The following is a 71,697-nucleotide window of genomic DNA, read 5'->3' on the forward strand; positions in this document are numbered from 1 at the left end:
CCTCAAATCTTTTTCTGAGTATAGAGTCCCCCATCTAGCAAGTGTGGCTGGCGATCTTTGTTCCTAGATGCAGATGTTTACATTTAGCCCTATTAAAATGTATCTTTTTTGCTTCCACCCACCTCTGCTCTGAGCGAGGTTCAATGTGTTAATAACGCCGTATTGTTCTATTGACTCACTGTGGCGGCGGCTGCTGGATTGCATCTGCAGCCTCCGCCGGGTCACACTGACCTATGTCCATCTTCCCTGCCCACCCTTCACCACCAGTCTCTCGGCATGGCTTATCTTTCCCCTTCTCCGCCATATATTTTAGAGCATTTTCGTTATGTAAGCCCTGCCACTGGTTAATAACACTTAGCATTTTCCATCTGCAAAGCACTTCATAATCATCTACTTTACTAATCCTCACGCAACACGCCCGGGAGGTAGGGACGTCCAGATGGAATGACCTGGCTAGTGTGCAGCGCTGCCCTCTGCTGGACAGTGTTGGAATTGCTCGACTGCAGGACATAGGCCCTGTACTGCCTTGAGTTAAAGTCTCCTTGAGCTCAAAGGGGAGGAAGTGGGGCTTTGAGAGCCAGAGGTGCTGAATTCCAGTCCCTACTGATGCCACAATGAGTGTAGGAAAATCCAAACCCAGTGACTGATTACGGAGACAGTACCCATGTGTGCTGGTATCTGGGTGCAGAAGGCAATGTGCTTAAAAGTTGTGTTCCTTAGCAACGTAGGATGGACTGCTGCCTCAGCCAACCAGAATTCCTCTTGCAGTTCCCGCCCAGTGGGATTTAAAAGAAATAACGCTCCTCCCACATCACCACCGAGTAGCGGGCCACAGGAGCGGGGGGGCCCCTAACTAGAAAGTGGAAACCAGGAGACAAAGCCATCCAGCGAAGAAAGGGTTAAGAGCCTCTTGCAAGAATGTGGAGGGGTAAGAACGGGCACAATGAAATGCTCATAATTGCCAGCACCTCATAAAAATCCCAGTGGGCAAAAGCTGTAGACTTTGCTTTGTCTTCTGTAAAATCCTGGCTGGGTGCAGGTTAACGTGGGACTGCCACGCCGCTGCCGACTGGAGTAGGAAAAAAATCATTTCTACCCAAACCAATTTCCTCAGCAGCTCCTTCTCCACCCCCACCTGCCCACGGCTATTACAGCAAGTAATTGGGGTCAAACCGCAAGGGTTCGCTCCCTCCTTGGTCCTGTGATTCCTCCTGCGCCACCTGGCAGCCCTGTCGTGAAACTCTGCACTCGAACTCGGAGCCCTGTGACGGCGGCAGGGCGTGGCAGGAGCCAGCTGCCCGTGCTCCCTGCAGGATGGGGGAGCTGCCGCATACTTTGGAGAGGTTTGTCCAAGGACGGCTGCGTGGTCCAGGACACCGGATTGTGATGCAGAAACTCCCCCAGTCTGCTCCTGGCTCCTTCAATTGCTTGTTGCTCACTTCCCCCTCCCCCCCCTTAGATTGTCAGCTTCCCAGGACAGGGGTTGCAATGTGCTTGTGCCTTCCTGTTAGTTGGGGCCGATTGCCAGGCTCACCTCACGGACAGACACACATGACCCAGCAAACGTAATTTAAACAAAGAAATCCCCAGGGAATTTGCCCTCCAGGAAGAAGGAAAGAATCCCATGGGACGGATGTTAGTCACATTGCTTAACACAGTGTTGGAAGGGGGGCCCAGATACCACCGTGATGGGCAAGGTGTGAGAACCTGAGGGGAATAGGAAGAGGCAGATTGGCGAGGGATGGAGGTAGCTCCAACTGGACCGCAAATATCTCTGACAATTAGCTTTGGCAGAAAACTGGCCTACGGATGCATGGAATTATCATGCCTTTAACACGCAGGAGTGAATGGTTACTCCAGGGTGAAAACTCTTCTTCTCGCCTATTAAGGACAGAGGGGAAGGCTCAGTCGCTCCACACCCCCACTTCAAATTTAGCACCCGAAAGCCGTGCCCGCTGTTGGACCACGGGATGGTCTGTGTGTGAAATGACCTGGGGGCTGGTCTTCATCCGAGTGCCAGGGATTCCCAGCAGAGAGACCACTGCAAGTGGCTGCCCACCCGCCGCCGGACCATGCCGCTGAGCCCTGCCGGACAATGGTGGTATCACCTGCTTCCAGGAGGCCATGGCTGGTGGCAGAGAGAACAGCACAGGCACTTACGGTTCGGCCAATCTCCCATCAGGTCTGTAAGGAAAGAGAGCGGTGGTGTAACCCACACACCTCCTGGGCGTGGTGTCTGTCCCATCTGGTGGCACCGAGACCCTAAGAGAGAGTTAAATGAGTCTGCTCTACTGCCTGAGCTAAGGGCCAGTTGGATTTTAGCTCATGCGGTAGAGGCTCGTGCACCAAGCTCCAGAGGCTCCAGGTTCGAGCCCGACGACTGGGGCCTGTCGGCGTTACACCGGCTCTTCCCATCAGTGAAGGGACGGGGAACCCCTGTCTGCACCCAGCCCCAGCTGGATCTGTGTTTCCCTTTCAGAGCGCAAGTTGGCGAGAGAAATACCAGACCCTTAACAGCCACGGTTTCTGTGTTTCCTTCTAGCCGCGTCGGGCGAGGTGTAGCAGCTTAATGACCTCCCTGCCCCTTGGACCTCATTAAAGAGGCTCATCTGGTGCCCTCTTGACACTTGTAACACAGGAGCCCATATCTTCAAAAAGCCAGGCCCTGGCCATATCCCCTGGGCCTGCTGCTGGGCTTCCTTCCCCTGCTCCTGCAGCCTGTCCCAGGAGAGCTGTAAATGCAACAGGAGCTGCATTCTTTCCAGGCGATGTGCAGAGTCACATTTCCTCCTCCACTGGCTTAAGCATCACCCCCTCCCCACTGAGCTCGCAGCCTTACACACACATCCCTGGGGTCAGAGCAGGGTTTGGGGGGTGGCATAGCCCCTTGCTCCTTTAATTGACCACTGGCTCTGTGCACAGACACACACTGAGATGCTCTTTCACACACTGATGCTCTCTCTCTCTCTCTCTCTCTCTCACACACACACACACACACACTCTGCAGTCTAGATTCCGGCACTATGCCCATCACCGTGGCCTCGGGGTGCCTGTCTCTCTCGCCCTGTGTCTCTTTCAGTCTTTCTCTGTCTTTCGTGGGCATCACGCAATGGGAACAATGGTTTGGTCTTTGCTTCCAAGGGAAGATTCCAGGAGCTGCAAATCCTGGGGACACCTCAGCGTTTCCCTACACAGATGTACATGAGCCCAGCCACTAGATGGGAGGCTTACTCAGCTGGACAAGTGATGCCTCCTGTCTGGAGCACTGAGGTAGTCCCAACAAATAGCTCTTTCTCCGTCAATTACTGAGCACCACAGAGGTGGACTCTAAAGCAAGCGTGTCGGGCTGCTCAGAAGAAGCTCATCCATTGTTTAGTGAGCTCAGGAACATGTTCTATTATTATTATTGGCTAATTACCCATGATTTTAAATAAGAACCTCCTCCTTCCTGGCCTGCCTTCTCTTGTTGTTTGAAACCCATGCCCAATCTGGCACTAATCTGGGCTGCTTTGCTGGATGGATGGAAGACTTGGTACTTGGATCTGGGTCTGGGTGTGTCAGGGGCTGGCTTCCAGGTGAAACCTGGCTGGAGGTCTGAGGCTCAGGGGAGCTAGAATCTCACCAGTCTGTTCTTGTGAGATTTTGGTACCTAAATGGTGAAATGAGATTTCCACTCTTTTGGGCCGAAACCTGGTGAGTCGAGCTGTTCTTGTGTTGAGACTTCAGTCGCACCAGAAGCAGAGGTGGGAAACAGTCCCCTTTCCAGTCCAACCTGGGGCCGGGGCAGGTTTGGATGCAGGGGTGGATATAAGGGTTTGATTCTGATGCAGCTGTAGCCAAGAACCAGGTGCAATTCGGCAGTTTTGCCCGAGTTTCACTTTTGAGTGTTTGGTAACAGCAGACCTGAGGTTCAGCATGAAATCTGGAGAACCTGACTCCAGGTGGATGAAAAACCCTGCTGAGATGTTCACACAAGCCCCAGCAAACCAGGACTGGCATTTCTCACCCAGCTCGAGGCCGGTGTGGGAGTGCCGCTGGATTAACTTTTGAAGGTGGCACCGAGGGCTGGTGTGCAGTGTAATTGCCTGCTCACAAATAGTTTGCTGGATGAGAAACCAGCTTGGGCTGGACCGTTCCCCCTTTATTGGATGTGAACATGGGCAAAGCTGTTTGTATTAACGGCGGCACGGCGCTTTCAGGCTGCTGCTGCTGATGATTCCGCGAAGAAGAAATGGAATTTTTTTGCCCGGGAGTGGATTGGTGCCTTCAGAGGTTAGATTAGCCAATCGAGGAACAGGGATGATAACATGTGACTTCAGGTGTCACTCACAAAAGCTGAAAGAGTGCAAGGTGTGAGACTCTTCAGCTGCTCCTGGACAAATTGCAAACGGGGTGAATCTTGCTGAATAGCTCAGCCTGCTCTGAGGGCAGCTCTGAGTTGAGGGGTGTTGGGATGTGCCTACCCCAAACCAGCCTTGAGGGGTTAATGAGCACTGGAGAGGCCAATTAGGTTACCTGGCATCACCTGAGAGAGGGGAAGCAGGCTAAAAACAGAACAACAAGGTATGGTTAGAGAAGAAAGAAAGGAAGGGAGGGGAGACAGCACTGGGGACCTAGTGGACCTGTGTTGTCATTGTAGGGTCACCAGTGCAGCAGGGGGGCCCAGCTTCCTTTGCCAGCCACTGCTATAGTGGTGCAGGCCTGCGGTGGGGCTGAAAAGTCTGGGGATGGCATTTGGACAGCGGTGGGACATTGGCAGAGTGTATTCAGGCCAATTCACTTGTGTATTAATATAGATCAAAGTGATTGTTGAAGGTAGAAGAGTGTATTTGGTGTATAGACATCATAAAACTAATGGCACGTTACTTGCACTGTTTTCTCTTGTCTGTATCCTGCTATGATGCAGCAGCAAACATTTCCATTGTGTAAACCCCTGTAACTAAATAACCCCTCAAAGAAGAGAGAATTTCAGTGCAAATGGCCAATGTGTGTGGTGACTGGTGGTCATAGATTCCAAGTGCGTGCCTCCGTCACCGTCATCAAAGAAAAAGTGGGTAAAGACACTGTTAGCTTGGTTTTGGTCAGAAGATGTTATAAATATGTATTCTAGGAAAGATCCTTCATCTCTTGACTGTTCGGACTCTTACAGGGAAGGGTACAGATGCAAAGGGAAGATCAGAATGATGAAAGGTCTAGAACAGATGACCTAGGAGGGAAGATTGGTAGGAACTAATGGTAAATACTCAGAATAGAGAGGGGTAACTAGTGGTGTTCCCCAAGGGTCAGTCCTAGGGCCTATCCTATTCAATTTATTCATAAATGATCTGGAAAAAGGGGTAAACAGTGAGGTGGCAAAGTTTGCAGATGATACTAAACTGCTCAAAATAGTTAAGACCAAAGCAGACTGTGAAGAACTTCAAAAAGATCTCACAAAACTAAGTGATTGGGCAACAAAATGGCAAATGAAATTTAATGTGGATAAATGGAAAGTAAGGCACATTGGAAAAAATAACCCCAACTATACATACAATATGATGGGGGCTAATTTAGCTACAACGAGTCAGGAAAAAGATCTTGGAGTCATCGTGGACAGTTCTCTGAAGATGTCCACGCAGTGTGCAGAGGCAGTCAAAAAAGCAAACAGGATGTTAGGAATCATTAAAAAGGGGATAGAGAATAAGACTGAGAATATATTATTGCCCTTATATAAATCCATGGTACGCCCACATCTCGAATACTGTGTACAGATGTGGTCTCCTCACCTCCAAAAAGATATACTGGAACTAGAAAAGGTTCAGAAAAGGGCAACTAAAATGATTAGGGGTTTGGAGAGGGTCCCATATGAGGAAAGATTAAAGAGGCTAGGACTCTTCAGCTTGGAAAAGAGGAGACTAAGGGGGGATATGATAGAGGTCTATAAAATCATGAATGATTGGAGAAAGTGGATAAGGAAAAGTTATTTACTTATTCCCATAATACAAGAACTAGGGGTCATCAAATGAAATTAATAGGCAGCAGGTTTAAAACAAATAAAAGGAAGTTCTTCTTCACGCAGCGCACAGTCAACTTGTGGAACTCCTTGCCTTAGGAGGTTGTGAAGGCCAGGACTATAACAGCATTTAAAAGGGAACAGGATAAATTCATGGTGGTTAAGTCCATAAATGGCTATTAGCCAGGATGGGTGAGGAATGGTGCCCCTAGCCTCTGTCGTCAGAGGATGGAGATGGATGGCAGGAGAGAGATCACTTGATCGTTGCCTATAGGTTCACTCCCTCTTTGACGCCTGGCATTGGCCACTGTCAGTAGACAGATACTGGGCTAGATGGACCTTTGGTCTGACCCGGTACGGCCTTTATGGTCTTATGTTCTTAAGATTGAAAAAATTGGGTTTGTTTAGTCTGGAGAAGAGAATGATGAGAGAGGACATGAGAACAGTTTTCAAGTACATAAAGGGTTGTTACAAGGAGGCAGGAGGTAAATTGTTCTCATTAACCTCTGAGGACAGGACAAGAAGCAATGGGCTTAAATTGCAGCAAGGGCAGCTTAGGTTGGACATTAGGAAAAACTTCCTAAGTGTCAGGATGGTTAAGCACCGGAATAAATGACTTAGTAAGATTGTGGAATCTCCGTCATTGGAAATTTTTAAGAGCAGGTTAGACAAACACCTGTCAGGCTCTAGATGATACTTAGTCCTGCAGGGGACTGGACTAAATGACCTCTCAAGGTACCTTCCTGCCCTACAATTCTATGATTCTGTGATCCCCAGAGACAACCTGGGTACCCTGAAAAGAGTTTTGAGAAACTGGCAGTTTATTACATCACTGCCACCATTTGGAATTAAAAACTGCGACTCACCTGTGTATAGATTTTACCTGCTTTAACCTCTCTTTCCTTTTTCTTAGCTAATAAACCTTTCAATAGCTCACTAGAGAATTGGCAGCCAGAGTTGTCTTTGCTGCAAGGTCCAGAGTGCCAATTGATCTGGGGTAAGTGACTGGCAACTTGAATGTGATGTGATCTTTGGTGTAAGTGACCATTTATCCAGTCTGGCTGGGTGGCAAGATTGATAGGAGCGTCTAAGGGGGCTGTCTGTGACTCCATGGTAACCCTGGTATTGTGATCCGGGAGTTCACATTTGGCACTGGGTTGGTGAAATCTAATTCTGTTTTCTGACAGTCCACCCTGAGGTCGGCCCTTGCGGCCGTGAGCCACTCCAGACAGCGTGACAAGGGGTCCTGTTGGACTTGGTAACCCCAGAAGAGGTGGACTAAATAGTGACCTGGCCAGAGGGCCAAGTTACCAGAAGAAAGACTATCCCAGAGCGAGCAGTGGGCAGCAAGGGGATACTCGATGCAGTGAGAGCTACATTCTCAGACCTCGACACAAGGAGGCGCACTAGCCGTGGGTGGGAACCCCATTACAGGGGGTAGAGGGTGGACTGGCCGATAGCCTCTTCTGAGAACATTGTCTTTCCTCCTGCTTGGGAACACGTGGGGCAGAAAATGAAACTGTCCCCCTCCTTCTGAGACCCTCAGGTTCTCCGTGTCTGAGCAGTGTTTGGCTTGTCTGGAGACACGTTCCTTAACCCCACCCGCGATTTCCCTGACAATTAATGTTGAATGGCTTGAAAATTCGCCACCTAACCCTGGTCTCATCAGAAAACGCTCCCAAAGACTTCCTCACCCTCTTGATGTTCCTAATTGTTACCGAACCCATTACACTTGCCATTCTAGGAGCGGTTGGAAAGTGTTGTTATTTCATTCGGGTAAACTGAATCGCTTCAAGTTTCGTTCCCTCTGGGCCCGATCATCAGCATATCTGATCAGCAAACATCTGTCTAAGCTGCCCGCTCATGCCTCGCAGGAAGCCCAGGGGAGAAAAAATATCCTATTAAGCGATGATGCTGCTGACGTCCCTTTCTGTCATTTGCTCTTCCCCCCCGAGTTTTATTGCAGAAGGACATTTGCATGGAAAGAAGATCTTTGTATCTGAAGATTTTTCAGGCTCCTGCTGCTTATTTCCCATCTGGAATCTTAATCCCCTGTTTGTGACATCAGAGCTGGTTGCTGTGGAAATTGGGGCTGTGTGCTGCTTCTGTGTACTGAGCCGTGGCTCGGTGGGGCTGGAATAACAAACCCGAGCATTTCTGCAGCACTTTCAAACTGATTCAAAGGACAGGCAGGTCAAATTTTGCTCAACATTTTCGAATAATAAATAGGCAGCATGGACTTCAGCTGGGAGTCAGGACACCAGGTTCCAGAATCCTGGGCCTGCTACTTTCTCATTTTGTGACCCCCGATGGGTCACACCCCTGCTCTGTGCCTCAGTTTCCCCATCTGAAATAGGGCTACCTATGGGGGGAGGGGATTTCATGGGGATTAATTACTTAATTTCTGCAGAGTTCTTTTAACTCACACAGGGCTACAGCAATGCTTAAATAATGGCAATATTTGTATCATTCCCAAAGCATTCTAGGCACTGAATTATTAATACAACAACAGTAATCATCATAATAAATCGTAGGGTTTTGAGCAGAGGCAATAAATACCCAGTCTCTGCCCCAATCAGCTTAAACTCTGAGGCCTCGTCTAGAGAGTAGAGATAACGCAGGGTTTGGGGGTGGGGTGGGGGATTGTACAGCCTATTCTGAACCACGCTCTGCCACGTCTTCAGCTGACCCGGGCTCTGAGTCTCATTGCTGTGGGTTGTTGATTATAATGTAGACGGACCCTCAGCTGTTTTGGAAAAGGTCAGCTAGAGAGATTTTTATTTCATGGTAATTATTGCTAGGTAACGAACGCCACCTGCCCCTTGAGCCACGATTGAGTGACTGATTTCTTGGCAGCGTCAGTCCTGAGGAGGGATGTGAAGGAGGAGAAGGATCAGTTTGGGAGAGGATGCTCCACACATGAAGAGCAGTGTCAAAGAAAGTGCAGAACTTGGAAGTGTCTAGTTAGTTCCCACAGAGACACACTCACAGCCCCATCCAGCGGCAGAGATCAAGAGTTTTGATGATATGATAATTGGAGATATACCAATCTCCTAGAACTGAAAGGGACCTTGAAAGGTCATTGAGTCCAGCCCCCTGCCTTCACTAGCAGGACCAATTTTTTGCCCCAGATCCCTAAGTGGCCCCCTCAAGGATTGAACTCACAACCCTGGGTTTAGCAGGCCAATGCTCAAACCACTGAGCTATCCCTCCCACCCCAGTGTATGGATGGAGAAACTTTCCCAGACTTGAGAGCCCTGGCACTCTACTGAAACTGCTCTCAGCAAGGTCTCTAATGACCTCTTCCCAGCTACAGCTGCGAACCAGAACTCCACCCTTATCCTCTGTGACCTGTTGATCAAGCATTTCTCCTTGAAATCTTGTGCTCCCTCAGCTTCCATGACTGTGTCCTTTCCTGGTTCTCCTTCTACCTCTCTTATTGCTCCTTCAGCGTGTCCTTTGGAGGATCTGCTTCATGCCTTTCAACTTTCAGTGGAGGCTACACAGGGCTTCATCCGTGGTCCCCTTCTTTTCTCCCTCTGCACCTTATCTCTGGGTCATCTCATCTGCAAACACACATTCAACAACCAGCACTGTGCTGACGACTCCCTGCTCCAGACCTGTCTCCTTCTATCCAAACTAAAATCCCAGTGCTGGTGGTCTCGACACTTGTTTGATTTCTCCCTTCACTGCGCTAAGATCATCCTTTCTGGAGACTATTAGTTCCTGGTAAACAGAACAAAGCTGCTCAGTGCAGTGACAGGTCTGGAAAAAAGCATCTCGTTCCTGTAAACGAAACCAAATGTTTTCATTGATGGACTCAAAAAGGGGGCCATTCCAGATGTCCTGGTAGAAGATCCTGGCACATGTGCCATAGGAAAGCAGGACTGTCCTGGTTAAATTGGGACATAGGGTACTACACCAAAGTCCCAAAGCAAGCCAGTGGCAGGGATAGGAGCAACGCTGAGTGGTTCCTGGCTCCCAGCCACCACGCGGAGTCCAGGCCTCTCCAGACCCCTACTCTGTGCTTCCCTCTCATCCCCGGAGATGAAGGCTCCATCTCCAGCACCCCTTCACTTGCTGGTCCTGTTATCTCTTTATTGCTCTCTGAACCATTACGTTTTGTTTGGGTCTGAATGTGATAAGCTCCAGATTTGGGCCTTTTTTAAACAGCCAAATATTTGTGGAAACCAACACTGAGTCTGACTCGTTTTCCCTCCTTAACGCAAATCTAATCCAGATACGAGCCAACCTGCAGGAGCTCCGGCTGCTATTAATACGTCCAGCATTTCCAGCCGCAATGGTTTCCATTAAGGAGGAAAGCCACCGGGAGTTTATTTATCTCTACGTACCTCACGCTGGAGTGGCAAAACCCCTTTGCTATTTCAGTCCTGGGCACCCCACCCACAGCTCTGCCCCTCATTCCAGAGCCACAGCCGTCCTCCTACCAGCCTCAGGTTCTCTCCACATGTACACACACGGCTCCTTCTCCCCCAGGCCAATGTGCTTCGGTCCTGACCCACAGCTTCTCCGCTTTCCCAGCTCTGGGCTCCCCCCACCCACACGCATAAGGCTTTGTTGGTATCCCTCCTCTGTCCTGCCCCGCAACCCCCCTGCTATTCGAGTCCTGGGCATCTCTGGAGCCGAGGTTGGGAGTCTGGCTGAGCGGTATGGTCGGCGTGGGGATCTCCAGAGAGGGGCATTCGGAGAGGTGACCATTGTTTCGAAGGGGATTTAATTATTTGGTTTTTTAAATTTTCAAACCTGATACCCATCGTCTTTTTCTTTTCCCGTGTGTTCCCTCCACAGGAGGCTTCTGCTCAAGATCCCCAGCGCCCTGTGGGAAGCGGTGCCAACCTCGCGCTGAGGATTCAGAAGGCTCCATTGCCGAGCTGAAAAACCGGAGATAATCCACGAAGATAATGAATAAAATCTCCACGATGCAGTGAGTGGCCAGAAGGCAATTAACACCGCACCGAGCCTTCTCCGTGGTGCGTCTCCCATCTCTGCCTCTCCCAGCAATCCAATCCCGCCCACGCTGCGGATTAGGCCCCAGGGGTGAGGGCGTAGGATGATGGAAGGGGGACTCCTGCCATGACCTTTCTCCCAGCCTGCTCAGAGCTGGGGTCCCCGAGTGTGAGCACGGGACTGGGGCTGGTGTGGACAGGCAGGGCTGGGCATGTGAGAACCCTCCAATGCTCCTCAGGGGCGTGAATGTAATTAACGGCTCTCTCCATTGATCCATGCAGCACCTTCCATCTCCATACTTGTCAGCCTCCGTGGGCCAGCCCCTCCCCATCTGAGACAGTCCCTGCCTTGTCCCCCCAATTCCATTGCAGCCTCTCGTCTGGCTTTCCATTGTCCCCTCCCGTCTCTATTCCTTTCCTGTTTCAGTTCTTACTCTCTTTTCCCCTCTCCAAGATCTCTCCTTCCTGTCTCGGCCTCTCTCTCAAATGTCTCTCAGTTTCCCCGGTTCCATTTCTCTCTGCCCTCTTCCCCAGTACATAGCTGGCATCGTACCCTCTGTGAGCTTCCAGCCGCTACGGGGCAACATGTTCTCACCAGAGCAGGTTTGATAGTCATGCCGACCGAGAAGGTTCTGAAGCGCCCATCACCATTGTATCTGGGCGCTATCTGCATAGATGTACAAGTAAGTCAGAACTTCCAGCAGAGCCAGCCCCCTCTCTTCCCTGCCTGCATGTGGGCAGAGCAGGGAGTGGAGCGCAGATCCCAGGTCAGCTCTCCCCAGACGTGCCCCACAGCCTGGTGATCCTCACTCCACCTACACCACACAGCCAGCAGGATGGGAGCATCATGAGCCATGATCGAGGAGTTTGTAGCCAGGGCCAGGGAACCATCTGAGATGTCCCAGATCTTGAAGCCTGGGCTGGGAGTCCCCAGACAGATGATGCACCCTGACCTCCACCTACTGTTTGTAAAACCAGGTGGGCTGAGAAGCTAATCAGACTGTAACTTCAGCCAAGGCACTGCCCACAGTAGCCCTGACTGGAGGATCGCCCAGCTCCACCGATTGGTCCAACGACTCTATTTAAGCTAGAAGGTGGCACAGGAAGTTTGTCCAGGCAACAAGGTGGTTTCCTGTTGCGGCTGCATTGGTCTCTGTCTGTGCCTGCCTCCTGCACCCACCCCTGTTCCTGCTTCCTGCTCTGCTCCTGGCTCCTGCCTCACTCCTGCCTTTGCTCCTGTTCCTGCCGGGCTCTCGTTCTGCGCTTGATCCTTGCCTCTCCTCCAGTTCCAGCTCTTACACCTCGCCTCCAATCACCAGTGACCAGTCCTGACTCCGGCCCCGGCCTCCGACTTCCAACCTGGACCCTGTCTCTGGCTTGACCCCGACTCTGGTAATTGGCAGTTGACTCTGATGCTGACCGTTGGCTTTGTTCCCCAACCTGGAAGCCTGCTCCAACCACTAGGCCTGACTCCTGCTCTGACTACTAATCAAGACCACCTGCATCCTGCTCCATAACACTGTCCTCAGCATGGGGTGTCTGTATGGTCATGATTCTCTTTCCTGTTGGAGAGGGAAGGAGGAAGCCTGAGGTGGATGGTCAATGAGCCAATAGCTCCTGGCTATTGTCAACAGAAGTTCACCAGCCCACATCCAAAATTCCTAGATTCCAAGGCCAGAAGAGACCATCCTGATCATCTAGTCTGACCTCCTGCAGAGCACAGGCAGAGACCTTCCCCAAACAATTCCTAGAGCTGAGCTTTTAGAAAAACATCCCATCTTGATTTAAAATTTGTCAACGATGGAGAATCCACCACAGCCCTTGGTAAATTATTCCCATGGTTAATTACCTTCACTGTCAATAATTTATCCCTTATCTCTGGTCTGAAATTGTCTTGCTTCAATTTCCCGCCATTGGATTGTTTTATACCTTTCTCTGCTAGATTGAAGAATCCATTATTACATATTTGTTCCCCGTGTAGGTACTTGTAGACTGAGATCGTCACCCCGTAACCTCCTCTTTGTTAGACTCAAAGAGCTCAATCTATTTAGCTTATCACTTTACAGCTGGTTTTCTAATCCTTTAGTCATTCTCGTGGCTCTTCTCTGAACCCTCTCCACATCCTTCTTGAATTGTGGGCACCAGAACTGGACACAGGATTCCAGCCGCAGTCACACCAGTGCCAAGTAGAAGGGTAAAATAACCTCTCTGCTCCTACTCCAGATTCTCCTGTTTACACAACCCAGGATCATATAAGCTCTTTTGGCCACCGCATCATATTAGAAGCTCATGTTTTGCTGATTATCCACCATGACCCCCAAATCTTTTTCAGAGACACTGCTTCCCAGGAGAGGTTCACCACTGGTTAAAGATGGCCGACATTCTTTCTTCCCAGATAGTTACATGTCCATTTACATGTATTAAAACACATTATTGTTTGCTTGCATCCCATTTACCAAGCAAACCAGATCACTCTGAGTCAGTGACCTGCCCTCTTCATTGTTTATCAACTCCCCAATTTTTGTGTCATCTGCAAATTTTATCAGTGTGATTTTTGTTTTCTTCCAGGTCAAAATCGCTGCTTGGTGTAGTCTGCTCTATAGACCATGTGTCCGTCTTGGTTCTCCTGCCAGCTCTCTCTCTCTCTGCACAATCTCACCTCTCTTCGCACAGAAGGTTCTCCTCCTCTGCAGCTCCTGCCACTGGAACAGCCTCCTTACAACCTGCCATCTCACCCTCATCTCACTCCAAACCTCGGCAGGAAACACCTCTCCCCTCTCTTGCTGCTGCCTCCGAACACCTCCCTATCTCCGTGATCGCTCTGAAGCGAAGTGATTCAAGCTACCCTCCATAAAACATGGTAATGCTGCTGCATTCTATAATTTACAATGCACTCCTATGATTCCCCCCTCCCCCTCAGTCCCCTCCTCTGGCTGCAGCCTTTGGAGATGCAGCAGGCACCAGAGATGCTGCACACCACAAAGCTATGTTGCATCGCTGCTTCTTTCTTTGTAGGTTCCAGCTGAGCAGGCAAAGACCCGTGTGCTCCTCTGGTGAAAGGAGCTGGACTATGGGTAAGTCTACAGTGCAGTCGGGCACATGCAGCAGCTCGAGCTCAGGGTGCCTCCTACCTTGCCGGGTCCTAGAGCCCAGGTTCCAACCCAAACATCTGCACCACTATTAAACAGCTCCTTATCCCGGGCCCCTTAGCCTGAGTCAGCCAGCAGGAGCCATCCATGGGTATTTAATTGCAGTGTAGACACACCCTGTGAGCTCTGACAATTGGAGGTCTCTGCTTACCCATAGGCTCAGGTAAGCCCCAGCAGTGACAGCACCACAACTCTTACAACGGCCTTTAGCCACAAGCCAAGGTGGAGGTCACCGACCTCTCTGCTGGGACGGTTCATGGCAAACGAGAATGAATACAACAGGCCAGTGTGTGCCACTGCCCTCTGCTGGAGAAAACCAGAAGAACTCAACTGTGTTTCATGAGCCCTATGCTCCTAGCACCTTGTGGGGAGTCTCCTTTAGTTCAAGTGGTAGAGTGTGGGGATTGCTGAGTGGGAGGATGTGAATTCTATCCCCATGAAATTCCTGCCAAGCTCCATGGTAGCGATCATAAAATCCCCACTAGTTCTGGATTTGTTGAGCTGCTAAGCAATGCCATAGCCTGTTACCGCTTCCATGCTCCCAACTCAGAGATGGATCATTGAGCTGCTGCATGATGTAATGGTGCTGGGATAGGGACAGCTGTCTTGTGATGGGCTGGACTGAGATCTAGGAAATTCCTGTCGCCCAGAGGGCTCCAGACAGCTGTCAGTTAAGAAGGGCTTGCTGTCACTGCCAGCCTGGGCTGGAATGGAGCTGGCATCTTGGAGGTAGAAAGCTGTATGGCACCTCATCAGTCAGCTGAGTTGTTTTCCCTCTGTCTGGGGCTTCTGTTTACTGGGGTGTGACACTCCGGGGCATTATCCAGACCAGAGAGGGGCTGTGTTATCACCTGCCCTGTAAACCTCGTGCCTCAGGAATGTCATACCGGGCCATGGCTGCTTAGAATCATAGAATCTCAGGGTTGGAAGGGACCTCAGGAGGTATCTAGTCCAACCCCCTGCTCCAAGCAGGACCAATCCCCAACTAAATCATTCCAGCCAGGGCTTTGTCAAGCCTGACCTTAAAAACCTCTAAGGAAGGAGATTCCACCACCTCTCTAGGTAACCCATTCCAGTGCTTCACCACCCTCCTAGTGAAAAAGCTTTTCCTCATATCCAACCTAAACCTCCCCCACTGCAACTTGAGACCACTGCTCCTTGTTCTGTCATCTGCCACCACTGTGAACAGTCTAGATCCATCCTCTTTGGAACCTCCTTTCAGGTAGTTGAAAGCAGCTACCAAATCCTCTCTCATTCTTCTCTTCTGAAGACTAAACAATCCCAGTTCCCTCAGCCTCTCCTCATAAGTCATGTGTTCCAGCTCCCTAATCATTTTTGTTGCCCTCCGCTGGACTCTTTCCAATTTTTCCACATCCTTCTTGTAGTGTGGGGCCCAAAACTGGACACAGTGCTCCAGATGAGGCCTCACCAATGTCGAATAGAGGAGAACGATCACGTCCCTCGATCTGCTGGCAATGCTTCCATTGATTCCAAGTCCTTCCCTCTGTCCAAGGACCAGGGGCGGCTCTAGGCATTTCGCCGCCCCAAGTACGGCAGGCAGGGTGCATTCGGCGGCTTGCCTGCAGGAGGTCTAGAAGCCGCGGGACCAGCGGACCTCCCTCAGGCAAGCCGCCAAAGGCACCCTGCCTGCTGCCCCGGCGGCGCCGGCAGAGCACCCCCCGCGGCTTGCCGCCCCAAGCACGCGCTTGGTGTGCTGGGGCCTGGAGCCGCCCCTGCCAAGGACTGGTGCAGATTCTGGCAGAGGGGAAGGGAGTTAGAGCTAGGGACAAATGGAAAAACTGCAGCCTGAGGCTGCTTTGTAAGTGACTGGTCCTGGTGTGTGAGCTTCAGTCAATGCTTCCCTGGAAGGCACAGAGGTGTGGCTGGGATGCCCCCGAGCCCAGAGGAGCAAGATATTTGACCCTTTGCTTCCAGGGATTGTCGCTTGCTGTGACAGGGCCGTTCCTGTGGCACTCGGTCAGCGTGCCATGGCCCATGCCCCTCCACTGTACCCTCTAACTGCGGGACTGGCTACTTCGCAGAGCCCCCCGGCCCCTGGTGTGGTGAGGGGGTTCTCCTGAAAAGCACTGCAAGTGCATCTGGTGCTTGTGCAAGTAGGGGGCTGAGGGTGTAGGCTACATCCAGGGTGCACACAGGCCTACAGACGCCTCATCTCCGCTGGTGCGCTTCTGCCCTCACCCCCACCCCAGCTCAGCAGAGACCTGCCCTCACGGGGAGGCACCCGATGTCCAGAACCTGGGTGAAACTCACCAGCCTCCTTTCCATCTGCTACCCGAGCTGGGGCTTGATCTCAGGGCCCCGACGCTAGTGCCCTGACTCCTCTGCACCACACAGAGGCCTCGAGCTGCCAGCTGGCTGGAGAGCAGGCCTCCCGGGGTGGCTGCGAAGGGAACCTGTCACGCTGTAACAATTAGCTCCGTCCTCAGCAAACTGTAATCACCGAATTGTTCTGGGATAATTATGTCTTGATAACAACATCACACGTTCGGGTTCCTTTATTGCTGTTCCCGTTAATTATAATTACCATGCAAATTGTGGCATGTAAGCAACCCCAGGTGATTAACAAGGCTGTGAGAGCCTTGGGAAAGGACTGTGACTGCGAATACAGAATCTTCTATTTATCTCACTGTCTGTCCCCACACACCCACATCTGTCTAGCTTGCTGTCTAGCCCCATATATACCTTCTATCTAGTTCATTATCTCTTGCCATAAACACCCTCCATCTATCTCACTATCTATTCCCATAAACACACCATCTATTCCTGCATATACCACTATCTCTCCCCATATGCACCTGTAATGAGGTGGTGTGGCTCCCCTCCGCCACGGAGGAGGAAGAGCCCAGCTGGAGGCCAGAGTGGGCGGAGCTAGGGAGCTCTGAGCCCGCCCCTCAAAGGGTCAGGCAGTGACCCGGAACTATAAAGGCCGGCCCTCAGAGCTCAGTAGGAGCCCAGCCACTGGAAAGAGCAGACGTCACTAGGGGATCCCGAGATTGGGAAGCTCCTGCGGCCCAAGGCAGCCGCCCAGACTGGCCAGAGCTCCCCCGCACCAGCTTCCCGGAGGAGCTGCCGGAGCTACTCCGCGCCCGCTACCCAGAGGAGCTGCCGGAGCTACCCTGCGTCCGCTACCCGGAGGAGCTGCCAGAGCTCCCCCGCGCCAGCTACCCGGAGGAGCTGCCGGAGCTCCCCCGCGCCCGCTACCCGGAGGAGCTGCCGGAGCTACCCTGCGTCCGCTACCCGGAGGAGCTGCCGGAGCTCCCCCGCGCCCGCTACCCGGAGGAGCTGCCGGAGCTCCCCCGCGCCCGCTACCCGGAGGAGCTGCCGGAGCTACCCTGCGTCCGCTACCCGGAGGAGCTGCCGGAGCTACCCTGCGTCCGCTATCCGGAGGAGCTGCCAGAGCTCCCCCGCGCCCGCTACCCAGAGGAGCTGCCGGAGCTACCCTGCGTCCGCTACCCGGAGGAGCTGCCGGAGCTCCCCCGCGCCCGTTACCCGGAGGAGCTGCCGGAGCTACCCTGCGCCTGCTACCCGGAGGAGCTGCCGGAGCTCCCCCATGCCCGCTATCCGGAGGAGCTGCTGGACCTGCCAACCAACCCCTGCCGCGACGAATACATGCTCCTGGACCCCCCAGAGGCCAACGCCAGGACCCAGGTAGGACCCGAGGGGGAGTGTGGAAGTGGCCCGGGGGCAGCCGATCCCCGTCTGGCTGCTGCACTACCAGAGCCGATGTCAGTGTGTTGCGGCCAGGATCCCCACTGACTAAGCAGCGGATCTTCAGCCGCTGCTAGGGCCCCGGGCTGGGACGCAGTGGAGTGGGAGGCCTGCGTCCCCCCTGCCCCCCAGCTCCTGGGTGGCATCTCCCCCTCTCCCTGGCCTGAGGAGGCCGAAGCCTGTTACTGCTCAGCCCTGCCTGAGCACCCTGACTCAGTGTTTGTTGCCCCGCTTGACCTGGGCCAGGGCTCATAACTGTTATTACGGCTCAGCCCTGCCTGAGGGCCTGAGCCTCCTGACTCAGTGGTTGTTGCCCCGCTGGAGGCAGGGCCAGACTAACCACATTTCAGCCGACTCCCGCAAGGGCTACCGAGGGAGACCCTGGGCCGGACTGATCCCCTGGACCCATCGGGGTGTAGTGAGCCGGCGTGGCTCCCCTCCGCCCCGGAGAGGGTCGAGCCCTGGTGAACTCTTATACAGCACCCCACCTCTATCTGTCTCACTGTCTATCTAGATATAAACTATATAAAGTCCATTTTTTCATGTCTGAAGACTGGTGACCTCGTAGCAGAATTTTTGGAAGGCTTCTCCATCCATCACTACCTTCGCACACTCAGCAGCTGACCTCCCCATGATCCATCACACGCCATCCATCCATCTCCTCCCCGGTTGTCCCCATATTGACTGGGAACATTTCACTTCAGGACGAAATGCAGAAATAAAATTTCTCGATACTTTAAATGACTGCTTCATGGAGCAGCTGGTACGGGAACCCACAAGGGGAGAGGCAACTCTAGATTTAACCCTGAGTGGAGCGCAGGAGCTGGTCCAAGAGGTAACTATAGCAGGACCGCATGGAAATAGTGACCATAATATAATAACATTTAACATCCCTGTGGTGGGAAGAACATCTCAACGGCCCAACACTGTGGCATTTAATTTCAAAAGGGAGAACTATACAAAAATGAGGGGGTTAGTTAAACAAAAGTTAAAAGGTACAGTGACTAAAGTGAAATCCCTGCAAGTTGCATGGGTGCTTTTTAAAGACACCATAATAGAGGCCCAACTTCAATGTATACCCCAAATTAAGAAACACAGTAAAAGAACTAAAAGAGAGCCACCGTGGCTTAACAACCATGTAAAAGAAGCAGTGAGAGATAAAAAGACTTCCTTTAAAAAGTGGAAGTCAAATCCTAGTGAGGCAAATAGAAAGGAGCACAAACACTGCCAACTTAAGTGCAAGAGTGTAATAAGAAAAGCCAAAAGAGGAGTTTGAAGAACGGCTAGCCAAAAACTCCAAAGGTAATAACAAAATGTTTTTTAAGTACATCAGAAGCAGGAAGCCTGCTAAACAACCAGTGGGGCCCCTTGACGATCGAAATACAAAATTAGCGCTTAAAGACGTTAAAGTCATTGCGGAGAAACTAAATAGATTCTTTGCTTCAGTCTTCACGGCTGAGGATGTTAGGGAGATTCCCAAACCTAAGCTGGCTTTTGTAGGTGACAAATCTGAGGAACTGTCACAGATTGAAGTGTCACTAGAGGTGGTTTTGGAATTAATTGATAAACTCAACATTAACAAGTCACCGGGACCAGATGGCATTCACCCAAGAGTTCTGAAAGAACTCAAATGTGAAGTTGCGGAACTATTAACTAAGGTTTCTAATCTGTCCTTTAAATCGGCTTCGGTACCCAATGACTGGAAGTTAGCTAATGTAACGCCAATATTTAAAAAGGGCTCTAGAGGTGATCCTGGCAATTACAGACTGGTAAGTCTAACATCGGTACCGGGCAAATTAGTCGAAACAATAGTTAAAAATAAAATTGTCAGACACATAGAAAAACATAAGCTGTTGAGCAATAGTCAACATGGTTTCTGTAAAGGGAAATCGTGTCTTACTAATCTATTAGAGTTCTTTGAAGGGGTCAACAAACATGTGGACAAGGGAGATCCAGTGAACATAGTGTACTTAGATTTCCAGAAAGCCTTTGACAAGGTCCCGCACCAAAGGCTCTTACGTAAATTAAGCTGTCATGAGATAAAAGGGAAGGTCCTTTCATGGACTGAGAACTGGTTAAAAGACAGGGAACAAAGGGTAGGAATTAATGGTAAATTCTTAGAATGGAGAGGGGTAACTAGTGGTGTTCCCCAAGGGTCAGTCCTCGGACCAATCCTATTCAATTTATTCATAAATGATCTGGAGAAAGGGGTAAACAGTGAGGTGGCAAGTTTGCAGATGATACTAAACTATTCAAGATAGTTAAGACCAAAGGAGATTGTGAAGAACTTCAAAAAGATCTCACAAAACTAAGTGATTGGGCAACAAAATGGCAAATGAAATTTAATGTGGATAAATGTAAAGTAATGCACATTGGAAAAAATAACCCCATCTATACATACAATATGATGGGGGCTAATTTAGCTACAACGAGTCAGGAAAAAGATCTTGGAGTCATCGTGGACAGTTCTCTGAAGATGTCCACGCTGTGTGCAGAGGCGGTCAAAAAAGCAAACAGGATGTTAGGAATCATTAAAAAGGGGATAGAGAATAAGACTGAGAATATATTATTGGCCTTATATAAATCCATGGTTCGCCCACATCTCGAATACTGTGTACAGATGTGGTCTCCTCACCTCAAAAAAGATATTCTAGCACTAGAAAAGGTTCAGAAAAGGGCAACTAAAATGATTAGGGGTTTGGAGAGGGTCCCATACGAGGAAAGATTAAAGAGGCTAGGACTCTTCAGCTTGGAAAAGAGGAGACTAAGGGGGGATATGATAGAGGTGTATAAAATCATGAGTGATGTTGAGAAAGTGGATAAGGAAAAGTTATTTACTTATTCCCATAATACAAGAACTAGGGGTCACCAAATGAAATTAATAGGCAGCAGGTTTAAAACAAATAAAAGGAAGTTCTTCACGCAGCGCACAGTCAACTTGTGGAACTCCTTACCTGAGGAGGTTGTGAAGGCTAGGACTATAACAATGTTTAAAAGGGAACTGGATAAATTCATGGTGGTTTAGTCCATAAATGGCTATTAGCCAGGATGGGTAAAGAATGGTGTCCCTAGCCTCTGTTCGTCAGAGGATGGAGATGGATGGCAGGAGAGAGATCACTTGATCATTGCCTGTTAGGTTCACTCCCTCTTTGGCACCTGGCATTGGCCACTGTCGGTAGACAGATACTGGGCTAGATGGACCTTTGGTCTGACCCGGTACGGCCGTTCTTATGTTCTTATGTCCCCTACGAGGATGACCCACCACCATTCCTTCCAGGATCACTTTCTCAAGGTCGTTTCCATCTCTCTGCCTGATGTGACCAAAGCACATGAGTTTTTGCCTGTTGATTTCAGACAACAGTGTCTGCTTCTCTCCAGTAAGATTTCTAACTAACAGGCATAAGTCAGGAGGCCCAAATTATGGTCGAAACCCAGAGAGGAGTGACTTTGCAGTCAATGTGACAGAGAAGAGATTGAGGCTTTCTACTCCAACGTCCCAAAGATGCCCTGGCATGAGAGAGATTCTCTCAACTGATCAGGGCTCTTCAAAGACATCTCAGTGCGAAGAGATAAGGAGAGGCTACCCCAGACCCTGGGACACAGAGCAAGCCACCACAGGTCATGCAGAAATGGTCCCTGCTGACAAAGAACATAGGGGATCAAGCCCCAAGCAGAGCCTGTGACCCTGTCCCAGGTGGGTCGTGCCTGCCCCCCAAGAGACTGGGGTGGGGCTGACACTTTCCTACTTTGGCAACACCTGTAGAGCTAACCAATCGAATCTGTCTCTGTCTGTCTCAGCCACACATGTGTCCATCATCACCATCAACCTCCATCCAGATGGAGCACGGCATGCTGGGACCCGGCACCTCCATCGGCCAAGCTCACCTCGACTCTGACAGGCATCTCCTGGCTCCTTCTGAGTCAACAGCCCCTGCTCGAGGCACCAGCCCCTCGGAGCCACAGGAGTGCGCTGGAAGACATGAGAGACGATCGCCAGAGAGTTGATGGACAGTCCCCTTTCAGAGCTGAGAAGAAGGTGTTCGTGGGCTGGATTCCAGCCAGGCACTTTGGCCATGTCTGCTGCACTGTCTCCTCTCGTGAGGTTTCCTCAATGACGCAGGAGGAGCCTGGCTCTCCCATTGCTCAGCAGCTGAGCTGGGCCTCCTGGCAACCACCCAGCTGTGATGGCCCCTGGATCACTCTCCATTTCAGACACCTCTTGGGTGTCTGTGTCTTCCTCTGCCGATGGGTCTGTCCCCCCGGCCCATGCCCTGTGGGACAAGCCCTGAGGACAAAACACTGTCCCATGAACAGACCAAGGCATAGAGTGTCTCCTTATTCCTCCCTTTGCTCGCAGGAGGAAAGTACCTTGGCACAGCTGACTCCCACTTCATGTCAGTGCACGGGAGGCTCTAACTGGTCCCCACTCTGGCCCCACTTACCTGCAAAGGAGGGGGAGCTGCAGGCACTCCCACCTTGCTCCAGGTGATGGGAGGAGCACATGAAGAAGAGGCAGGGGCTGCCATACTCTTCCTCATTTGTGCCTCAGTTTCCCTAGCTGGAAAATAGGGATACCCCTTATCGATAGTGCTCCAGTAGTGTGGTGAGACCTACTTAATTATCGTGCGGTGAGCTCCTCATATGAACGTCTCTCTATTTCTACACATGTGCACCAAGTTTATTATTATTACCGTGCCAGACAATCCTTCTTCATTAGGCCTTGGAATTTGCTTTCGCTGCGTTAAGTCAGACCTTTAACATTATTTAAACATAATGGGCTTGGAGGGGTTTTTGATATTTTTAATGCAGACCAGATTTCGCTAGGATGGGAGAATAAATTGTTCTTCAGCCGGACCGACTGGCTGCCTTTCCAGCTACCGAAGCTTGGAAGATGCCAGCTGCAGTATGCTGCCAGCCAGGTTTTTCGGCCTGAAATTCCAGCCAGGTCGTGGCAGGAAGAGGGAAGAGGAGGTGCCTTTTCCCTTTCACTACGCTCTGGTCGATGCTGGCGGGGTTGGAGTTTTTTAACATTGATCACCCGAATCTCTAATTGCAGGGTGTCTGAAGGGCCCGTGTGCTCCAACCCAGAGGTGTGGGTAGGGAACCATGCCGCGGCCTGCAATCCCACAGGCGTGCTGCCAGAGCGAGTCAGATTTTTCTGTCCAAACGACTCTTGACGAGACGTGGTTCTGTCGTCGAACAGAAGCTCCCCTGGGCAATGTCCGGTTTTCTTTGTCAAAAAGCCCTTTTTTCTTCATTTTTTGAAAAATTTGCAGGTTTTTAGTTAAAACAAACTCCAAACCCAAAGATTTTTCAGTTGCCGAAAACGGAAACGATCTTGGAAATGTTTGTTTTCTGGCATCCCAAATTCCCCCAAATGTCTGGATGTCAATTTTCTTTTTGACAGAGTCCTGTAGCACCTTATAGACTAACAGACGTATTGGAGCATGAGCTTTCGTGGGTGAATATCCACTTCGTTGGATGCATTTTAGTCTATAAGGTGCCACAGGATTCTTTGCTGCTTTTACAGATCCAGACTAACACGGCTCCCCCTCTGATACTTCTTTTTGACAAAAAACCTGAAAATGCCATGGAAAAATTTCGAAGAAAATGAAAAGAAATGTCCTGGGGGTGGGGTGCAGGGGTGGAGCAGGGAATCCCCAGCTAACGTTATAGAATCATAGAATCTCAGGGTTGGAAGGGACCTCAGGAGAACATCTAGTCCAACCCCCTGCTCAAAGCAGGACCAATCCCAACTAAATCATCCCAGCCAGGGCTTTGTCAAGCCCGACCTTAAAAACCTCTAAGGAAGAAGATTCCCCCACCTCCCTAGGGAACCCATTCCAGTGCTTCACCACCCTACTAGTGAAATAGTGTTTCCTAATATCCAACCTAAACCTCCCCCACTGCAACTTGAGACCATTATGTGGGACTGATGTACAGTGTGGCAAATGTGTTTGACCTTCTCACCTGGGCCCTATTCTCCCTCCAAGATCCTGTACCAGTCGCCCCCCTCGGGTTCTTCTTTGGATAAGTGCCCTTAGGGGAGGTCATTCACTAATGAATCCAGCTGCTGTCTGAACACAAAAGTGAAAGCAAATCTTATCAGTTAATCCCAACTCTTGCTAAAGCCCAGGTTTCTAGGGCTGTGACAGTAGCAAATCAGGATTCAGGGACACCGGCAGAGCTGGGCTGGGGGATCCCGGGTCTGGAGTAGCAGAGGGGACTGCAGATCAGGATGGAGGACCAGCAGCAAACGTAGGCGGGAGGCCCCAGGACTGGAATAGCAGGGGATGCTGCAGCTAACCACCTGCAACACAGCGAAGGAGCCGTCGGCAGAACTGACAACCTTTCGCTTCTGAACAGCATCTCCCATAGCAGAACCCATGGAGGGAGCCCCCTTCCGCCCGAGGCCCTCTCCCGCTTCTCGTCCTGATGATTATGATCATTACTGTCTTGTTTTGAGCCGTAAATCAGAAATATTGTGCCTCCTGCTTTTCCTCTCTGGGGAGCGCATAACGAGCGGCGAGATTGACTCCAAAGTTCAGTGCCGTTCCGCTGAAAAAGCGCCATGACAAATCGAAACTGTCTCCCTTTTTAGAAGAAGTTTTGATTGGAATCAATCTGATTTTTTTTTTTACGAGCATAAAAAGGGAGTAGTTAAAAGTAAGATTTATTCCAAATTCATCTTATCAGCTCGGAGCCATTCAATTCTGTAATCAATTCCCACAGGGTCTGCACCAAGAAGCCCATATTCAGACTCAATCTTGTATTTCATTAGGTTATTTCTGGTGTTAAAAAATAAGATTGATTCTTACTTTATGTTACAGCACTCCAGCAATTTACTTTTTAATGATATGAGGTAAGAATCAATTTCAGGGTTCTTCTCTTTTTGCTTTTCCTGCACCAGTGTCCCTGGCAGAGGGGAGAAAGCTGGTTCTGAAGGATTCGCAGCCTCTTTCTGAGGGAATTTGCAGTATGGACTGTTAGGGAACCTGCTCTCTGAATAGTGCCTGTCCCAAGGAGGAGCAGGGGACCCATGTGCACGTCTATACTGCAGCCGTGTGTGTGTGTGTGTGTGTGTGTGTGTGTGTGTGTGTGTGTGTGTGTGTGTGTGTGTGTGTGTGTGTGTGTGTAAGTCTCAGCAGAGCAAGTAGGCTGAAAATAGCAACCCAAGCCTCTGCCCCTGCTGCCCTGGCCACACCGCTGTTTTTAGCACGCTAGCTCAAACAGCACTCGCGCATGTCACCTAGGTAGACATAGCCTTTGAGCCGCCCTGCACTGCACCAATGCAGAGTCCTAAGCGCATGTTGTCCATTGCCAGGCAGTCAGTAGCGCCAGAGCGTGGTGGGTGCATTTAGCGCTCACCGTACCCCCGTGTAAATTGATGACACCAGGCCCCTACGCTGGACTCCATTTCCGTGGGAGCAGTGTGATTTGCACCAGTAGAACTTGCCCGGGTTTGCAGTCACGCTGCACTGCGGTCGGTGGTAGGGGGGTTTGGTGCAGCTACGCCCGGGGTTGACAGGGCCCCAGGAGCTGAGCTGAATGCCTTCTCCTGCTGGGTCTTCGGCAGCAATTCGGCGGTGGGTCCCTCAGTCCCTCTCTTCCTCATTGAGCTGCTGCCGAAGTGCCGCTGAAAAGGAAGAGAGGGGGCGAAGGACCAAAGAATTGCTGCCAAAGAATGAAGCGGCGCGATTGAGCTACCGCCGAAGTGGCGCCGATCGGTTTTAATCTCCCCCACCCCCACCCCTTCGCTGCTTGGGGCGGCAAAAAAGCTGGACCCGGCCCTGGCTGCAGTGAGAGGTACTGTTCACACCGGCAAGGTGTGCCCCCACGGATGCGTGCCGGGGCCCTGGACACACCCCTTCCTGGGAGCTGCCTCCCTTTCCCCGTGCTCAGTTCAGAGCCTTGGCCAAGGTACTAGGTATCCTCAGGACCAGCTCTAGGCACCAGCAAACCAAGCCCGTACTTGGGGTGGAACAATTCCATGGGCAGCATTCCAGGAGAGTTTTTCTTTTTCTTTTTCTTTTTTTTCGCTTGGGGCAGAGCAAAAAACCCAGAGCCGGCCCTGGGTACCCTGAACTTCCACTGGAGCCGATGGGAGTGGACGGTGTTCAACCCAGCTTTGCAGGATCAGTCCCCAGGAACAGACAGCTCTGACACTCGGCCTGCGCCCTACACCAGTGCAATGAGATCAGGAACACTCACTCTGCCAATTCCCTGCCCAGGACATGGCTCTTGAGTCAAAGCACATAACTCAGGACAGCCACCACGAAGCCCCTTACAGCTGCCAATGCCTGCAGGACCGGAAGCCAGGAAAGGCCCTCTGCTCTGAAGCTACCCAGCTGATCTGGCACCTGTGATCTGGAGGTCTCAGCGCTTGGTCTGGATCCCTAGAGAGTTTCGTGCCTGGAAGCAGGGTGGGTGCTGCACAGGGTCTCATCTGCTCCTGATGCCCAGTCCTCTGCCTGTGGCAGCACCACAGCCACCCATCGCAAGCTATGCACCTAATTAAAAGCCAATACTTAATGGCAGTAATTATCATAAGAACATAAGAATGGCCAGACTGGGTCAGACCAAAGGTCCATCCAGCCCTGTATCCTGTCCTCCGACAGTGGCCAATGCCAGGTGCCCCAGAGGGAATGAACAGAACAGGGAATCATCCAGTGATCCATCCCCTGTCGCCCAGTCCCAATAACCAATTATCAGTGACTGATTAGTCTTTCAGAATTCATAGTTAGCAATTATTAACTAACTGGAAGTAATGAATCATGAAGGATGGGCCGAGGAGGTCTGGTGCAGGGTCGGCTGGTTCTCACAGCAATGAGCCCTCCAGCTGGGCTTTGCATACCAAGGCGCTCCTCTGGGTTGGGATTTAGTGCCAGAATCTCACAGCTAGTTCTCAAGAGATTGTCATGAGGTTTCCACTACCTTGGGCCACAATCAGCCTTCATTTTCCTTCTCTCAATTTCTACTTACGACTCCCCCATGCAGCCTAGAAATAAGGTGCACACAAGAAATGAATGGCTTTTTCGGTCTTAGCAGCGAGGACGTTGTATTGCCCATTATTGGCAATTATTCCGTCTCCTATGCAACTGGGGGATAGTAAAATGTGGACTATCTTTGTAATGGAAAAGCTTTCACCCCACATATGTATGCAACAGGAGTGTCCCAAAGAGGAGAGGTGTTAAGAAATTTGCTCCCCTTTTCTAGTGTACTCGGAGGAGGAGGAGGTGTTCCCAGCCGGCCAGCCAGAATCTTTAGCTGGGTTCTGGGAAGATTAATCTGATCATAGACTCATAGAAGATTAGTGTTGGAAGAGACCCCAGGAGGTCATCTAGTCCCACCCCCTGCTCATAGCAGGACCAACCTCAACTAAATCACCCCTGCCAGGGCTTTGTCAAGCCAGGCCTTAAAAATCTCTAAGGAAGGAGATTCCACCATCTCCCTAGGGTGCTTCACCACCCTCCTAGTGAAAAAGTTTTTCCTAATATCCAGCCTAAACCTCCACCATTGCTCCTTGTTCTGTCATCTGCCATCACTGAGAACAGCTGAGCTCCATCCTCTTTGGAAACCCCCCCTTTCACATAGTTGAAGGCTGCTAACAAATCCCCCCCCAATCTTCTCTTCTGCAGACTAAACAATCCCAGTTCCCTCAGCCTATCCTTATAAGTCATGTGCTCCAGACCCCTAATAATTTTTGTTGCCCTCTGCTGGACTCTCTCCAATTTGTCCACATCCCTTCTGTAGTGGGGGGCCCAAAACTGGACGCAATACTCCAGGTGTGGCCTCACCAGTGCCGAATAGAGGGGAATAATCACTTCCCTTGATCTGCTGGCAATGATCCTACTAATGCAGCCCAATATGTTGTTAGCCTTCTTGGCAACAAGGGCACACTGCTGACTCATACCCAGCTGTAATCCCCAGGTCTTTTTCTGCAGAACTGCCACTTAGCCAGTCGGTCCCCAGCCTGTAGCAGTGCATGGGATTCTTCCATCCTAAGTGCAGGACTCTGCACTTGTCCTTGTTGAACCTCATCAGGTTTCTTTTGGCCCAATCCTCCAATTTGTCTAGGTTACTCTGGACCCTATCCCTACTCTCCAGCATATCTACCTCTGCCCCTAGCTTAGTGTCATCCGTGAACTTGCTGAGGGTGCAATGTATCGTGACCGAGCAATGGATAATGTAGCCTGGGAAAGTTTGATTGTGACTTTGCTGCAGTAAAGAGGCACACGTTTCTGTACAGGGTGTTTCTGACAGCGCGTGTAATTAACCACTGGAACAGCTCCCTGAGGGACACGCTGGAGTCTCTGTCACTTGAAGACTTGCGCTTGAAACCAAATGGCTTGTTCTAAACGATCCACTCCCGCTCAAACAGGAGTGAGGGGTTTGCTGCAGAAATTGCTGGGAGCGCTCTCCGGCCTGTGTGATGCAGGAGGTCAGACAGAATATGGGCCCCTTCTGGCCTTTCTCTTTATGAAGCCATGAATCTAAGCCGCCCTGAGCATGGGAACTTTGCAAGACAGGTCAGACGGAACCAAGGAGGGCACCTTGTTCAACCTTCTCACGAGCCCCAGCCTAATGCTTGAGACGATGGCAAAGAGACACAGCCATGCCGTCCCTGACAATGTCCCCTGGGAAACTGGCTCCTTGCCTCCTTTCTGCCTATTCCCATCTCACTCTTGCACATGGCTAGGGTCTCCCTGCAGCCCCTTCAGCATAAATCACCTGTCCAGCTCTTCACCACGGGCTGGATCAGGGTGCCCTGAATTGTGCAGCAAGGCACCATGCTCCAGGACAGATCCTGCTGGCTTCAATGAGGTGACCCATGCAGGAAGGTCATTATGCACTCATGGAGCAAGGATGGGATGATTTAGTTGGGGATTGGTCCCGCTTTGAGCAGGGGGTTGGGCTAGATACCTCCTGCGGTCCCTTCCAACCCTGATAGTCTATGAGTCTATGCTGGTAGCACTGTCTTTGTGGCACTGAGCATCTGCATTCCAGGCATGGTCCCGCCGGAAGGGCCACCCCAGCCGGACCCCCCAACGCGATGCACCTGCAGCCTGAGCTGGTACACGGTTGGGAGCATGCGTAGCAGTAGGAAGGCCCCAGTAAGATTCTGAGGGCCAGGTCACAGTCCAGGCCTCTGCGAGGTGCTGAGCCCCCTCATGTGCCACAGAAGCTGATGGAGATGGGGGCTCTCACCTTGCACAGCGGGGCCCTGTGTGTCTGGCTTGCTGGGCGTGTGCCTGCGTCCGTGGTGGGGTCTCTGCGTGTTTCTGTCTCTGGTGCTCCATCCGGCTGGCTGTGCACATATGCCCGGGTGTGTTTCTCTCTCCCTGGCTCTGTGTCTGTGTCTCTCTCAGGGTACATCTACACATCAGCTGGGAGCGTGCTTCCCAGCCTAGGTAGAAGGACCCGCACTGCTTGAGCCAGCGTGCTAAAAACAGAGGGTGGTCACGGCGGCACCCACAGCCGCACGGGCTAGCCACCGGCGTGTTAACCTGCCCAATCCCTAGCGTACGCACGCAGGTGCCTAGCTCATGCTGCCGCATCTACACTGCTCAAGCTGAGCTGCTGTGCAGACAAACCCTCTGCGTGCGAGTGGATGCCCCACAGCTCTGTGCGTTTCTGTGCATGTGTCTGTGTGTGTCTCTCTTTGCCTCAGTGTCTCTCCCTGTCACCGTAGATGCACGTCTGTCTGTCCATTATTCTTCCAGGAGCCCCAGCTCATTTTCTCCCATTAGCATTTCCCCGGCGCTGTCTTTTTGTTTTTTCCCGTTTTCTCATTATAAATGTACATCCCGGCTCCGGCGTGCTCTGGAAATGAAATGTGAATTTGATAAAGGAGCCCTGGCTCTCGCTCCCAGCCGCGGACTGAAAACCCGAACCCTTTGGAGAACATCAGGGCTTTTTTTTTTTTCCCATGGGGGGCGGGAGGGAATTGATTTGCTTCCATTGCTCTGGCACTGAATGAAATCCTTCCAGCAATTACCGGGAGATAATGGCCTGAAATTAAGCAGACCTATCTCGCTTTCTAACTATAGGGTTGTGGTTTTGTGCATTTTTTTTTTAACATTGAATACAGAGTGAATAACAATCAGCAAGGCATTAGGTATTCAGACCCGCGCTACCTGGGACATTAAAGCACATATACACGGCAAGGTTATTATTATTGTTTATTGTTAACTGTGTGCCATCAGGGTGCACAGAACAGCATGCAAATAGAGAGAGACAATGGGTCTGTCCCAATGAGTTTGCAATCTGAAGAAGGCACAAGAGTTCACACACATACGGGACATGATAGATGAAGGAGAGCTACGCTTGAAGCAAGACAGGGTGTCTAACAGACTGTCTATCTGCTTGGAAGGGCTCCATTTTTATTCCTAAATGTCCGTAAACGTTGATTTCATCACACACACTCAAATGATGAAAACATATTTCCATTGATACTAATCAAAATGTACAGGTAGGCAAAGTAAGACAAATGCTGCTGGAGAACTGATTCGAGTTTGAGTTAAGGATATTGACTTTGTATTTTGACACGTGCCGTTGACAATTTGTAGTTTAATGGTTATAAAGATTTAATGTTTTGAATCTCAACATCTATTGTCATTAAATAATTCTTGTCTGCCACCTGCAATGTCTGACCCCCCAGCAATTTCCTACCATGGTGAAAATTTAAATAGATACAATTTTAAAAAAAGCTTTAACTCCATAATTTTGTGCCACTGTGAAAATGTAAATCAGTAAAATTAGACAAAATGCTTAAAAACAGACATCAATATTCTCCATTGAAATGATAAAAATATAAAAATTGAATTCTGCCAAGCCATCTATCTATCTATCTATCCCCATCCACCCCCTCTATCTATCTATCTATCTATCTATCTATCTATCTATCTATCCCCATCCACCCCCTCTATCTATCTATCTATCTATCCCCATCCACCCCCTCTATCTATCTATCTATCCCCATCCACCCTATCTATCTATCTTTCTATCTATCTATCTATCTATCCCCATCCACCCTATCTATCTATCTTTCTATCTATCTATCTATCTATCCCCATACACCCTATCTATCTATCTATCCCCATACACTCCCTCTGTCTATCTATCTATCTATCTATCTATCCCCATCCATCCCCTCTATCTATCTATCTATCTATCTATCCCCATCCATCCCCTCTATCTATCTATCTATCCCCACCCACCCCCGCTATCTATCTATCTATCCCCATCCACCCCCTCTATCTATCTATCTATCTATCTATCCCCATCCACCCCATCTATCTATCTATCTATCTATCTTAATCTTAATCTCTTACACACCCCTCTAATGTACTGGTCATCTATCTTCCTGTCCTCTCATGTCATTACTAATGAACACATTATCGCAGTGTAAAGACATTGTCAAGCTGTCCTGCAGTGACTCGGGAGCGTGGGTACCAACCTCAGAGCAGACTGTTAGGAAGCCGGGCACGAACCCCAAACTGGCTGTGAGTTCTATACTTAGATTTCACCAACCAAGTATAGACTCCTCAAGCACTATAAAAGCCTCACCGTGGAGTCACATACAGTCCCTTTAAGCACTCTGCTCTGTCTTGTCTTTGTGACAGATGCTCCCTTTACACCAAAGAGCACAGCAATATTCAGCTTACTCCCAGTCCCAAAGGACCAGTCAGTTACCCCAGGTCAATTGCACCTCAGATCTCACACCAAAGACAAGGCTTGTAGCCATCCTATAACAAACTAACTGAAGATTTATTTCATAGGACGAGAAAAGGAGAGTTATTTACAAGGTTAAAGCGTGTAACCGTAGACACACAGATGAGTTCAGAAGGTAAAAAGAGCGTCTGTAATAAGCACGCTCTGGGTGTCCTTTAGGGCCAACCCAGGCTAAGCACTGGGGATCTTTAGTTTAGGCTTAGTCGTCCTTTCCTCTCAGAGTCCAAGCAGCATAAAAGAGACAGTTCCTCCTTGTTAGGGCTTTTATTCCTTTCCCCCTTCTGCTTCCAGTTGCAAACTCGGCTGTTGGGAGGAATTCAGTTGCAAGTCTCCTCTACACTGGGGCCGGGGTGGGGGGAAGCAATCCCCAGAGTCTTTTGTCCGCTGACGTTCCACAATGATCTATCTGGTGTCGATGGGCCTGCTTTTGTGGGGCAAGAGAGAACACCTCCTGTTCTCTTCTTGATGCTCCTCTCCTGTCTGGTGAGTTACAGATACAGAGCAAACGCTTAAATCTCGCCGTAGAACACAGGATACGGGTATTGTACATGAGATTACTGCAGGCAGCAACTTACGAGCATTTCCTAAAGTCTAAACACAAAACATATTTTGATAAGGCTAATACCTGATATAACAACGCTAACACCCTGGTGAGCCGGCCTGGCTCCAGCTAGGCCTCGGCCAGTGTTCAGCTGAGATCTGCGGGCCTTGGCAGGAGCTGGCATTGGTTTGCCGGCAGCTCAAGCGCACCGGGGGCTTTCTGACCTCATTGGCTCCCTGTTGGGAGGCATGGGCCCTAGAAGGAATCTGAAGGAGGCTGCTTGGTGTGGGAGGGCAGGGAAGGAATCCCTTGAGTAAGGAAGGGGTGAAGCTGACACTGAGGGAAGGGTAACTAGATCTGTGTAAGCAGCAGGAGTTCCCACACCCACTGGCATAAATTTACCCCCTTAGCCTGGGGTCTGGTTGTATTGGTAACTCAGATAATGGCAATATTAACTGATAGATTTTAAAGGCAGAAGAGACTATTCTAATCATGTAGTCTGACCTCCTCTGTGACACTGAGACCTTAGCCAGTAATGTCTGCCCAGCCCACCATTGGTGGTGGAGCTATGGGACATCTTTTAGTCAGTTATCCTACCTTGATTTAAACACTACAAGTGACAGAGGATCTAATATATCCCTGGGTACCTTGCTCCCATGCTTAATTATTCTCAATGTTAAAAATTTGCACCTTGTTTCTATCCTGAATTTGTCTAGCTTCTGCTTCCAGATGTTGGATCTCATTATGCCTTTCTTGCTAGATTAAAGAGCTGTCTTCTAGCAGACATCTCTTCCCCATGTAGGCTCTGTGACGCTGGCAAGTCCAGGTGCCAGCTCATGTCGCGGTCCCTGTGTCTCAGCTGAGCCAAATGCCTCGCTGGGACCAGTCTGGCTCACCTGGGTGTTAGTGTAGTTAAAATAGGTATTAGAATGATAAGAATGTGTTTAGTGTTTAGACTTTATTGAATTCTTGTGAGTTGCTGCCTGCATTCGTCTCCCTGATAACCTCTGTGTCCAATATTGTAAGGTAATATTTAAGCATTTGATTGGAAGCCTCGGTGACTGTGTAAATCACCAGACAGAAGAGAGACATTAACTAGTGGAAAGTGTTGGTCTCCAACAGAAGGCATTACGTTCTGCCCAACTAGGAAGGCCCATCAACACCAGACAGACTGTTATGGAACATTAAAGAGAACAAACAACTTTCTTTGTCTTCTCTGCCCAGTCCTCATGAAGAGGACTCCTGCAAGTGAATTCCTCCCACCAGCTGAGTTTGCAGCTCAGAGCACACAAGGGGGGAGAGAGGGAATAACCAGAAGGACCGGTACCTGTATGCTGCTTGGACTCTGGAGGGCAAGGTTTTCTAAGCATAAGCAAAGGATCCCCAGCAGCTTAGCCTGGATTAACCCTAAAGAATATATAGCACTTGCTGATTATAGAAGCTTCTATTGCCTTTTGAAACTTCAGATTGCAGCTCATTTATGTATGCACGTTTGCCTCCTGTAACCTTGTAAATAACTCTCTTATTTCCTCTTCCAATTTAATAACTCTTTGGGTAATTTATTAGTGGATTGGCTACAGACGTTGTCTTCTGTGTGAGATCTAAAGCACAACTGACTCAGGGTAAGTGACTGATCCTTTGGGACTGGCAGTAACCTGAATATTGCTGTGATCCTTGGTTGAAGGGACCAGCTATCACAAAGGTAAGCTCATGGGGTTGGTGTACACAGCGGTACTGCCTGTGACTCCATGTTAAGGCTGTTATAGTGCCTGGGGAGTTTGCACTTCACAATTGTTGGTGAAATCTACCTATAGACTCACACACAATCTGAGGTTTGTGCCCTGGTTCCTAACAGTCCGCGCTCAGGTTGGTACTCACGCTCCTGAGCCTTGTCCGGACACCTTGACAGGCACTTATAGATCTTGATATAAGCACCTCATAACCTTTTCTTGGATAAACTAAATAGATTAATCTTTTCAACCTTCCTCCCCCAACTGGCAGTTTCTTGGGGTTTCCTTGCAGTACCTCTTGTGCAGTTCCCTCGGTCCAGAGGTGCCCTCCAAACTCCTCTTACGCTCACAGATTGGAGCTAATTGGACACAGCTGATGTAACCTCAGAGCGATTCAGCTAAACTGGTGCTGCATCTTCCAGACAGGTTCAAAGTACTGAGCATCAGGATGAGTCATAGATTCCAAGGCCAGATGGGACCATTGTGATCATCTCATCTGACCTCCTGTAGAACAGAAGCCAGAGAAGCAGATCTTTTAGAAAAACATCCCAAACCATGATGCAACAGGAGAGCTCTCCGTTCCTGGCCTGATCCTAGAATCAGCCATGCTATTACAGAAGTATTCAGGCAGGAGACTTGGGCAGATCGCAGCTCCAGTGGAACAGAAAGGACGTACCAGAGTGACAACCATGGTATTTATGTATGAATTGTGCAAGAGAGTAGATAGATATGAAGACAGAGGTATAGACGGGGCGAAAGCAGCCCTGAAGGTCAGTGTAGGAAGATGGATGTTGACACAGAGCCAGTGGAGGGAACAGTGTGGGTGGGGTGGAGAGTGAGAGGTTGTGAATTGAACTGCAGGGTAATTTTTCAACTAAACATTTTTTTGTCGGAAAATGCCAATTCTTCAAAGCCAAAACAGTTCGCAGGAATGGGTTGGTTTGGACAAACTTTCCATTTTAAAAAACACTGGGGGAAAAAATGGTTTTGAAATTGTTGAAACATCCTGCTTGGACATTTTTAATGTGTTTTTGGGGTCAAAATGACTTTTCATTTGGAAATTTGAGTTAATTTTCTAGTACAATTTTTTATTTTATTTTAAAAAGGTCAAAACTGAAATGAAACATTTTGAAATGATCAAAACGGAACATCTTGATTGACCAGAAGCATTTTTAAGATTTTTGATTTGCAAAAATTTCCAAAACGTTGACTTTTCATCCTGATTCGGGATGGGAAGATTTTTTGAAATCTTGAAAATGCTCTTTGAACGGGAAAATTATTTCCCACCCATCTCTTGCCGTGTCCTGGTTATGGTGTCCAGAGGAGAAGATAAAGTTAGCAGTGTGGTTTTGTGTAGACTCGGGGCGGATGAAGAGAGTGGGCAATGCCCTCGGGTTATGCCTATCTAACCTGGCTTCTAGAATCCCCCGAAAGGGTTAACGAGCTAGCAGAGAGTGAAGTGGTGGTGGATATAATTTATTTAAGCTTTCAAAAGCCTTTTGATAAAGTCCCTCACAGGAGGCTATTAAGGAAACTTGGTAACCACAGGATGAGAGCAAAAGCCAAGCCGCAGATTAAAAACGAGAAAAGCTCGGAAGGAAAGGGAAGGAGTAAATGGCCATTTCGACGCAGAGAGGGAGGTTAATAGTGGAGAGGCCCTGAGATCAGCATTAGGGCGGGGGTTTATTAACAGCAGCACAAAAGGGCGAGGGAATAGCACGGCAGTGAAATTCGCTGGTGACTGAGTGTTACTTTGGTTCTGGAAAGCCTCTAGCAGCACAAATCAGTGGGCAACTGAGTGGCAGGTGAAATTAGACGTGGACAAGTCCAAGGTAATGTGCATTGGAAGGAACAATTTACGATACTTACAGACACGGCTGGGGGGCGAGGGAGCTGGAAGCTGTCAGGGGAAAGACCGAGGCGTCGCTGTGGATGGCTGCCGGCAGACCTCTGCTCACGGCACAGTGGCCGTGAATAATCCATCAAGAGGAAAACCTGCAGGAAGACAGGGATCGAGACCACTGTGTAAAATATTCCACTGGCCAAATGATAAACGCGGAGTGCTGTAATGTAGTTTTTACACACACACAAAGACACAAACACACACCCTTTAAAGCTGCTGCTCAAGGTCAGCTGTAAATGAAAATCCCAGTGGTTAAATCGCTGGCATTGCTAACTTGCTGGCTGCGAAGGAAGCCAGCACCGTTTAGTGAGGACAGTGGGGGAAATGCCGAGACACAACCCTGGCAGGCATCAGGCACCATCGACAGCAATCAAAGCTTCAGCAGGAAGTCACTGGAAAGACCCTCTACCCAAACGCAGAGTAGCAGCCCAGAGGGATTAGCCAGGTCGCAGAGCTCTGTGTAAATTTAGTTCCCTCTCCCAGGTCACTGACTGCCTGCAGTGCTAATTATCCGTTCGGAAAACAAACAAGCAAACCCATCTCCTTGTCCAAGGTGACCTGCGTCTCAGCCCAGCGGAGGAACCCTTTGGGTCCTGGTGTGCCCAGGAGGAAAGGGAAATAAAGACGAGCGTGTGCGAGGCCTAATCAACAATCAAAATCAGCACCACAAATAATAAAATAAAAGTATGATTAATAAGCACCCACCCCCTGGGGTCCTTGCTCTGCTTTACACAGGTCTAGCGTTGCTTGGATAGATTCCAATTTCCTTATCGGTCTGTCTGTCTACTATCATCATTAGCGCCGGCTGGAAAAAATCCAGCGAAGCATTTTTTTGTCTGAATTTGCTGATTTGTTGAAATCGAAACGCTTCCTGCAGATGGGTCAATTTCGATGATGTTCCAGTGGAACCCTGCCAGGGTTCCAGCAGAAATCTGCCTGGCTTCTGGCCAACCTGCCTCCTCCTCGCTGATGGGGAGCTGGGAGCCTGGAAGTCCCAGCACCCAAGCTTGCAGCATCTTGGCAGCCTGTGCCTCCATCTAGGGAGACACCCCAGGGCTGCCTTCGCATTCGGAGCTTTCAGGATCGGAGGGGGCGGCATCCCAGCTCTCTGCCTCACCAGCCCAGATCCTTTCCCGAAGCAGTTACTCATAGCTCGTAAACATTTAGGGCATGATCTTCTTTTGCTACATAGATTCATAGATTCCAAGGCCAGAAGGGACCATCCTGATCATCTAGTCTGACCTCCTGTAGAACGCAGGCCAGAGACCTGCCCCGAAACAATCCCTATAGCAGAGCTTTTAGAAAAACATCCAATCTTGATTTTAAAATGGTCAGTGCTGGAGAACCCACCCGAGCCTTGGTACATTGTTCCAGTGGTTAATTGCGCTCGCTGTTAAATATTTTTGCCTTATTTCCATTCAGAATTTGTTTAGCTTCAACTTCCAGGCATTGGCTGGTGTTGTACCTTTCTGTGCAATATTGAAGAGCCCGTTATTAACGATCTGTTCTCCATGTAGATACTTCTAGACTGCAATCCAGTCACCCAGCACCCTTCTCTTTGTTAGGATAAACAGATTGAGTTCTGGGAGTCTATCACTATAAGGCAGGGTTCCAATCTCTCTGTCCTGATCTAATTGCTTGACACCTCTCAGCTCTGAATTGCACTGAGCCCCTTAGCTGCCCTTATTTTCCAACTCGCTTTGGCCTCAGTTGCCCTCCTCTGTGGCATTAGGAAGCCCTCCCCAGGTTCACATCCACAGTATTGCATGCTCACCCCAGGGGGGGCTCTAGCTTTTTTGCCGCCCCAAGCACGGCAGGCAGGCTGCCTTTGGTGGCTTGCCTGCGGGAGGTCCCCAGTCCCGTGGATTCGGCAGCTTGCCTGCGGGAGGTCCCCGGGCCCGCGGATTCGGCGGCTTGCCTGCGGGAGGTCCCCAGTCCCGCGGATTCGGCGGCTTGCCTGCGGGAGGTCCCCGGTCCCGCGGATTCGGCGGCTTGCCTGCGGGAGGTCCCCGGTCCCGTGGATTCGGCGGCTCGCCTGCGGGAGGTCCCCGGGCCCGTGGCTTTGGCGGCTTGCCTGCGGGAGGTCCCCGGTCCCATGGATTTGGCAGCTTGCCTGCGGAAGGTCCCCGGTCCCGCGGATTCGGCGGCTTGCCTGCGGGAGGTCCCCAGTCCCGTGGCTTTGGCGGCTTGCCTGCGGGAGGTCCCCGGTCCCATGGATTTGGCGGCTTGCCTGCGGGAGGTCCCCAGTCCCGCGGATTCGGCGGCTTGCCTGCGGGAGGTCCCCGGTCCCGTGGATTCGGCGGCTTGCCTGCGGGAGGTCCCCGGTCCCGTGGATTTGGCGGCTTGCCTGCAGGAGGTCCCCGGTCCCGTGGCTTTGGCCTACCCACCACTGAATTGCTGCCGAATCCACGGGACTGGCGGACCTCCCGCAGGCAAGCTGCCGAAGGCTGCCTGACTGCCGCCCTCGCAGGGACCGGCAGGGCATCCCCAGCGGCTTGCCACCCCAGGCATGCACTTGGAGAGCTGGAGCCTGGAGCCGCCACTGCTCACCCCTTCAGTCTACAACAGAGAAATGGGCTCTTGGCTTTGCAAGTGGGTCTGAGAGCCTCATGTGAAAGAGCCTCGTCCACATACTCTCCTCCTGCTCCTACTGTCTCAAGACTTTGAAAGCGTTAAGCTCCATCATCCAGTGTCCTTGGTGCCTCGTCATCACACTCATTCCAGCTGGCGGGGGAAGGCGTGCACAGGTGTCAGGGTAAAGGGAAATCAATTTCAGTTCAGCTGCTGGTGCAAAAGGGAATTAGCTCCACCTGGTTCTCTCTGGCAGCGGGGGCGGCCTGACACACAGCATGAGGCTGAAAGTAACTCTTGTTCAGCATCTGCCTTGTGCGTTGCTCTGCAAGGTAGCGGCCTCATTTCACATTTATTAATAGTCTGGGAGATGAGGGAAACAGCGTGTTAATTACATTCTCCTGCTTGAACTGGGAGGCGTTGTGAACACAAGCCTGGATGGAGCAATCATAGCAAGAGACCTAGAGAGATCAGAAAGAAGGGCAGGAAATAAAATGAGAATCAGCCTGGGCTGCTGCAAGTTCCAAAATGGCGCAGGACGCAGATATTCAACGGGAAAGGGGAGCCAGTGCTGGAGAAAGACTTGGGGAGCTGGTGCTCAGCAGAGAAGAGCTTGCAATGCGATATGGCAGAAAGAAGCCCTGCATGGTTTGGGGCTCTGTCTGAAACGGTACCAAGTCACAGAGCGGAGAGCTGCTAGTCCCCCACTGCACCGGGGATGCAGCGCTTCCTTCAGGAGGTGCACTGACAAACTGCCATTTCAAAACAGAGCAGCAAATATGATCAAGACATTGGAGGGGTTTACTTTACGGGGAAAGATTAAAAGAGCTAAATATGACTAGCCCGGCTCAGTGATGACTCACAGGAGACATGATAACAGCCTACAAATATTTGAAGGGTGTAAGCCTAACCATGATAGTGGACAGCAAATATGAAATTGGAGTTTGCATTGTATTCCAGCAGCGAGAATGTAATTTTGACTGCATGGAACAGGCGTCACATCACAGAGCAAGGACGCGATAATGCATCTGGACAGTGCTGATGAGGCTCCACTATCCATCCTGCCTGCAGCCCTGAGCCCCTCAGCACCAGGAGAGTATTGGCAGGCTGGAGAGAATGGAGATGAATATTAGAATTTATTACAATTGTGTGTAATAATTACTAATATGGAGTAATCATTTCTTTCACTGCAGGAATCACTGGGTGAAGATTTCTGGTCTGTGCTAAGCAGGAAGTCGGGATGGATGATCAGATTGGTTCCTTCTGGCCTTCTGACTATGAATCTATTATTGCAGAATCATTGAAGGATTCTCTGCAGCTTGAGGTCTTCAAACCACAATTTGAGGACTTCAATAACTCAGACATAGGTTAGGGGTTTGTTACAGGAGTGGGTGGGTGAGATTCTGTGGCCTGCATTGTGCAGGAGGTCAGACTAGATCATAATGGTCCCTTCTGACCTTAAAGTCTATGAGTCTATGAACAGTACACTAGGTGCTTCCTGGCTGGAAATTTAGGCCAGGGATGGGATCCTGATTTTATGAGGTTTTGTATCACTACTTGTCCCCATCACACGTGAGCACTGATCTTTGTTACGCCGTTGTAAATCAAGAGTAACCCTCTGTTGATGTCACTGGGGTTACTATGGATTTCCACTGGTGCAAGAGATCAGAATCTGACCCAAAGTCCCTGCCCTGAGGAATTTAAATCTTCAACGGCAACATGTACCTCTTGCAAAGGGGAATTGTAGAACGTGGAAAAACAGGGGAGTTATACACTCATCTCCACCGGGTTTGAGCCTGAATCTTCAAGGCCAAAGAGGCAGAGCTGGGCAGGTTAGTGACGAGAAAAGGAAATGACTCGAGGGCTGGAAGGATTGATTTGCAAGGAATGATTCGCAGAACTAAATTGAGAGTGCGTGTCAGCTTGGCCGAACAATCACTAAGGAGGAGAGTGTTCCTAGAGCTAGTGGCAGACAGTGAACGTGGAGGACAGGCAGGGACTGCTTTTCCAACAGCAGAGACCACGGCTGTCTTTCCCTGACTTCGGATCGCTGAGTAAGGATCGCTGCTGGGGTCAGCGGAGTATATCCGACACAATCGATTCCCTGCCATTACCAGTGGCAGCCTTTGGGTCTTCTCTTTGCTTCTGCTAACACTGGTCAGAAAATGAGGGCAGTTTCTTGGGAAAATTCAAAATGTGCAGTGAAACTATGCCAATCAAATTTGGAATTTTTGAAAAATATCCATCTGTGCCATCACAAGGGTGCAGAACTGGGCCCTTAGCCCTGTAAATTCTTCAGAGCAGGGGTTTCATCTTCTTGCACTGGTGGAGTACAATGCCCAAGGCTAGCTCTGCTCTGAGCCCTGTTCTGAGCTTGGGGGAAGCTCATCTTCAGGTCCAAACTCCATGGAACAGATCCCTAGGCAGCGCAAATCAGCATAGCTCCATTAAAGTCAGTGGAACCGCACTGGCTTACACCAGCTGCGGAGCTGGCCCCATGATTCTGGCATCTCTCCCTGGATCACAGATGGAACAGTCTCCCAAAGGAAGTGGCGTAAGTCCCATGTCATGGGGCATTCTGAAGAAGATTGGTTAATGTCTGCACTGGACCCAGGGAATGATCTAATGGGCCTTTCCCATCTATGATTAAATGTTACATTGGCCACCAACGTTCTGGTCTGTGGCGGCTTCTGAACGCTCCTGGGCCATTCCTGCTCCCTTGAGAATGAATCTGACTTTAGAATTCTCTCGAGACAGCAAGCTCTCAGCATGGTGCTAACAGATATGTGTCCTTTCATACGTAAATTCCCCTTCTAGAGCTCCTGCTAATGTGACACTTAGCACGTTTATGGTGCTTTTCATTTTCAAAGTGCTTTGCAAACATTAATAATTCAGCTCCCGTGAACTTCAATGCCACCGTAATGCTTTAAATCCTTCCCCTTATCTTCCTCTTTGGGCGCAGAAATTCCAGTCCTACAGAACTCCGCACACTCTCGCATTCTCTGACAAATAAATATTATTAAAAATTCTCTCTAGTCTTGCTTTCCATCCTCTCCTAAATGCTCCTCTGAACATTCCTACATGCCGATAGCCAGTTACGAGATTACAGTCTGCACATAGTAACACACTTAGAGACAGACGCTGCTCTCGGTAAATCCAGATTAACTCCATAAAGTTACATAAAGTTACAGTGCAGGCTAGCACCTAAAGAACCCGGTCCTTACAAACCCTTAGTCATGTTAGTGGTCCTCATGCATGCAACTATCTGCCCATTTTAGGGTTTTTTATTTGCTCCTTTGAGATTATTATTTATTATGTGTACTTGTGAGGGCTCCATTCACTATGCGAGCGCCTCCTGCTGGTCATCTTGGGGATCAGCTCCAGAGGTCAGTACACCCACTCTGGTGGTGTCTCTCCCGCCATCATTTCTGCTCCCTGACCCACATTACTGCAAGGACTGCAGCATCCTCGTCATGACACAGCCCTCTGGCCATGCCACACTCTGCGCCTCCCCTTCCAGGGGCCAGTACTGCAGCTCAACTGTCCAGCCCCTTCCTCAGTGGCGAGTACAGGGGACCCGGGCCCACTACTCCGGGTTCCGGCCCAGGGACCCTGTGTCCCCTCCAACCTCTGAGTACGTTTCCCTGGGCCACTTCCCTGCAGCCCAGCACCTTCTTCACCCTTACTGTAGGGCCTCAGCATCCTGGTCTTAGCAGCCAGCCAGGAGCTCTCTCTCTCTCCCCATGTTCCTGCCCAGCACTGCTTTGTCCAGGGTCCTAGCTTTCTTCCACCTGCAAGACAGCCAGTCCTCCCTCCATGAACTCTAGGGAGCAACTGACCCTGCTCTGCCCTGCCGATCTTCTTATATTGGCCTGCCAGGCCCTGATTGGCTGCTCCTTGTAGCCCCTCTCCTATTGGCTGCTTTTTACGCTGCCTCCTTAGGACTGCGTTAGCCCCTTACAGGCCAGTAGGGGGCAGACACCCCATCACAGTAGTACAGAATGTGTAGAGGCTCCAAGCAAGACCAGAGCCCCATTGTGCTAGGTGCTGCACATACCCATAATGAGCAGTAGTCCCCACCCCAAAGAGCTTACAATGTAAGCAGTCAAGACCGACAAAAGTAGTCATATAAATAGAGCTACTGGAGAATTTTTCAACAAGCCATTTTTTCACCAGCAAATGCTCGTTTGTCAGAACCAAACCATTTTGCAGAAATGTATCGGTGTCGCCAAAACTCCCTGTGATGGGGTCACAGGGCTAGGCTGACATTTCAGGTGAGAGAGGGGCTGCCCTTGCCCCAGACGATCCAATAACCTGGGGCTTGGGGGGACTCACCTGGGCACTGGGAGACCTAACTTCAAGATGCTGCTCTACCTGATTCAGAGCTGGAGCTTGCACCTGGGTCTCTCCCACTGCAGATGAGTGCCCCGAACACAAAGCTGTTGGCTATTCTGGGGTGGGTTGTGGTTTTTCATGACATTTTTTGAAAGGGCTCCTGTTCATTCCAACGTGGAAGAAAAACAAATGAAAAAAACCTCTGGGCTTTCCAGCCAGCCCTAATTATTCACCACACCGAAAGCTGAAGGAAAGGGCTCGTGACAGCACTTAGCAGTTTCAATGGGAGGAAACTTGGAGCACTTTTAAGAATCCATCCCAAACGGCTTGCCCAGGGTCACAGAAAGAGCAGGAGTTGAATCCAGAGTTGTCCCAGGCCGATGTCTTAACCACAAGACTATCTCTTGGCCAATGGGAGCACTTGCATGAGGTCATCCTAGCTCCACGGAGGTCAATTGGCATATTTAGGCATAGTAAGGACTACTTGCACTGAGTTAGTGTTTGCAGGAGCTAACGCCAACATTTTCCTAGCAAATTCTTGTTTCTTTTACCCTAATCAGATTTCCCAGACCTTAAAACACAGTTTAAAATCTCTATCCCATTTTGCATTCCGATTAGCCTGCAATCTATGTCTCAAACTCACGGTTAATAATTCTTCGTTTCAAGTCATCAAGTAATTTTCCTCCCCCAAATTACCGCCTTCCCCGCTCTCTATTGTATCTGGCACTCGTTCAGACTCATTCCGTAATTTGCTTGACTACGTAAATTGATCAGAATAACTCAGTTTTACTACAATTTGCTTGAAATGCCTTTGTTAGCAATTAGAACACTTTGTTTAAAGACAAATAAGATTTAATGCAATTTTCTCCTTTCCTTGGCAGCCTCCCAGTCTGGAGTTTCCTAGCTGCTCTGCGTCCACCAGCTCCCACGGCTCCCTGCTCAGCTCCTTTGGTAACTATATCCTCAGGATTCCATCTCTCTCTTTTTCATCTCGCTGTCTCCTCTAAGTGTTGCTTATGTATTCCTCCCTCTTCACTGACTGTTCCAGGTTTATGTTTACATGGTCCATGTGCTCTTGCACCTGGATCCTCAAACTCCTGGTGTCCCTCTGAAGTCTTCAGTTTATTGAAATCTTTCTGCACATAGTAGCTCCTGAATATACCATTGCCACCCCCCGGATACCTGTGGAACTCATTACCAGGGGATGCTGTGAAGGCCAAAACTATAACTGCTTCAAAAAAGAACTAGATAAGTTCATGGCGGACAAGCCCATCGATGGCAATCACCCAAGATGGTCAGGGACGCAACCCCATACTCTGAGTGTCCCTAAACCTCTGACTGCCAGAAGCTGGGACTGGACAACAGGGGATGGATCACTTGCTAATTGCCCTGTTCTGTTCATTCCCTTTGAAGCAGCTGGCACTGGCCGCTGTTGGCAGACAAGATACTGGGCTAGATGGATCATGGGTCTGATTCAGTATGGCCGTTCTTATGTTCTTATAAGGGGTTCTCCAACCAACCAGACTGCTACAGCTGTCCCAGTGCAAGTGTAGCATGCTGGCGTAGTTCATATGATCCTGTCTCTCTCCAATTGCTGGCTGCCATAGCTTCCAGAGCCAGCCACTTGCCTGCAGTTGGCAGGTCTTTTCCTTTAGCTCAGCAAGTAGGGGCTAGCATTTGGTGTTCTGAAGCCTGAAGGGTCCAGGGTGAACTCTGATGACCTCTCTGATGACCATGATGTCTACATATAAGCAGCCCCCGTTCTTTAAACAGGGGCAAGAGATATCCCTCAGCGTCAGTAGCCCTGGGATTATCGTAGAAGAGCTGGTGTCCTCAGAGCTGGAAAAGATTCATAGGGAGACTAAACTAGATGGGGTGTGAGCCTGTTCCCATATGACAGGGCAATGGGATGCTGTGCTACATAGGCCGTTGGTCTGCTCTGATGTTGGTTCCTAAGGTTCCATCCCAGTTCTTGCCGAGAGGTTTCTTCTTTTCACCAGGCTCCTCAGCGTCCAGCTGCACAAAAGAATCCTGAATAGAGCCGGGAGACATTTTGCAGATGAATAGTTTGTTTGCCGAAAAACGCAGTTGCAGGCCAACCAGAACTATTCACCAAATTGACATGGATTGGCTCAACAGTTTTGGCCAATTTTTTTCCCCCGGGCTAGATTCACAAGGGGACTTAGGTGCTATTCACAAACTGGAGGAGGGTCCAATCACCGTTCTGGAGCGGGGACTGAGCCCAGCTGCCCCTCTCCCAGGTGAGTACCCTAACCACCAGGCTGTTGAGTCATTCTCCCTCTCATTCTCGCCAATAAAGATTTTCTACAAAGTGGAACAACTCCAACAGGGTTGGGATTGTTTAGTCTGCAGAAGACAAGAGTGGGGGGGGATTTGATAGCAGCCCTCAACTATCTGAAGGAGGGTTCCAAAGAGGATGGATCTAGGCTGTTCTCAGTGGTGGCAGATGACAGAACAAGGAGCAATGTTTTCAAGTTGCAGTGGGGGAGATCTAGGTTGGATATTAGGAAACACTATGTCCCTAGGAGGGTGGTGAAGCACTGGAATGGGTTCCCTAGGGAGGCGGTGGAATCTCCATCTTTAGAGGTTTTTAAGGCTCAGCTTGACAAAGCCCTGGCTGGGATGATTTAGTTGGGTTTGCTCCTGCTTTGAGCAGGGGGTTGGACTAGATACCTCCTGAGGTCTCTTCCAACCCTGAGATTCTATGATTCTATGACTGAGAGCACCCCAGCCCAGAATACCCAGTCAGTTGGGTGGGGAGCACTCCCAGTTCAAGTCCCAGCTCCAGAGCAGCAATTCAAACCCAGCCATCCCCCCTTCTTAGCGAGCGCCCTAACCACTGAGCTATTGGGCATAATGGTGGCATGTCCTCCTCCAGCTACATGAACTGAGCCCTTCAGATCCTTTGCTTTTATTTCAAAAGGTTAAAAATGCCCAGAGATGAAAAGAAATTTTTTCCAACTTTTTCAATTTGCTGCAATTCAACAACAAAATTCAGTTTCTGTTCAACCCCAGCCTAATTTTTTTCCCCGTCCAAAACTGCCGGCAAACTTGGGGGAAAAAATCAGTTATTTGCCCAGGTCTAACCCCGAAACATCTTCCAGGGCTGGCCCAACATCATCATCTCCCTCGCAAGGTTGCATTACAATGCAACGATACAGCAGCAAGCCACGCGGGCATCTTGAGCCGCAGGAAAGTACGATCTGTGGTGGCAAAGCTGGTGATCCCAATGATAATGGAGAGCCATCTGACTACTGGGATGGCTACAGACAAACATTCCACTCCCTGATTACAGGGACTCTCCAAAACCTTTGAGAATGCATAAGCATCTCTCTGCGTGCCTAGGCTCCAGAACAGTGTTGATTTCTCACAGTAGGTTTAGACCTGTTTGGCTGTGTAATTCAGATGTAGTCGGATGAAGTGTGTCCATCCAGGGACTGTCCTTTCTGCCGGTGTGGATGGCGCTGTCAGTCAAAGCGACAGAGGAAAACCCGCAGGTAACTCACGGTGTCGTGGAATATCAAAACACACCACAGAATGTTAAGCCAATATGTCAAGGGGAGACTCATGAAAATTCCAACACTGGAATTACCGGATGGCAAAGTGCGACTGAATTGCATTGCAGCTGTGCCGCAGAGGCCTGTTAGGTGAGATAAACCCCGTCGCCTGGGAACTGTGTGATTACAGCAGGGATTTAACTCAGCAGGATCCCCTCCCTGTGTATTTTATAAACTGGACTTCGGCTCTTTGCTCGGAGAATAGTTTCCAAGTAACTGATTGAATTTCTTATCAGGCCCAGTTCCCCATTTTTGATTGCACCCCGGGTGAAGAAACACAATTTAAAAGACATTATTTCGGCTGCAAGAAAAAAACAAAAGATGCCGCAAGTAAGAAACAAGGATGGGATCATTCAAAAGTACTGAAGGGATTGTGGCAATCAACGAGAGTTAGGCACTGAACTCCCACAGCTGCTTTTGAAAACCCTACATTAATACACGTCCCCTGAAGACACACATCCTCTTAAGAGGGGAGAAAGTGATATTCAACAATCGTTTATCAAGTGTATCGTGACAAACCAACTAACGTATATGGACAGCACTGCCTTCTACTGGGCAGAATCAGAGCTGCTCAACTCTGTGCATTAGGCCCCGTACAGGAAAGGGATCAGCTAGATTCTCTTTTACCTCAAGCAGTGAGAAATGATGCTTGGGGGCAGCAGGTTCTAGGCTCTCCAGGTTGCCACTCGTGAAGCCCCAAAGGAATGAGAGAAAAACGGACATTTCACAGTGTGAATTTACCTGCAGTGTTTCTAATTTATAATCAGTTTGTTCCTGTAGCTGCTTTCCATTTTTAAGAGCTTTGCTGCATTTCTTTACATGCTTTGGGCCTTTTTAAAATCAGTGTATTTATCATGCTGCCTGGAGTGGCTCACAGCCATGAGTGCCAACCTCGGGCCAGACTGTCGGGAAACAGGGCGGACCCCCCAATCTGGTGCTATGTTCTATAATCAGATTTCACTCATCCGGTAACAAGCGGGAACTCCTAAAGCAGTATCACAGTCTTGCCACCCAGACAGGCTGGACTATGTGATAGATGGTCACTTTATACCAAAAATTACAACAATATTCAGGTTATTCCCAGTCCCAAAGGACCAGTCACTTGCCCCAGGTCAGTTGTTCTCAGATCTCAAACCAAAGAACATGCCTGTAGCCAATCCTGTAATAAAGTAACTAAAGAGTTATTAACTAAGAAAGGAGAGTTATTTACAAGGTTAAAACAGGAAACATACACACAGAGATGAGTTACAGTCTTCAGTTTGAAAAGGTAACATAAGCTTCTATAATAAGCAGCTCTATATACCCTTTAGGGGTGACCCCGACCAAGCAGCATGGGGATCTCTTGCTTATGTTTAGGAAACTTTGCCCCTTCCAGTTTCTCCTGGTCAGGGATTTTTATCCCCTTCCCCCCACAATCAAAGCTAATGGGATGAGTTCATGCGCAGGTCTCCCCTTCCTGGAGGGAGTGAGGAATGCAGTCAACAATGTCTCTGTCCTTTGATGCAACTCAATGCCTCATTTGCCTTCAGTGGACCATCTTGGATGCAGGATAGGCACTTTACCTGAATTCATGCTTATTTTCCTGTGTGGTGAGTTACACAGTTACAGAAAAAGCAACGAGGCGTCCTTGTGGCACCTTAGAGATTAACACATTTATTTGGCATAAGCTTTCGTGGGCTAAAACCCACTTCATCAGATGCATGGAGTGGACAATACAGTAAGCAGAATATATATCACAGCACATGAAAAGATGGGAGTTGCCTTACCAAGTGGGGGTCAGTGCTAATGAGCCAATTCAGTTAAGGTGGAAGTGGCCTATTCTCAAGAGTTGACAAGAAGGGTGAATATCAAGAGAGGGGAAATGACTTTTGTAGTGCTAACGAGGCCAATGCAATCAAGGTGGACGTCGCCCATTTCCAACAGTTAACAAGAAGGTGTGAGTATCAGTAGAAGGAAAATGACTTTTTGTAGTTACCCATCCACTGATACTCACACCTTCTTGTTAACTGTTGGGAATGGACGTCCATCTTGATTGCATTGGCCTCGTTAGCACTACAAAAGTCATTTCCCCTCTCTTGATATTCACTCTTCTTGTCAACTCTTGAGAATAGGCCACTTCCACCTTAATTGAATTGGCTCATTAGCACCGACCCGCCCACTTGGTAAGGCAACTCCCATCTTTTCATGTGCTGTGATATATATTCTGCTTACTGTATTGTCCACTCCATGCATCTGATGAAGTGGGTTTGCCAGGGTTCAGTGAGACCCTGAGCCTGTGGTATGAGCTGGCACCTGGTCTGCCAGCATCACAGTATTTAACAGACTCGATTAACTGCAACTGGCCAAAAAATACTAGTTATTGTTTGCAAGACTTTTTTTATATGTTTTATTTTCTAGATTGCCAATGACATTTTTTGTTTTGTTTTTTCAATGAAAAAAAACCAAAAACACTCTGGTTTTCAAAATCCAATTTCAGTAAAAAAAAATTTAATATTCAGTAAAATATCAAAAATTGGGTATTGAAACTGCTACAAAGCCCTGTTGCATTGGGGCTGACCAAGTCTGCAGGAATTATGCTCTGTATATAGCAGCCCAGCTTTTCACCTGGGTGTCTGCAAAGACGTATGTGCATTTCTGTGCTCTGTTTGAAAATCCGAGCCCATGTACCTATTGATCTGTATCACAATGGAGCCTGCCCAATGGCAACATCGTGGTGGGTAAATCCCGTTGTGAAGTCTTGACCTCTCTAAATTCATGCTGTATGGTGCACGGGTCTTTATTCCTCTCTTGCTGTGCAAACCTTGCCAGAGAACAGCAAAGTCCAAACGCATCCTGGGTTTTTCCTGCATTTCTAAAGGCCCTTAGTTTGTACCCTGAATATGGACCCTAAAATCATGTGGCTGGAGCTGTGATGACCCAAAGAGCCCTGTGCCCAACCTCTGGGCATCAGAACCCAGGTTCTTAAGGGGATAAGCAGATACAGGGTCTGTCTCTTGCTATGTGTATGTCCAGTGCTCAGCACAGGGGGCTCTTAGCTTGCTTGGGTTTCTAGGCACTGGTGAAATACTGCTAACAATCATATTGTTTCCTTCCAAGTGCTGATCCCTCATACCCTCCACTTACCTAGGTCCCAGCTCTGACTGTCTAACAAGGTCCCCTCTTCCCCATACCAGTGGCCCTCTGTGAGATTAAAAAGTCCCGCCCGATAGCCCATCCTACCCAAACTCTTGTCTGGAGACACCTGCCCCGGTCTCTAGAGAAAGGCTCCCATTCAGTGGAGTCACCGTAATCCGCTCTTCCCCTCCACCTGCCTAGGAGAACACATGTATCATGAGCCCGCTCCTGCTCGCGGGTTATGACTCCCATTCCCCTGCCCCATCCCTGCTACCCATGGCCCAAGCTACCCCGGGATGGTAACCAGGGAGGCTGCCGCGTGGCTGCGTTGGTTGTTTTTTTTTTTAACACACTGCTGTTGTTTTACGGTGTCTCTGTGGTTCGGGGTCAGCCGGGGGCAGAAATAATTTCCTTGCCTTGGGAGAAGAAATGAGTCCATTAGCATTCCTGGCTCCGGTCGGAAATGCGCTGCTTCCCCACCACCGGGGAGCCGGGCTGCATGTACCGTCTCCAAACCACCCTGGGGGAGAGCAAAGAGCCGCTTCATCAAAGCCTCGACTCCGGCAGAATTAGAGCCGGGAGCTGCTTTCTGTTGTCGCAGCAGCAGTGCTGCGTTCCGAGCTGGTTCAGAAATGCAGCTCTATTGATTGAGTCATACAAGTGATGGAGAGACCCCCACCCAACCCCCACACTTCCCACAGCCAACTTGTCCTTCCAGCACTACTGCCCTGAGCATGGCAGGGTGAACGCGAATCGAGCGGCGGCAGGTGGCTATGGAGTCCCACCTCCGGGCTGTAACAGAGTGCTAGCTGGAGCACCCTCAGCACTGAGGTTGCTGGAGCACCTGGTAGGTTGCAGTCTTAACTGGGATGAATCAGCTGGTTACTGGTGCAGACGACCGACCCCTGGGCGGTTACTGCTGGGCCCCTGAGACGACTGGCTCTGTGACAGGGAGGATATGTAACTGCGAGGAACAGGAAGTAAGAGGGAGCTGGAGGGAGGAGAGAAAGCTGTGGAAGGCCTCTCCTGCCGTATCCTGTGCTACGTCCTGCCATGTTGGGAACTGGGGATCAAAGGGGCACGTGGCGAAAAAAGAAATGGGCTGTGAGCGTTTGTGCCCAGGAGGCCACAGAAACAGGCCGGGTGGCACGGGTAGCTGAGGGCGCACCCTGTGACCTGGGGGTCTCCACCTCCCTTTGCTTTGTCAACAGCATCCATCGGAGAGGGAGCCGAGGGTGTCTCCCTTTGGGAACCAGCCAGCCTCCCACCCACTCCTGAGCTGCGTCGCCTTGCCCCGGCTGTCCCTGGCCAGTGGGTTCTTTTCAATCAGCCGCTCGCACTGGGTGTCCCGTCTCGGCTCCCTGCTCTGCACAGACCCTCAGCAGGTGGATGGGCAGCCGAGCTGCTAAGCAAGAAACATGCCAGGGGAGGCAGAGCGGAGCTGTCTGAAGCTAGCGCAGAGACAAAAGCCAAGTCCTCTTGGTGACAGGGCACATCTCCTTCCCTGGGCGGCAGACACGTCACTGCCAGCTCTTTTATTATCGCCATTAATTGTTATTATTATTATTTTCTATTGCAGGGAATTTCGTGCCGGACTGACAGCAGCATGACATCCTCCGTCTAGCCACCGGGCTGGGAAACGGCACAGCAAGCGTCCTGGCCAACATGTCCCCTGGACGGACACCTGCTGGGAGGGTGGGGAGGCGGGAGGGCAGTTTCCACAGCCTGTCCAGTCCTTGGCCCTGGAGCTGAGCCTGTCCGTGAAGGGAGCCAATCCGTGCTGACGGTAAGGTCAGGGAGCGGGGTGAAGTGCAGCCCCCTCCTCCAAGCACTGGGCAGGGACCACCAACCTTTTCCGCAGAAGTGACGACTCGTCCATCGAATGACAAAGCGGTTTCCTCAGCCCTAGCCTGGGCTCAGGGCTATCTATACCGAAAAGCAGCCCCTGAGCTGGGATCCTACAACCCAAGCTCCAGCCCGAGCCTGGACGTCTACACAGCCACACAGCCAAGCCCTATGAGCCCCGGTCGGCTGGCCCAGACCAGCCACAGGGTCTAGCTGCTGTGTAGACAGACCCTGTGTGATTTGTTGAAGGTCCCGGAATTGACCCCCTGTTGTCCAAGTGGGGCACAGGTCACTTGCTGGAGGATTCTCTGTACCCTGAAGTCTTTAAACCATGATTTGAGGACTTCAATGGCTCGGACATAGGTCAAGGGTTTGATACAGGAGTGGGTGGGTGAGATTCTGTGGCCGGCATTGTGCAGGAGGTCAGACTAGACGATCATAATGGTCCCTTCTGACCTTAAAGTCTATGACTCTATGACTCTAAGTTAGCACCCACCCGTCCTGTCCAGTCCCCACTCTCTGAGTCCCCCAGCCCCTAAACAATCTCTCTGTAATGGAACAAGTACATGGAGATTCGTCAGTTCCCTCACCGAGGCTAAAGAAATGCTTTATTTACAAATAAATAAAATAATTACCAGGACTCTTTAATCAAATGTGTAGCGATAAACACGCAGGCAGAGCTCTCTAAAGAATCTCCGTCCCGCTGCTGCAGAGGGTGATAAAGCAAGAATAACAAACTACCTGCAACTTGGCAACCCAGCGAGCCCCACGCTGTGCAGATAGGAGCTTAATTATTTCCTATCGGCTGGCTGGGGCTTAGAAATAAGGGCAGCGATTTCACAAAAAGGAGATGAGGCTTCTTGTCTGCCTCTTTCATGAAGAATAACAGTGATGATTGCCGTGGAGCAATTAAGAAAAGAGGATTTGATCTCAAGAGACTGAGTTATTGAAAGAAGAGAGATGTCTGTGAGGGGGATACTTGAAAATCCGAGGATAATATAGTTTGTGACAGGGTGGATATTTGAATAAACAAAGCTCTCGCATTCCCTTATTGTAATATTCTGATAGTAATACATAGAAGAAAGACACACACATCGAAACAAAGCTTGGTTTTAATAAACTATGCATGTTTGCAGTGTTATTGTAGCCATGTTGGTCCCAAGGTAGGAGCAAGACAGGGTAAGCGAGGTAATATCTTTTATTGGACCAGCTTCGGTTGGGTGTAAGAGACAAGCTTTTTAGACCCCTCAGGTCTGGAGAAGGAGACAGAGTGTCTGAGCTAACTAAAGGTGGGACAGGGTTCAAAAAAGAACTAGATAAGTTCATGGAGGATAGGTCCTTCAACGGCTATTAGCCAGGATGGCAGGGATGGTGTAGATAACAGATTTCTTGGTGTGTCTGGGGCGGTTACTGGATCTGTGGCGGTAGGTGTGGCGATCTGTGGGTTTCTGGTATACAGTTGTCTATAGGGTTCCATTGCTGAAGCCATTTGTGGTGTCCAGGAAGTTGATGCTGGTGTGGGCGTTTCCTAGAGTGTTTGATGGATGAATGGTGGTGGTTGAAGTTGTGGTGGAAATCTAGGAGGGAGTGTAGGTCATCTGTCCGAAGGATGAAAATGTCATTGATGCATCTCAGGAATATCATTGGTGTAGGGGTGCATTTGTCCAGACATTTTCCCTCAAGGTGGCTTATGAAGAGGTTGGCAGATTGGAGAGCCCTCCTAGTTCCCATGGCTTGAACAAAGTGATGTTCAATGTGAAGTTGTTGTGGGTGAGGATGAAATGGATGAGTTTGGTGAAGTGTTTGAGGTGGATGTCTGAGCATGGTACACTATCTTATAGGTATTGGAGGCAGGCAGTAATGCCGTCATGGTGAGGGATGTTGGTGTATAGGGACATCCACGGTGGCAAAGATGGTGATTTGGGGGAAGTTGTTAAAGTTTTAGAGTCTCTGGTTTTACGGCTTATTACAACCATTCTTGACACATCCTTCTTCCTGCTAATCTTTAATTGCCCACTTCATATCAAGTGGTCTCCTGCAGCCTATGTGAACACCTTACACTTAACAATCTCTCCCACCTTGTATTTAGTTCAGACACCCTTTTACAGTCTCCAGATCTTAGAAACAGATCTGTGAAGCTCAAAAACTTGTCCCTTCCACCAACAGAGGTTGGTCCAACAAAGACATTATCTCACCTATCTTGTCTCCCTCATAAACTATGCATGAAATTCATTCCTGTGCAGAGAAAACAGACCACCAAAGTCCCTCTTAAAATGTATTTTGAGGGATTAAGTGGTGCCGAGGCCTTGTGAAGGCAACTCTGCACAGAGGTGACTGTCACCCCATAGCCTCCCCACCCACCTCCTGGGCACCAAAAAACATGTTAGACAAAAAGAAAATAAACACATCCACAATTGTACAGCATGGTGCCCACAAGCTGCAAGACCATGGCAGGTGCCAGCTGCGAGAACTATAGAGTAAAGACACAGGGTGGGATTGTCAACTCTGCTCCCACATCAACAGCTCCCGATAAGCACTTTAGAAAACGCCGCTTCCAAGGGTATTTCATCCATGGCAAGCCTTCTCATGAATTCACAGGATTTCTATTGCTTCGGCCTGGTGAATGCTTCAAAGTTTTGCTGATATAACTATGCATGATTTTTTACTAATACAGTTATACCAATAAATGTCTTAGGCCTGGTCTACACTAGGACTTTAATTCGAATTTAGCAGCGTTAATTCGAATTAACCGCGCACCCGTCCACACCAGGAAGCCATTTAATTCGACCTAGAGGGCTCTTTAGTTCGAATTCGGTACTCCATCCCGACGAGGGGAGTAGCGCTAAATTCAACATGGCTATGTCGAATTAGGCTAGGTGTGGATGCAAATCGAAGTTAGTAGCTCCGGAAGCTATCCCACAGTGCACCACTGTGTTGACGCTCTGGACAGCAGTCCGAGCTCAGATGTTCTGATCAGCCATATAGGAAAAGCCCCGGGAAAATTTGAATTCCTTTTCCTGTCTGGCCAGTTTGAATCTCAGTTCCTGGTTGGACATCGGGGCGAGCTCAGCAGCACTGGCAGCGATGCAGAGCTCTCCAGCAGAGGAGTCCATGCAATCTCAGAGTAGAAAGAGGGCCCCAGCATGGACTGACCGGGAAGTCTTGGATCTGATCGCTGTGTGGGGCGATGAGTCTGTGCTTTCGGAGCTGCGCTCCAAAAAACGGAATGCAAAGACCTATGAGAAGGTCTCCAAAGCCATGGCACTCAGAGGATACAGCCGGGATGCAACGCAGTGCCGCGTGAAAATCAAGGACCTGAGACAAGGCTATCAAAAAATCAAAGCGGCAAACGGACGCTCCGGAGCCCAGCCCCAGACATGCCGCTTCTACGAGGCACTGCATGCCATTCTCGGTGGGTCTGCCACCACTGCCCCACCAGTGACCGTGGACTCTGAGGATGGGATAGTGTCGACGGGCAGTTTCTCGGCGATGTTCGCCGATGGGGAAGATGAGGAAGGGTTTGTGGAGGACGAGGCAGGCGACAGCGCTTACAATACTGCTTTCCCCGACAGCCAGGATCTCTTCATCACCCTCACAGAGATCCCCTACCAACCCTCCCCGGCCGTTAACCCGGACTCTGAATCAGGGGAAGGATCAGTCGGTAAGTGCTATAAACATGTAAACATTTATTTTTTAAAAAACAGGAATAAAAACTATATGAAAAGAAGGTCAATACATATAGGGATCGAACAGAAATCCTCTTGGGACAGTTCCACGAAGCTCTCGGAGAGGTACTTGAAAAGCCTCCGCAGGAGGTTCCTGGGGAGAGGTGCCTTATTGGGTGCTCCGTGGAAGCACACTCTTCCGCGCCAGGCCATCCTGAGGTACAGTGGGAGCATTGCCTCGACCAGCATGGCAGCATAGGGCCCTGGTCTGTGCAGGGATTCACGCAGCATGCGCTCTCTGTCTGTCCTAGTGACCCGCCTCAGGGTGATCTCGCTCGGCGACTGCTGCATCTAATTAGGGGAATTACTGTAATGTTACTATTGTGAATGCTTGACTTTTCCTTTGCATAACAATGACCGTCGTTTAACAGCCACGTGGTGGAGGCTGCAGAGGAAAAGCATACAGGGATTTTTCCCGGGGACAGCCGCGAGGGGCTGGAACAGGGTCAGACTTTATGCTTTCCAGATTGCCTGCAGCAGGAGGGCACTGCTATCCATTAACTGTTAAGCAGCCTAAAGTTTACGGCTTACCAGGCCTGGCTGCTACATGGATTCTGCTGTCCTGCCCCGCTTGTACGATCTCCAGTGCAAGACCCCAGGCAATGAAAGCGAATGCCGAAAATTCGAACTTGTCCTGAGAGCACATGAGATTAGGTGCCCTGTATGGTCTTGTTCACAGAAACTGAGTAGACTGTGTTCACTGTTTGCAAACATGTATCTTTGCAAGGAAAACACTTCCTTTTTCCCATCACACAGCTGCGGCTCTTTCCCGAACTGCCTCGGCATCCCCCTCACAGAGGCTGGCGCAGATTAGGCAGCGAAAGAAAAAGACTCGAGACGAGATGTTCGCTGAACTGATGGCCTGTTCCAGAGCCGAGGCGGCCCAGCAGAGCCAGTGGAGGGAGACCCTCTCTCAGCAGCAGCGCTCACACAGCGAACGGGAGGACAGGTGGCGGCAGGAAGACCAGCAGGCGACTCAAACGCTGCTTGGACTAATGAGGGAGCAAACGGACACGCTCCGGCGCCTTGTGGATGTTCTGCAGGACCGCAGGCAGGAGCAGAGAGCCCCCCTGAACTGTATCTGCAACCGCCCTCCCCCGCCACAAAGTCCTGTCCCCCCCTCACCCAAAATCACAAGAAGGAGGGGCGCTAGGGGCCGTGAAAACTGTCACTCCACCCCAGCAGAGCGCTCATGTACCAAACAGCTCTCATTCCCTAAAGTATGAGAATTGCTTCCCTTCCTGGCTCACCCAATCCAAAATCCCAGTTTCATCCCCCAACTGTGTAGTTGAGTATTAAAAATAGTTTGCTGTTCATTACTGTTTCCGTCATGTTTCTTTGCAGAAGACTTTGTGTGAAGGGGAGATAGGGGTTTGTTAATTGCATAGGACAGCCACCATTACCAGGGTACAGACATGGGGGCAGGATCAACAGCAGGTCACACACAGAGTGCAGTCACTAGGCACCCGGGTCACTCTGGGAGGTGTCTGCTGCCCCAGGTCAGTCTGGGAGGTGTATGCTGCCCCAGGGTCCGAGCGCCTGGCATCCACAAATGGCAAGGCAGGCTGCCCTTACCATGCCCTTCCACCCTAGCCATGAACCTCTCCGATGCCCTGAGCCCCAGCCAGAGCCATCATCCCCCCACACCTACTCACCCTTCCCACACACCCCTCACCCCTTCCTGCAAACCCACCCCTTCCTGCACACCCTCCTGTAACCGTCCTCCCCCCAGAGACCGCTGTAGGAGCAGGAGCCTGTCATTCCTCGAGTGTAGAAGCGGTCTGTACATCACTGCACACCCTACCCACCACAGTCTGCATCCCTGTTTGAACCCTTTAACGTGAAGTCGTTAGTAAAGAAAACTTTGTTAATTAAAAATGTTCCAATAACTTTATTTTTAAACATCTGTTGGAAGGGGGGAAACCTGGTGAACAGGGTATGTAACCGCTGAAAAAAGTCAATAGTAACTGAAACAGGGGCAGGTTCAGCTTCTCTGTAAAGAGACTGGACAGTCACAGGTTACCCTGCTCGCTGAGGAACCTAGCTTTCAAAGCCTCCCGGATGCACAGCGCTTCCCGCTGGGCTCTTCTAATGGCACGGGTGTCTGGCTGAGCGTAATCAGCAGCCAGGCGGTTTGCCTCAACCTCCCATCCCACCATAAAGGTCTCCCCCTTGCTCTCACAGAGATTGTGGAGCACACAGCAAGCTGCAATAACAATGGGGATATTGGTTTCGCTGAGATCCGAGCGAGTCAGTAAGCTCCTCCATCTCCCTTTGAGACGTCCGAAAGTGCACCATTCTGCACTTGCTCAGCCGGTAGTTGAAGAGCTCCTTGTCACTGTCCAGGGCTCCTGTATAGGGCTTCATGAGCCAGGGCATTAGCGGGTAGGCTGGGTCCCCGAGGATCACTGTAGGCATCTCCACATCCCCAACAGTTATTTTGTGGTCCGGGAAGAAACTACCTTCCTGCAGGCGTCTAAACAGACCAGAGTTCCTGAAAACACGCGCGTCATGAACCTTGCCCGGCCACCCAACGTAGATGTTGGTAAAACGTCCCCTATGGTCCACCAGTGCTTGCAGCACCATTGAAAAGTAGCCCTTTCGGTTAATATACTGGCTGGCCTGGTGGGCCGGTCCCAGGATAGGGATGTGAGTGCCATCTATAGCCCCACCACAGTTTGGGAATCCCATCGCGGCGAAGCCATCTATGACGACCTGGACGTTTCCCAGGGTCACTACCTTTGAGAGCAGTAGCTCAACGATTGCGTGGGCTACTTGCATCACAGCAACCCCCACAGTAGATTTGCCCACGCCAAAGTGGTTCGCTACTGACCGGTAGCTGTCTGGCGTTGCAAGTTTCCAGAGGGCTATGGCCACTCGCTTCTGCACACTCAGGGCTGCTCGCATCCGGGTGTCCTGGCGCTTCAGGGCAGGGGCCAGCAAGTCACACAGTTCAAGGAAAGTGCCCTTACGCATCCTGAAGTTTCGCAGCCACTGTGATTCATCCCCGACCTGCAGCACTATGCGGTCCCACCAGTCCGTGCTTGTTTCCCGGGCCCAGAATCGCCGTCCCATAGCATGAATGTGACCCATTGCCACCATGATCTCCGCGGCGCGGGGTCCCGTGCTTTCTGAGAGGTCTATGCCACTCTGACACTTCATGTCCTCACCGCGCTGCCGGAGCCTCCTCGCCCGATTTCTCAGCAGCTGACTGTGGAAGAGGTGGACGATAAGGTGCGAGGAGTTGACAACGGCCATAAGTGCAGCGATGATCGCAGCGGGCTCCATGCTCGCAGTGCTGTGGCGTCCGCGCTGTCACTGACCAGAAAAGTGCGGTAACAGATTTCCCGCCGGCGCTTTCAGGGAGAGAGGGCGGGAGTGACTGTTGAATGACTACAGTTACCCAAAACCACCCTCGACACATTTTTCCCCCAGCAGGCATTGGGGGCTCTACCCAGCATTCCAATGGGAAGCGGGGACTGCGGGAACTGTGGGATAGCTGCCCAGAATGCACCGCTTCCAATGTCGACACTTGCCCCGTTAGTGTGGACTCACAAAGTCGAATTAGTGTCCTTAGTGTGGATACACAAATTCGAATTCATAAGGTCGAATCCACAAATTCGACCTAAGTTAAATCGAACTACTCTTGTAGTGTAGACATACCCTTAGTGTGGACACAGTTATACCAGTATAAAGGTGACATTTATACGTATATTTATTCCCCTTCTCACATGGGAATAGCTATGCCGGTCTAAAGGGCCTTTATAGCATATAACTGTGTCCACCCTATGTGCGGAAGCCCTACAACTTTCTAGTGTAGGCAAGCCCATAGTAAAAGACTCCTTCAAGACTTCTGGCTTTTATTAAATTGTATTCATTTCCCCTTCTGCCAGCAGCGAACGGAATACTGTACAGGAAAACAAAGTCATATCAGACAGTGATTAGGAATGCAACGTGAACTCAACAACGATGTCAACGTGATGAAAATCTGGATTTCCAAAACCAACGTAACCTGATCAAACTCATCACAGTAGATAAAACCACTTACATCTGGGAAGGGGACTTGGACCATTCATTTTAATCAGAAGCGCCTCATAATAGGACCTTATTCTTACCAGTGAACAAACTACCAAGGGTTCACCATCTACTTGGTGCTTTCAAATAAGACTGGACACCTTTCTGGTGTCCAATCGAACGCAAGTTATTGGGTTCAATAAAGGTGTAAGTGAGTGAAATGTGATGGGTTCGTTTCTGGCCCACTGGAACAGGTGGTACAAAGACCCAGGAACCAGCGTAGAAGGACCAGTGAATCAGGATTTGGGCCAAAGACTCGGCTTGAGGCCATGGGGCTATTGTTCGTTGGACTGTCGATTGCCCTGGAAAGGGTGGGACTAAAACTGACGTGGCCAGGGCACCGAGTCGCAAGAAGAGGCAGATTATTGCAAGGCCAGAGTGACTGTCACTGAGAGATGTTTGATGAGGACAGCCTGCAATGCCATACCCAGCCAGGAGGGGGTGCTCCAATGGTAATTCCACTCCTCTACAGCGTTGTGTCCACCTGTTATCTCTGATCAGACGCTCAGACTGTAACCTGTCTGGGGCAGGGACTGTCTGTTTTCTCACATGAGAGTGTGCCTGGCACAATGGAGCCCCGGGCCCCAACTGAGGGCTCTGTATGCTACCATGATGCAAATAATGAATAATAACCATCACCCATAACTATCCAGGCAGCACAATCTCCACTTATCCCTCCAGTTACTGCCTTCAGACAAAGACAGCACGCCACAATCTCAGCCGCTCACTACAATTTCACAAGAGCCAAAGGTGCTCATCGATACCCTGAGTGGAATTTCTCATGCAAGCGTAGGCAGGACATGCCTGGCCCCCGGTGATGGTCTTAAAACACATCCAAATCGATCTCCATATGGATTATCTCCCCTGACTCAGGGAGCGATTAACTAAATCATTCCCTGAGGGAAGGTGTCTATGTTACATATCACCAGATCTTTGCTCAGCCAGCGCTTTTGATACAGCTCAGCCCCTCGGGTGCTGCGAGCACAGGAAAGGAAGGTGATGGCGACAAGAAAAGCCTTTCTCCTGGATTCACTAGCAGGGAAAGGAGACAGGAACTAGGTAAAGGTGCCCCACAGCCACACAGGTCCTGCAGTGAGGGGAAGTCTCAAACGCACTTATTGCTGGCCCAAATTTGCCGCCATCAAAGGCAGCACTAAAACTCCCATTGATGTCCCCGGGAGCAGAGGAAGATCAGTGCAAAGTTCTTTTGACATTCCTACCCAGCTGATGCTCCCTGATCCTTCACGAGTCCAGCTCAGGATTGGGTCTTTCTCCCATGAATGCAGCAGGCCCTTTCCAGTCCGTTCTGCTGGGCACCTCCATTGACTAGGATTGTCCTTTAGGACGACCAGCAGAATCATCTTTTAGGACGACCAATCAGAATAAAATCCTCCCTTCGGACAAAGAGGTGAGGCAGCCCAATGGTGCGCCCCGTGTACCACCTTTTCCCCACCCAGTGAGAAACCAGAGAGTCTTTGTGGTTTCATATCTGTAGGCAGTGGGTTTTAGCCCACGAAAGCTTATGCCCAAATAAATTTGTTAGTCTCTAAGGTGCCACAAGGACTCCTCGTACTTTCTGCTGATACAGACTAACACGGCTACTACCCTGAAAGCTATTATGGTGAAGTTCATCTGTGTGCAGACACCCTGTGCAACAACTCAAGACACCAGCTGGTTGAGATCCCCTCAGCAACCCACTTCCCAAAATCACTTCCATGGCCTGCCCCCTCTGTGTGTTCAAACCTCCTGCCACACAGCTTCAACCTCAGTTGCTTCTGTTTCTGTCGTTTCCCTTCTAAAGATGTCAGAGTTTCCAGTCTAGCTACAGATGTCTGTGGAAAGCAACATGAAGTCTTGTCTGTTCTTCTTCACCAGCCGGTCGAAGTTCTTTCAGCAGCAGTGTCCAGGACACAATGTCTGTGTGACAGAAGCTGTTAATCTGTAGCAATTATTTGTGAACCAATCACGGATTGATCCCTCCAGCTGGAGCAATTGTACCTTAGCTCTAGAGCTTTTTAAGAAAATTTCTTTGTTTGGTGGCAGGGTCAAGAGGCCCAGCCACGAAAGAGGCCCCGTTGTGTTGTCTGCAGACATAACGAGACACAGTACAGGCTAAATAGATGAGCCAGACAAAGGATGGGAGGAGACGCAGAGGCAATGAGATGGGAATGCAGCAGTCCCTGGGAACGGAACCCAGGTCTCCCGAACCCCACTCAATCACACTGTAGTTGTGCACCCTTGTATTGCATCACTTTGTCGGTAAGTCCCTGTGTTTCTACCTTTTCTGGTGTGGGTGCACTTGGCTTCTGATCAACACAAACACATTGAAATGACTGACATCCCCATCTCTTCTTAACCCTTTTACGGTTTGATCGGAGAAGACATTAGCGTGACACTTAGGCGATAGTGTCCTAGCAACAGAACTTCCTCCTCAAGTGGCTTTTCCTATCTCCTGGGGAGCTTCGTAAAGATCCCCCAACCTATCTGCAAAGTTGCACTGAAACCCTGAAGCAGGTTCTGCTCGTAGACCTTTGGTTTTCTACCCAACGGGTTTATGTGGGCGTATTCCATACATTTAACCTTACCTTAGCTCGCCTGAGGAGCCATGCCCTGTGGGACTCCGTGCAAGACAAAGGCAGCTTGTAAGAGCAGCATGAAGGACTTTTTATGTCATTAGGGGTCACTGAGGGGTAGGCCTGCCCATGCCCTCTTTCCCCTGAGAATGCACCCTGCATAGGGAGCCAGGAGGAGGTGAGCGCACACTTACTGGGAATGCACCCTGCCTGGGGAGCCAGGAGGAGGCGAGGGCACACTTACTGGGAATGCACCCTGCATGGGGAGCCAGGAGGAGGCGAGGGCACACTTACTGGGAATGCACCCTGCATGGGGAGCCAGGAGGAGGCGAGGGCACACTTACTGGGAATGCACCCTGCATGGGGAGCCAGGAGGAGGGGAGGGCACACTTACTGGGAATGCACCCTGCATGAGGAGCCAGGAGGAGGAGAGGGCACACTTACTGGGAATGCACCCTGCATGGGGAGCCAGGAGGAGGCGAGGGCACACTTACTGGGAATGCACCCTGCATGGGAGCCAGGAGGAGGCGAGGGCACACTTACTGGGAATGCACCCTGCATGGGGAGCCAGGAGGAGGCGAGGGCACACTTACTGGGAATGCACCCTGCATGGGGAGCCAGGAGGAGGCGAGGGCGCACTTACTGGGAATGCACCCTGCATGGGGAGCCAGGAGGAGGCGAGGGCACACTTACTGGGAATGCACCCTGCATGGGGAGCCAGGAGGAGGTGAGCGCACACTTACTGGGAATGCACCCTGCATGGGGAGCCAGGAGGAGGCGAGCGCACACTTACTGGGAATGCACCCTGCATGGGGAGCCAGGAGGAGGCGAGGGCACACTTACTGGGAATGCACCCTGCATGGGGAGCCAGGAGGAGGCGAGGGCACACTTACTGGGAATGCACCCTGCATGGGGAGCCAGGAGGAGGCGAGGGCACACTTACTGGGAATGCACCCTGCATGGGGAGCCAGGAGGAGGCGAGGGCACACTTACTGGGAATGCACCCTGCATGAGGAGCCAGGAGGAGGCGAGGGCACACTTACTGGGAATGCACCCTGCATGGGAGCCAGGAGGAGGCGAGGGCACACTTACTCGAAATGCACACACCATGGCTAGACAGCAGGATAACAGGGCACACATAATGGCAAAGCACCCTGCATGGGGAGCCAGGAGGAGGCGAGGGCACACTTACTGGGAATGCACCCTGCATGGGGAGCCAGGAGGAGGCGAGGGCACACTTACTGGGAATGCACCCTGCATGGGGAGCCAGGAGGAGACGAGGGCACACTTACTGGGAATGCACCCTGCATGGGGAGCCAGGAGGAGGCGAGGGCACACTTACTGGGAATGCACCCTGCATGGGGAGCCAGGAGGAGGCGAGGGCACACTTACTGGGAATGCACCCTGCATGGGGAGCCAGGAGGAGGCGAGGGCACACTTACTGGGAATGCTCAGAAGTTCACAGCTGGCCCCATCATGGTGCCACAAAGCAGCTGGACCGGCTCCTGGTATTGTAATGACCCGATGTAACAGCACCAGACAAAAATGATCATTTAAAATCACCCCCGAGCAGGGGCTAACGGTATCCAGGAATGGGATGGCCTCCGTGAGCATCCTGCGCAGCCCGTCCGCTCCCGTCTGTGGCACAGAACAGACCTTGCCTTTGGGGAACGCTAACCTCATCTCCCAGCCTTAGGATGCTCCCCCGCCCCACTCATACACTGATCGCTAGCAAGTGCCAGATTTTCAGAGTTATTCTGTTATCATTTTTTTCAAAGCCCTCCATTGCCTGTGACACCTTGTTAGACTCTGGGAACTAACATTGCTTTGCTCAGCACCTTTTCCTTTGGAAAACATTGATTTGTTTTCCCTGGCTGGTTTTCTTCTTCTGAAATTTTTGTGATTGACTGCAGTGCTGGTGAGCGATGCCAGATTGACAGCCGGGGGGCTGGGGAGAGAACAGGATCAGAGCCTCTGGTTCTGCACAGAACGCCGCTGCAGAGGCAGACTTTCCTTACACACCTTGTCCCACCAAAAGGTCTCAGCCCTTGACCTGGAGATGCCGTCTCTAGAAAGAACTCACGTGGAACTTCACAGAGCAGATTCTGATCTCAGTTAGTCCAGTGTAATAACTGCACCGAAGTCAAGGGAGTTGCTCTGGATTGACACCAGAGTCGCAGAGATCAGAATCTGGGATCAGATCAACAAGCATTACCTACCTCATAAGGCTTTCGTGAAGACTAACTAAGCAAACATTGTCTAGGGATGAAGAAGGGACTTTGGTCTCTCTCTACCCCATTCAGCCCATGAGCTCTTTGCCAAGGCGGCTGTTAGGTGGTGACGGAGGTTTCTATAGACCAATCTTTGCAAACTTGAGTGCCAAAGAAAGACACCTACCTACATATTTAGGCACCTGAGTAAATGGCCTGAACTGAAGCCAGCAGCTGTTGGGATCGCTGCCGATATCTGACAATCTGGCTTCTGGGTGTATGCAGCATGCAGGTTGGATGCTGCATGGCTCCACTCATTAGCCTTTGAGGATAAAGGTGACTATTGAGCAGCTGTCACGCTAACTGCACACCAGCCAACATGTGCACTGTTTGAGGCAGGGTCCGCCAGAAAAAAATAGGTGGTGTCATTAAAGAATGAGAGTAAAACTTTCAAAAATGCCCTGGAAGACTTAAGTTCCTCAATCATATATGCAGTTTTGAAAATTGTATCCTGCATTCTAAGCCAGACAATACCAACAAGGGGACAGAGTTAAGGTGACACGGGCATCCTTCACTTTACTATTTCCTGCCTTCTCAGTTCTCACTTAGCAACTTTAACATTCAACTTTGAGGGGGGGTTTCAAACACCGTTAAAGATGCATGTCAGGCATTTCCAACTGCAGACTCCAACCCCCTTGTGTTGGCCACTGGCCCATGGCCTCATGTTGTTATTTTGCTGTGTCACAGGGGTGCACACGAATACCTATCTACCCCCTAGCGGATTCCCCCTGCCCCCTAGCAGATTCCAACTCAGTCCCTCACTTATGTGTGTGTAGGGCACATTTAGATTGCTGAACCTGGCCCTTAGACTTAGTTATATGTGAGCATGTTGGGGCAATGTTGCATGTTATGTTGTGTGTGTGATTGTGTGTGTGTGTGTATTATGTAAGGCTGCAGGCTGGTGTTGTGTTTGCGTGTGAGTATATAGGTTTTAGATATATGCATACCATAGGGGGGTGCCTGTTAATTGACAGTGTGTTTGCTCTGCTTGCATGAGTGTTTCATGTGTAGGAATGTACCTGTGTGTGTACAGTGTGAAGAGGCATGCTGGCTGTGTGTGTTTGCAGGTGTGGCATGTCTGTATAGCTATACTGATTATGCATGGATGTCGTTTGTGTAGAACAATGCTATGTGTGTATTGCCTGTGCATATGAGGATCCTGGTTGTGCATGTCTGTACACTGGCTGAGGATGCCTGCTGACTGCATATGTGTTTCTTTGCTCATTCTCCACTCAGTTTCATTTTGGAGCTGTAGCTCTTTTTGCCCGAGCGTGAGACGCTCTGGATAAATGGTGTAATTGCCCTGTCATTCATTGGTATATCAGTCACTGAAAGAGCATTGTGCAGCGCTTTGTTGTTTTCCATCAGCTGCAGTGACAGCACCTGAGTCTCAGGCGTCATTCCAGGGAGTGTTGGCTAAGTTACTGCAGGAGCTCAGAGAGGCCAGGCTGCGAACAGAGGTGTCAGCCTCACCGATTATCATGCTGCTCTCCTGTGGAAGGGGGTCTGCACCTGTGCCGGTGATGGAGCAGGATATCACCCTGCTCCCTGAGAGGAGGAGGCAGGACTCTTCTGAGTACCAGCATGGGCCCGATTCTGATCGTACTTACACAGGTGCAACTCCACTGACTTCAACAGAGTCACTCCGGATTTACACCAGCCTAAGCAAGACCAGAATCGGTCTCCGGGTCTGAGTCTCACGTCACGCATGTTTGTGTCACCATTTACACCCGTGTAACGTGAGTGCAAAATGGGTGTAAACCGCGGCTGCGGACGTCTAGGCGTGGTGGGATTTTACGCTCCCGTGCACAGGTGTGCAGGATCCCAGGTGGTGCCGGACAGGAAAGCGGGACTCCCAGAATGCTAGCCTCAACTCTGGTGCAGCCATATGTAACAGAAAGGGAGAGCACGTTTGGAACCAACACTGGCACCCGCTGGAGGCGGGTGTGGCTAGGTACAGTGAACTCCCAGGAATTCTAAAAAGAGCAGAACACAAGCTCTGCAGAAATGGCATCTTGTTCTCTTGTCATTATTCTGCCTCATTGATTTCTACCTCAAACCTGTTCTGTTCACAAGTCAAAGCAACTTTTCTCGCCCAACAGCTTGGGCTAGGAAAATCTACTTTGCCTACCAAATTGGCGGCACATTTTCTGCCATTAGTGTCAGCCATTTTCACCCTTTTCTAACCTCCCGCAAAACGTCACATTTCCAGGACAGTTTGCCAAAATACACGCCTGCTTGATCAGCCGTTTCACTGCCAAAGTAATTCTGGAGGGGAAAAGTGTGATAGCAAATGGACCAGTATGTAGAGCTCTGCAAATCTGCAGAGATCTGCTTTATATCTGCGGACCATATTTGCAGATTGGATGTGGATACAAATTTTGTATCCATGCAGGGCTCTACCAGGATGCACTGAAATGCCCCAGTTGCCGGGTACACAGTTCTCTTAAAGCAGCTCTGGGAGAAGTCACTCCATAAGGTGTGTGTGTGGGGAGGAGAACTGAGAGACTCCAGGTGCAGGGGGCTGGTTCCATCACCAATATCACTCTCCTGTGGAGATATTGGGTCAGCTGGCCTGCACCTGGCAGTAAATAAAACACGCTTGATTTTGTCCGTGATTGATCTCATCAGGTTTTAGTTTCAGAGCTTGTTCGCATTACAGACTTCTGCACCAATGTAGCCACAGTAGTGCAAACATCCAGTGTTGACGTACGGCACTGGAGTAAAATGAGTTTGGCGGCAGGGTAAGTTATATGTATCTAGCCTCACTTTAAATGGGCGCAGTTTATCAACACTGGGGAGACTTAGACAGGTGCAAAAATCTCTTATCTCAACAGGCCCTCGGCCATCCAGGGAGCAGAAGGGTACGGAGCAGACAAGCTATTCTGTTTATGCAGCCCCCAGGGGAGTTCTGTATGTAAATTCCCTCTGCACCGATGTGAGGGGAAGGATAACCCATTTCTCCTTAAGCCATGCCGCTGCCTTTAATTGGCAGTCGCAGAAGAGGCAAAGCAGCCCGTTGCTGCTGGGTTTATTCCTGCCACTTGGGACTTTTAAAATATGTCCTGGCTCTGGCTTATAAAACACACTGGAGGGTGCCAATTCCATCAGGGCAGACACAATCCTTGGCCAGGGACCAAACTCTCCAGGCTGTTAAGGAAACTGACATGTCTTGGCTCAGACTGAGATTCAGGGTTCCTAAAATAGGATGTGCTGCCTCATCTTAGTCACATTTCCAGCAAAATATGGGGCTGTTTCTCAGGGCAGGGATCTCCTCTCGCAGAGGGGCCGACACAGACAGAGGCATGGCTTAAGCCTTAAGCCTCATGCTCTGTCTGAGGGGAGAACCACCCCCTTGGTAGGGTGGAAATCATCTGCATCCTTAGCCCCATCTAAGAGCCAGGGCTGGCTCCAGACCCCAGCGCGCCAAGCACGCGCTTGGGGCGGCATTTTACCGGGAGGGCGGCAGGCGGATCCGGCGGACCTTCCGCAGTCATGCCTGCGGGAAGTCCACCGTAGCCGCGGGATCAGCGGACCCTCCGCAGGCACATCTGCAAAAGGTCCCTCGGAGCTGCGGGACCGGCGACCAGCAGCACGCCCCCTGCGGCATGCCGCCGTGCTTGGGGCGGCCAAATTCCTAGAGCCGCCCCTGCTAAGAGCATCCTCGAGCGCTCTTTCATCAAGCAGGCAAAGGTGTGACAAGATCCCGTGGCGGGGAGTTGAAGTCATCTGTGTCCAAACTGGACACATGGTGCAGATTTTTTCAGCAGTGAGGGTAATTAACCGCTGGAACGGATGAGCAGCAAGTGGCAGATTCTCCACCACCTGGGAGCTTCAGAACAAGATCTGACATCTTTCTAAAAGATATGCTGCAGGCAGCTGGGGCGTGGCGACCGCTGATGATTGCCTGGAGTGTCTCCCAGTTTCCCTGTACTCCCGTTGTCTGTTTTATCCACTTGTGGTCTGTAGTGTTCAGGGCAGGGACTGTCGCTTTGGAATATGTTTGCACAGAGCAATGGGGCCCTGCTGCCAGAATGCAAATAAGGATAAGAATGAATCATAGCTCAGCCCCAAGTTGTCAGGGTTGATGAAAAACACCCACGTGAGGTTCTCTGGCCTCTGTTCTATGGGAGGCCAGACGAGATGGCCACAATTGTCCCCTCTGGCCTCAACATCTATGAACTGCTCTCCTTCAGCACCAGTGCGATTCCTACCCTTTGCCTCTTTTCCTTCCCCTTCTTCTGTTCTTTCCCCATTCCCTGTCCCCACATCTCTCTTCTCCTCTTCTGCATGTCCCTCCCTCTGGTGACATAAGAACATAAGAACGGCCGTACTGGGTCAGACCAAAGGTCCATCCAGCCCAGTATCCTGTCTGCCGACAGTGGCCAATGCCAGATGCCCCAGAGGGAGTGAACCTAACAGGCAATGATCAAGTGATCTCTCTCCTTCCATCCATCTCCACCCTCTGACAAACAGAGGCTAGGGACACCATTCCTTACCCAGCCTGGCTAATAGCCATTAATGGACCTAACCTCCATGAATTTATCCAGTTCTCTTTTAAACGCTGTTATAGTCCTGGCCTTCACAACCTCCTCAGGTAAGGAGTTCCACAAGTTGACTGTGCGCTGCGTGAAGAAGAACTTCCTTTTATTTGTTTTAAACCTGCTGTCCATTAATTTCATTTGGTGGCCCCTAGTTCGTATATTATGGGAACAAGTAAATAACTTTTCCTTATTCACTTTCTCCACATCACTAGATATTATAGACCTCTATCATATCCCTCCTTAGTCTCCTCTTTTCCAAGCTGACATCCAGCTCCCCACCCGGGCTTTGCTCCCAGCCCCCTCCCCCCAGTCTACTCACAAAAAGGTTCAGCAATTACATCATTCACGCCAGCATCTGAAATATCTCCATTAGTCACTGAAATTAGCACCCCAAGGAGGCTAATATGGGGCCAGGAAATTCACAGCTCTCAGGGCCCAGGCATCGGTTTCAGCTTGGGTCACAGTTTCAATGGCTAAGATTTCCAAAAGGGCCTAGCAGAGATGATTGGAAAATGAATTTCTGTCCCACGGGAACTTCCAATATTTTGACATCTGTTTCCTCCCCCCGCAAACTGGAACGACAACTCAAAATATGGAAACTTTCCATGCAATGAAAAATTCTGAAAAATTCAGTTCAGATACGTCGAAAAGATTCGCTTCAAGTTGGGTCATCGTTAATCTCTGTGTCGGCTTCACTGCTGGAGAGCCCTCTGGGGGTCGTGGTTCCAGGTCGTACATACCCCCAGTCTCACCTATGGACCCAATTTCTCAGCCATTCTGAGTCTCCCATGACATACTGCATCTAGCCATGCAACTGAGCCATTGTGGTGCATCATGGGATTCCTGTGATGATGTAGAAATTAATGTCAACCTGACGCAACACGAAACCAATTTCAATTTTGATGAAACCCTGTTGTCCAATGTTACATATTTTATATGAACTTTTTCAGCCAGCCCTAGTAAATACTGCCTCTGGAACTTACAGCTCCAGGTACATCTACTTTGCAATAAAAGACCCATGGCTGTCACGGGTCAGCTGACTTGGGCTTGTGGGACTCGGACTGCGGGAATATAAAATTACAGCACAGATACTCAGGCTTGGGACAGATCCTGGTCTCTGAGACTGCGCGAGGGGGAGTGTCCCAGAACCTGGCCTCCAGCCCGTGCCCAAACATCTACAGTCCTGCAGCCCAAGCCCTGTGAGCCCATGTCCGGTGATCCTGGCCAGACACACCTGAGCTAGGCGGTTTTATCTCAGTGTAGACGTACCCTCAGGGTCTGGTTGCCCACAGTAAGACACCTCAGAGTGTCCTGATGTCCAGAGGTTCCCCTTTAATGTGTGCTGGGCACCCAAAAATGGAGAGCCCCCAAAATCAATAGCCACTTTTGGAAAATCTTGGCCACGATGTTTTTTTTCACAACCATGAGGGCTACAAAAATTACTGTCCCCCCGCCCCGGACCATCAGTTCTGCAGATTCTGCCACTGCCACGTTGGCCCCATAACTTCAGCAAGTGGGGCAGAGAGTGGAGCCGTCCCAGCTAATGCTTTATCCGGTCTATTAAATCTCTCCAGAGATAAGGCTTCCAAACCATGGCAAAATGGAGACAATTGTGGTGGCAGAGTCCCTGAATATTAACCAGCAGGTGCCGTGGTGAAATGTTTATCTTTGATCAAGTAGAACAGGCTCTGATCAAAGGGAGGAGAGGCCAGTAATGTAGCCCTTTGTTGGGCGAGGTGAAATCTTGTGCTGCCTTTTTTTTTCTCTCTCTTCTTCATTATGGATGATTTAGAAAAAGAACAAAGAAAAGCGAATGAAAGAAAAACCAATACATCTTTCCAGTCACTCAAATGTTTATGCCATATCTAACTGCCTGATCCTGCCATTACCTTTCCCTGTATCCTGCTGTACCTGCAATTCAAGAAAATTGCCTCCCAAATTGCTGTCTTTAGTCTGATATCCACGTACAGCTTCGCTGTAAGCAGTGGATGAAAATGAAATGGACTAAAACTTTAATCCAGCTAGGATTTCCTTGGGCTTTTCAGCAGCGCTAGCTGTCAAGCCATCTGTCTTGCATATGAAAGGTAAGGATATTAGGAAACAACATAGGGGGTGTTGCATAAGCTGACATTTCTAATAATGAAAGTGAAAAATTATATATATATATATATATATATATATATACAGACACACACACACAAAAATATACATATATAAACCCAGACATATAGAGAGAGAGGAAATACATAAAAGATGGTTACAAGGAGGAGGGAGAACAATTGTCCTCTTTAACCTGTCAGGATAGGACAAGAAGCAATGGGCTTAAACTGCAGCAAGGGAGGTTTAGGTTGGACATTAGGAAAAACTTCCTAACTGTCAGGGTGGTTAAGCACTGGAATAAATTGCCCAGGGAGGTTGTTGAATCTCCATCATTGGAGATTTTTAAAAGCAGATTAGACTGTGGCTGGCATTAAAGTTCCCTTGTCAGCTGAGAGTGGAACCAGGCAGGCTGTGGTTAGCAGGAGGCAGTTATTCTTATAATGATTCCTGCAGGCTGCAGGTGAGATCAGGGTCCCGTGGCGCTAGGTGCTGTACATACACACTGTACGGGAAAAGCCCTGATCGAAGAATTCAGTCTAGGCCTGGTCTAGACACAGGCTTGCAGCGAAGGAACAAAAGGCGTAAGTTCAAATGGATTTAGTTATTTCTAAGCGTGTAGACGCTGATATTTCGGAATAACAATAGCTTCGGTTGCTTTAGCTGTCGGAGCCTATTCGTTTGTAGATCAGCTGGAAATACACAAGGGGTGGGAGGAGAAACAGGAGGCACACGGACAAGCTTAAGGTCACTGACTCAGCCAAGATATAACTGGGATGACCATATTTCCCAAAGAGAAAACAGGACACCGTGAGGGTCTGGCCCGAGCTCCCGCTCCTCGCATGGGGCTGGTAGTGCTGCTCGCCCGAGCCCCACCTGCCCCCCGCCCGAGGCTGGGGCTGGCATCTCTGCTCGCTCAAGCCCTGCCTCCCGCTCCTTACGGGTCGCGTTGGTGGGCTTTGCACTCCAGCGGCCCAAGCTCTAAGCACGAGGGGATATAGACAGCAGTCCCGGCTGCTCTGTCGGCCCAGTGCCCTTCTGTTCAGCCAGCAGCCCAGCTTCCCGCCACGTCCCCACCCCGCCTGGCCCAGCTCTGGCTGAATATTTCATTGCGGCCCCTCTGAAAGGAAGAGCGCGATAAATATTCATCACGCTTGCACTTACGGGTCTATTAAAAGCCGTCTCTTCTCCCCGAGGTAAGTTCATCCATTCTGATTATGCTAACGGCC

General features: G+C 50.2%; 2 long non-coding RNA genes across 3 annotated transcripts; both read left to right on the top strand.

Annotated features, from left to right (window-relative positions):
* The first annotated feature begins 8,112 nt into the window (after positions 1-8,112).
* LOC120408354 lies at positions 8,113-14,095 on the top strand. Of its 2 annotated transcripts, none has more exons than XR_005600638.1 (4): positions 8,113-8,182; positions 10,799-10,980; positions 13,525-13,816; positions 13,972-14,095. It is a non-coding gene; the product is annotated as an uncharacterized LOC120408354 (long non-coding RNA). The 2 variants fall into 2 exon arrangements; XR_005600639.1 differs by having other exon boundaries at positions 10,799-10,934.
* A 20,231-nt stretch (positions 14,096-34,326) lies between these two features.
* On the top strand, positions 34,327-51,430 carry LOC120408355. The gene is made up of 3 exons (XR_005600640.1): positions 34,327-34,531; positions 43,530-43,599; positions 50,920-51,430. It is a non-coding gene; the product is annotated as an uncharacterized LOC120408355 (long non-coding RNA).
* The last annotated feature ends 20,267 nt before the right edge of the window (positions 51,431-71,697 follow it).

This window comes from Mauremys reevesii, linkage group 6 (assembly GCF_016161935.1).
Source record: "Mauremys reevesii isolate NIE-2019 linkage group 6, ASM1616193v1, whole genome shotgun sequence".
Lineage (NCBI taxonomy): Eukaryota > Metazoa > Chordata > Testudines > Geoemydidae > Mauremys > Mauremys reevesii.